Source organism: Stegostoma tigrinum, chromosome 8 (genome assembly GCF_030684315.1).
Source record: "Stegostoma tigrinum isolate sSteTig4 chromosome 8, sSteTig4.hap1, whole genome shotgun sequence".
NCBI lineage: Eukaryota > Metazoa > Chordata > Chondrichthyes > Orectolobiformes > Stegostomatidae > Stegostoma > Stegostoma tigrinum.
The window spans coordinates 18,449,340-18,521,428 of NC_081361.1; the positions used below are offsets into that span (position 1 = coordinate 18,449,340).

Genomic DNA, 72,089 nt, shown 5'->3' on the forward strand with positions numbered 1-72,089 from the left:
TTAACCTCTGTATTCAACGCATCATTCTGCTCTTTGGCTTGCAACCACAGGAAATGCTACACCTGCCCCATGCCTCCCCACTCACCTCAATCCCAGGCCCCAAAAAAGCCTCCCACATTAAACAGATGTTCACATGCACATCCACTAATGTGATCTTTGGTATCCACTGTTCCTGATGTAGCCTCCTTGACACCGGGGAGACCAAGTGTAGGCTTGGAGGCCACTTTGTAAAGCACCTATGCTTGGGTCGCGACAAACAACAAAACCTCCCAGTCGTAAAACACTTCAACTTCCCCTCCCACTCCCTGGATGACATGTCCATTCTGGGCCTCCTCCAGCGCCACAATAATGCCACCCGGAAACTGGGAGAATAGCACCTCATACTTCATCTTGGAACCCGACAAACCAATGGTCTCGATATGGGCTTTACCAGCTTCAGAATCTCACCACACCACCCCACTACCGAACTCATCCCAAGACCAGCCCTTCCTCTCATCCCGCCTCCTTGACCTGTCCATCTTCTCTCCTACCTAACTGCTCCTCCCACCTCACTGACCAACCCCCGCCCCATGTCCGAAACAAAAACAGAAATTGCTGGAAAGACTCAGCAGGTCTGGCAGCATCCATGGAGAGAAAGAACTCAGTTCTGAAAAAAGATGAGGTTTTCCAGCAATATCTGATTTCCAGCATCTGCAGTTCTTTGAGTTTTTTTAACCTTGGGCAATATGAGATTGGTGTCACAGCTAATTTCATAAATACTGTCAACATTTTTACATGCACACTTTCGCTAGTGGTCACACTGCGCAACAAGCAAGGACACTGTCACTGATCCATTCTATAACTTGGAGCTGTTGAGGCTAATTGAAGCGCTTGCATCCACTACAACAAAGGTGAATCAACTCAGAAAGACCAACCTTCCAGTTGCCTGCCACTTTAACATACCACCCTGTTCCCTGGCTAACATTTCAATAGGAGATCCAGGAAGAACTCTTAAACGGGAGTGACAGATTGTACAAGGCTATTGAATAGTCCATCGATTGATGGGGTTTATAAGGACTTTACTCGTACAATGCACATGACAGCTGCCGAATTGCAATCTGTCACACCGGGAGCAAGATTATTATTCAAAGATTGGGAAGAAAATGGAGAAATTTGCTGAAGACTAAACATGTTAAATTGATTGATACCCTCATGCCAGCTCTCAGCATTGGGGGGCTCTACTGCTCTGGTTGTTCGGTTACGTTCTGTCACATAATGATCTGCTCTATATCCAAGATAATCGAGCATAAAATGGATTGGTTGGCAGATGTGAGGCATGGTGCATCCCTTTGACAATCTGCACAAAGTTATTCATGAGAGTAATGCTCCTTTTCATGGAGATTTCATTCGGATACAAACATGAGTCAAAGAAACACTGTGATCTGTAACTTCAGCTGCTATCTGAGGCAGGGTGGGCCTGGTTGAGGACCCAGGCCTGACCGTCTGCTAGCATCTCTCTGATATTACTGCCTTAGATGAATCAGGAGAACCACCAATTCAACTGGGGCAACACCAAGATTCTGGGACAAGCAAATCAGAGACAAGCACGGGAATTCCAGGAAGCCTGTACTCCGCAAAGAAAGCCATCAATAAATACATACAGCTCCACCCCACATACACTCCATTGCAAAAAGAAAACCAGAAGTCAGGTAATGCAACTCTACAGACTCGGAGTTAAAATAACAGTTGGGAAAACACAACGGCGCTTTCTTGGAGGCTGCACTGATGATATTATCGAGCACGCGAATGAAACATCTGCCAAACAACACTCCAACTCGGCGAGCCAACCAACCACAACATCTGGAGAAATACAGAGTTAAGGATTCAGGTGATGACCTTTCATCAACACGAGAGAGAAACAGAAAGGTAGGAGATTTCACACACCAAATCTCTATTTCTTTTGTTCTGTGGAAGAGTCATTAATCTGAAACACTCTGTTTTTATCCCCTCAGAAGCAGCACGATCTGTTTAGTTTTCGTGGCCTTGTTTTAATTGTAACTTAAATTTCCAGTATCAGCAGTGATTTGCTCTCATGTTCATACCTAAGACATCTATTTGCAATTACCTCAACATATGGAACATTCTCAGAGCTCTCATGAAATCTATGGAGTGGGAGAAACATACATCAAAAACGCAGCTGCAACCACTTGTGAACATGTGAACAAGTACTTTCGGATCAATCTTGAGACCGATTTCCAGATGTCATAATGTCTCAGGAAGCTGCCTGTCTTTTTCTGAGTCAGTATTCTTCCTGAGTAAGGGTCATGATATCCTGGCAAAATTTCAATGTTGAGAACTTTCAAATGGCTTATGTTGAGGACTCTGTCAATACAAAACATCTGTTGCATTATTTTGAGATAATAAGGTGAAGAGCTGGATGAACACATTAGGCCAAGCAACATCAGAGGAGCAGGAAAGCTGATTTTTTTGCGCCCAGTGCCTTCTTCAGAAAAAGGGTCTCTTTTTCCTGAAGAAGGGTCTCGGCCGGAAATGTCAGCTTTCCTGCTCCTCTGATGCTGCACGGCTTGCTGTATTCATCCAGCTCTATACCTCGTTATCTCAGATTCTTCAGCAGCTGCAGTCCCTACTATCTCTGTCACATTATTATGTCCTATTTCTGAGTCGGAGGGGGAGTTAAAAACTATTGTGGAAGAAACCTTCCATCATGTGAAATAACCTGGAATGACTACAAAGCCTGCAACATTTCCTGTCATTACTAACTCCCATTCCAATCTTATGTTGACATAGGATTTGAAGTCATGTGGATTGCTGCTTAAAAACCTTATCCTGAGCTCATAGCTTTGTTGATACATTGCAGCATAAACCCTGCTTGTTCAGTTTGGAGTCATCTGAACCAAAGCTGGTTCATGCTATGCTTGGGCCAGTATCCTCTCTCCCATCTCAGACCAGAGGATGGTGCACCAGTAGGGCCTCTGGGTCCCAGTGCCAAGACCACTTTGTTTGTATTTTAATGATCTACATTTGCACACACAGTTCAATGATGCCAAATTTGCAAGATCTGAGAACTGAGAGGTGGGTAGTGTTCAACGTCAAGGGGACAGGGTAGTGGAATGAGTGGACATGTTGGATGAAATTTAATGTAGAGAAGTGCAATGTGATTTGTCTTGGGAGGAAAACATAGGAGAAGCTAGACAAAAGTCACAGCTCAAAAAGGCATGCAGAAGCAGCAGGTTAATTGTGCTCAGATCACTGAAGACAGGACACGTTTACAAATCAGTTGAAGTATGCAGACCTTGAGCTAAGCGAAGGCATAGGTGCGCAAAGGCAAAGTGGCAGATGTTCCAAAAAATTGGAATGTTATGCTCATTGGCATTTCAGCCCTTCTTTTGTTGCAGCAACAAGCGAGCTCCACTTTTCTGACAGGATAGTCTGCTCATGGCTCCTTCAGAAATGCACAGCCATACATCACAGAATATGAGTTCCCTGACTGGAGCTGTTAGCTTGGTCCAATCAGGAAGCAATGGCTGACAAATATAAGCAGCAGTGTTAGAGGTTCTGACACCCTGACAACACAGTGCTCGAGTCAAGGACTAGATTGAAGACTTGCTTGTTTGCAAATGTTTTGTCACCCTGCCAGGTAACATCGTCAGTGGGCCTCTAGTGATGTGTTAGCATACTGTCCTGCTTGTTATTAAAATGCCTCAGAGCCAAACTCCCAGCGACACGGGGAACAACAATTGTCTTGCCACTGGAAAATCCAGAGCAAGGAATTATGATAAATCTGTATTAAACATCACTTCAGCCTCAATAGAAGAGCTGTGTCTGCTTCTGGGCACTGCACTTTTAAAAAGATGTGAAGGCATTAGAAAGGTACGGGGACGAGAACCATCAAAATGGTTCCAGGAATGAAGAATATCAAACGGGGTGGATAGGGTGGAGAAACTGAGGTTGTCCTTCTTGAAGAAGATTAAGAGGAGATCTGATAGCGACATTCAAAATCATACGGGGTCTGGGTAGACTAGATGAGAGAGGAACAGAAATTGAAATCCTGTTCCCACTGGTTGATGGGTCAAGACCAGAGGACTCTGGTGTTAAAAGATTGACAAAAGAAACAATGGCAATATGAGGATGGTTCTGTGGAAGGGTTACTGGACCCGAAACATTAACTGTCTTTTTTTCCTTCATTGTGCTGCCAGACCTGCCAAGATTTTCCAGCAACTTTTGTTTTTGTTCATGATATGAGGAAGTGTTTTAACACAGTGGTTAGGGTCAGCAATACATTGCCTGTCAATGGGGAAATTCAACCTTCGTTCTAAAAAGAACATAATAAACAAGTGTCTCAGGAAAACAAAATTACAGACAGGGGCATTCTCTCATCTATTGGCAGGCAGTGATGGGTTTCTCCTGCAGAGATCTCGCATCGACTCGATGGCATCCTTCTCCGTTATAATTATCGTATGATCATTACAACGGCATTTTTCGCTGGTCGCAAGCTGCTTTTTATTTCCTGGTCAGAACTTCCCGTTTTACCCTCGCAGAGATTATAAAAACTGCCGATGCTGAAGTCAGAGATAACACAGCGTGGAGCTGGAGGAACACAACAAGCCAGGCAGCATCAGCAAAGCAGAAAGTTGACGTTTCGGGTCGGGATCCTTCTTGAGGAATTTGTGTTATTCCTGTTTTACCTCCTTTCTTTGCGCTATGTCCCTGTGCTGGGATTGAAGTTAATGGAGAAATTAAAGGTAAAGAATTCCTGATGAATTGTTGTTTCGTACTACTGCAAAGATTTCAGACAGAATTGTCCACCTCCACGGCGACAGGTACAGAGGGACTGGGGTTAGGAAAAGTCATTTGAAATTGAATTATTTTATGGAAGTATTTGAATTCAGCAAAGCAGGAATGGGATGGAATTTACAGCACAGAAAAAAGGTCATTCTATCCAATTGGTATTCCAATCTTGACTTGGACCAACAACTTCATCTAATCCTATCTGCATACCTTCCATACATTCCTACTGTTTTTTTCCCTCCTGTGCTTATCAAGCTTCCCCTTAAATCTCTCCAATTTAATTACCACTGTGATACTTTGTGGTAGAAATTTCCACATTCTCCCAAATTCAAGCACAGAATTTTGTCTCATGTTCCCTCCTGGATTTATTTATGACTATGACAGAACTTATGCTGTTAGTTTCAGACTCTTTCTAATGGTAAAAAGAACTGGAATTTTACAAGATTTAACGTAAACAACTTTGGGGTATAGATGGGAAACAGGCAATTATATGGAAGTGAAGTTGCTGATTACTTTTGTTTCCAGGATTTCTATCTCTTTAGTCCCACTTTTGTTATGTTTCCCACTCCCATTCTCAGTGCAATACTGCAAGATTCTCAGATAAAGTGTAAAAGACCATTTCGACAAATTGCCCCAATTTAAAAGGATTTTCTTTACCACGTATTTTTCTGCTTTGTAATGCAGAAGTCTTTTTTCCTTGGAATGGAAAGCATACATGCCAACTTAACATATATAAACATTCCAATGAACTATTTCAAAAAGATTGGCAATGGCAAGAAAAAATACACCTTGAAAGCAGCTCTGTAACAATCCTCTAAAGAAGGTTATTATTTCAAGGCAACTGTATAACTGAAAGTCTTTTCTAATTTGGATTGCAATGTACATGACATGAAAAGTAGTAGTTACATTGGGAGTACAGTCAGGCATGGGCTTGTTACTTGTATTTTTGAAGGGGGAACTGATCATGCGATATTTATCTCTCTGGATTTTTTTTGACAATTTGTTTTCAGTACATTTTCCAGGATCCTCATCAGATTTGTAACATGCTTTTACATGTTTTCAGGACAATGAGCCTCATTAGTGCTGCAAGTGGAAAATGAATTTGATTGATTTTATAATCAAAAACCGTTCATTTATGTTCAGGGCCTAAGTAATGACCTGGTTCATTCCTGAATGGAATTTAAGTTGTTTGCTTAACAGCAGTTAATTAAGATTGCATCTGAATCCAAACTCTGAGCTCTATGTAACTGTATTATCTGATGAAGCAATTTCCTTACATTGTCGTTCAGTCTCGCACTCATGAAATTGCCTTCATAAAATCAGAATGTGTGAAAGTCGATCACACTAGTGCCACAATTGAAAATCCTGAAAAACACTCAATTGTCTTGAGCCTAAATGGCAACCCGTAATAGCTCAATGAGGAATGTGGGAATGTTCTAAACTGCAAGTAGCATCTTAAAAGATGTGTTTAAAATAAAAGAGAAACGGCTTCAGTTATTTTCTGCTGGTTTCTGCTGATTTGGCTTCTCGCCAAGCACCAACCTGGATTTTCTAAATATGTTGTTAATCTGCAACGATTCCAAAGCATATACTGCTGCTGCCCTCAGGATTCATCTTTTCACAACAAATAGCCTCTGTACCTTAAATGTACAATGTGGTTAAATCCTCTCTTTCCAGCTATTGACAAGTGGCATGTGTGACTCAGGGCAACTTCCTTTCTGACCTACTTTTGCACCCTGGCAATGGCTCAACACCTCCTACAAAAATAATTATCTCGATAAAAAACTAAAAAATCCCACCATGGCAACTGTTGGAATTCTAAATCCAATTAACAAAACTAGGTCTGAAAGATCCTCTTTGTAATGGTGACCAAAAGGATATCACTAATTATTGTAAAAATTCATCTCGTTCACTAATGTCCTTTGAAAAAGGAATCTGCCCTCCCTACCTGGTCAGACCTACATGTGACCCCAGATCACAGCAATGTGCTTGATTCTCAAGAATCAAGCTGAACAAGCCACTCAGTTCAAGGGAAGATAAGAATGGGCAAACGATGCTGAGGATGGGAAATAAGCACACATCCTGAAGAAAATAACACGATAATCCTGTGTAGATTCTGTTTACCAATTGAAGCGTGAAATCCGTTTGCTTTTCTTCAGGATTTAGTTTGTTTTTTGGTAAAATGTTATTGACTGGTCATCACTGGATAGAAGATTCTGATATCTGTTCCATACGACTGGACTCCTATCTGCCAACGTCTGGATGGGTGTTAATGTGCCAAAGCTGTGGTCGAGCTCCCACTGATGCTCGTCGGCTGCGTGTTGAAACCGAATTATATTTTCCAAAATGAACTCATCGAAGTATGGAAATCGACCCTGATTTGCCCCTGCCCTAATTTTACAGCCTGGACTCTCCAGCAGGACCCTGACTGAGTACATGCGAGAGAGTCCCGTGCTCACGTGGGTGGCCAGAGTGGAGAGATAATGGGAACTGCAGATGCTGGAGAATCCAAGATAACAAAGTGTGGGTCTGGAAGAACACACCAGGTCAAGCAGCATCTTAGGAGCACAAAATCTGACGTTTCGGGCCTGGAGTCTTCATCAGATCTTGTCAGCTTTTGTGCTCCTAAGATACTGCTTGGCCTGCTGTATGCATCCAGCCCCACACTTTGTTATCATGGCAGCCAGAGTGGGAAAGGTGGGCAGAGTGGCCTCCTCCTGATGCTGCTGCGGCGGGACACCTCAGTCGATTCCTGTCCAATTGAACGGGAACAACCGAGAAACATGGCATCGTAATCAGGAAGGGCATTCCGATTTAGTCGCCTTGGTTGGACAGAGCGACTCAATATGGCGGCGCTGAAAACGGCCGCCCTGCTCAATAGTAAACAGGTCCTTGTGGTGACGGGGTGGGGGTGGGATCTTTGGCTGGGAAGGATGGCCCTCTGGGGCGCGTGCCATGTCCCGTTTCTTTCCCCCGCGAACCCCCAGGTGCTGCCAGGATCTAACGCGCTCGGCCCTTGTTCCCAGGGAGATGTCGACCCCGTCGAATCGGCGGTTCCCAGTCCCGCAGGGGACGCCCCGTGCAACACGCAGGTTGTTTTGCAGAGCCGGTAGAAAATGTCCACTCACCCGGGGGCGGGGTAGTCTTCATTTGGCTGCCTCCTCTCCCCCGACACCCTCCTCACCGACACCCCCCTCAACTGTGGAGCAGGTTGCATGTTCCTGTGGCACGGGCTCCGGACAAAGGCGTTCGGAGGAAGGACAACCAGTCGGGGAGCGACCGTTGGAGGTTTCCAACTGCCTTTCCTACACCTCAGCCCCTCCGAACCTGTCGCCGTGGAGCGTGGACAATTCTGTCCGAAATCTCTGCAGTGGTACGCAACAGCAATTCATTAGTAATTCTTTACCTTTTATTTCTCCGTTAATTTCAATCCCAGCACAGGGACATAGTGTAAAGCAAGGGAGGTATTACACGACGAACACAAATTCCTGAAGAAGGATCCCGACCGAAACGTCAACTTTCTGCTCCGCTGATGCTGCCTGGCTTGTTGTGTTCCTCGAGCTCCATGCTGTGTTATCTCTGACTTCGGCATCGGAAATTTTTACAATCTCTGAGAGGGAAAACGGGAAGTACTGACCTGGAAATAAAAATCAGCTTGTGAGTAGCGAAAAATGCCGTTGTAATGATCATACGATAATTATAACGGAGAAGGATGCCATCGGGTCGATGCGAGATCTCTGCAGGAGAAGCCCATCACTGCCTGCCAATAGATGAGAGAATGCCCCCTGTCCGTAATTTTGTTTTCCTGAGACACTTATTTTATTCTTTTTAGAAGGAAGATTGAATTTCCCCATTGACAGGCAATGTATTGCTGACCCTAACCACTGTGTTAAAACACTTCCTCATATGAACAAAAACAAAAGTTGCTGGAAAACCTTGACAGGTCTGGCAGCACTCTGAAGGAAAAAAAGACAGTTAATGTTTCGGGTCCAGTAACCCTTCCACAGAACCATCCTCATATTGCCATTGTTTCTTGTGTCAATCTTTTAATACCAGAGTCCTGTGGTCTTGACCAATCAACCAGTGGGAACAGGATTTCCATTTCTGTTCCCCTCTCATCTAGTCTACCCAGAGCCCTTATGATTTTGAAATGTCTCTATCAGATCTCCTCTTAATCTTCTTCAAGAAGGACAACCTCAGTTTCTCCACCCTATCCACCCCGTTTGATATTCTTCATTCCTGGAACCATTTTGATGATTCTTGTCCCCGTACTCTTTCTAATGCCTTCACTTTTTTAAAGTGCAGTGCCCAGGAGCAGACACAGCTCTTCTCTTGAGGCTGAAGTGATGTTTAATACAGATTTATCATAATTCCTTGCTCTGGATTTTCCAGTGGCAAGACAATTGTTGTTCCCCATGTCGCTGGGAGTTTGTCTGGCTCTGAGGCGTATAAATAACAAGCAGGACAGTATGCCAACACATCACTGGAGGCCCACTGACGATGTTACCTGGCAGGGTGACAAAACATTTGCAAACAAGCAAGTCTTCAATCTAGTCCTTGACTCGAGCACTGTGTCTTCAGGGTGTCAGAACCTCTAACACCGCTGCTTATATTTGTCAGCCATTGCTTCCTGATTGGACCAAGCTAACAGCTCCAGTCAGGGAACTCATATTCTGTGATGTCCAGCTGGCTGACATCGTTCCAGTCACAACACGAGAGTTGGATGTATGGCTGTGCATTTCTGAAGGAGCCATGAGCAGACTATCCTGTCAGAAAAGTGGAGCTCGCTTGTTGCTGAAACAAAAGAAGGGCTGAAATGCCAATGAACATAATATTCCAATTTTTTGGAACATCTGCCACTTTGCCTTACATTCCAATTTTTTGGAACATCTGCCACTTTGCCTTTTTGCACCTATGCCTTCGCTAAGCCCAAGGTCTGCATACTTCAACTGATTTGTAAACGTGTCCTGTCTTCAGTGATATGAGCACAATTAACCTGCTGCTTCTGCATGCCTTTTTGAGTTGTGACTTTTGTCTAGTTTCTCCAATGTTTTCCTCCCAAGACAAATCACACTGCACTTCTCCACATTAAATTTCATCCAACATGTCCACTCATTCCACTACCCTGTCCTCTTGACATCGAACACTACCCACCTCTCAGTTCTCAGATCTTGCAAATTTGGTGTCATTGAACTGTGTGCGCAAATCTAGATCATTAACATACAAAGTGGTCTTGACACTGGGACCCAGAGGCGCTACTTGTGCACCGTCCTCTGGCCTGAGATGGGAGAGAGGATACTGGCCTGAGCATAGCATGAACCATGCAGCTTTGGTTCAGATGACTCCCAACTGAACAAGCAGGGTTTAGGCTGCAATGAATCAACAAAGCTATAAGCGCAGGATAAGGTTTTTAAACAGTGATCCACATGACTTCAAATCCTATGTCAATATAAGATTGGAATGGGAGTTAGTAATAACAGGAAAAACTGCAGGCTTGGTACTCATTTCAGGTTATTTCACATTATGGAAGGTTTATTCCACAATAGTTTTTAACCCCCGCTCCGACTCAGAAATAGGACATAATAATGTGACAGAGATAGTAGGGACTGCAGCTGCTGGAGAATCTGAGATAACAAGGTGTAGAGCTGGATGAATACAGCAAGCCCAGCAGCATCAGAGGAGCAGGAAAGCTAATGTTTCAGGCCTAGACCCTTCTTCAGGAAAAAAGAGACCCTTTTTCTGAAGAAGGGGCTGGGCGCAAAACATCAGCTTTCCTGCGCTTCTGATGCTGCTTGGCCTGTTGTGTTCATCCAGCTGTACGCCTTGTTGTCTCAAGATAATGCATCAGTTGCTTTGTATTGACAGTGTCCTCAACATAAGCCATTTGAAAGTTGTCAACATTGAAATTTTGCCAGATATCATGACCCTTACTCAGGAAGAATACTGACTCAGGAAGAGATAGGTACTTCCTGTGTCATTATTACATCTAAAAAGAGGTAAGAAGATTGATCCAAAAGTACTTGTTCACATGTTCACAAGCGTTTGCAGGTGCGTTGTTGATGTACGTTTCTCCCACTCCATAGATTTCATGAGAGCTCTGAGAATGTTCATCTCTTGAGGTAATTGCAAATGGATGTCTTAGGTATGAACATGAGAGCAAATCACTGCTGATATTGGAAATTTAAGTTACAATTAAAACAAGGCCAGGAAAACTGAACATATCGGGCTGCATCTGAGGGGATAAAAACAGAGTGTTTCAGATTACTGACTCTTCCACAGAACAAGAGAAATAGAGATTTGATGTGTGAAATCTCCTATCTTTCTGTTTCTCTCTAGTGTTGATGAAAGGTCATCGCCTGAATCCTTAACTCTGTATTTCTCCAGATGTTGTGGTTGGTTGGCTCGCCGAGTTGGAGTGTTGTTTCGCAGACATTTCATTACCGTGCCAGGTAATATCATCAGTGCATAGAACATAGAACATTACAGCACAGTACAGGCCCTTCGGCCCTCGATGCTGTGCTGACCTGTCATACCGATCTCAAGCCCATCTAACCTGCAGTATTCCATTTACGTCCAGATGCTTATCCAATGACGACTTAAATGTACCTAAAGTTGGTGAATCTACTACCGTTGCAGACAAAGCGTTACATTTCCTTACTACTCTCTGAGTAAAGGAACTACCTCTGACATCTGCCCTATTTCTTTCCCCCCTCAATTTAAAGCTATGCCCCCTCATGCTTGCTGTCACCATCCTAGGAAAAAGGCTCTCCCTATCCACCCTATCTAACCCTCTGATTTTCTTATATGTCTCAATTAAGTCACCTCTCAACCTTCTTGGCTCTAATGGAAACAGCCTCACGTCCCTCAGCCTTTCCTCGTAAGGACTTCCCTCCATACCAGGGAACATCCTAGTAAATCTCCTCTGCACCCTTTCCAAAGCTTCCACATCCTTCTTCGAATGCGGTGACCAGAACTGTACACAGTACTCAAGTGTGGCCACACCAGAGTTTTGTACAGCTTCACCATAACCTCTTGGTCCCGGAACTCGATCCCTCTATTAATAAAAGCTAAAACACTGTATGCCTTCTTAACAGCCTGTCAACCTGGGTGGCAACTTTCAAGGATCTGTGTACATGGACACCGAGATCTCTCTGCTCATCGACACTACTAAGAATCTTACCATTAGCCCTGTACTTTGCCTTCTGGTTACTCCTACCAAAGTGCATCACCTCACACTTGTCTGCATTCAACTCCATTTGCCACCTCTTAGCCCAGCTCTGCAGCTTATCTATGTCTCTCTGCAATCTACAGCATCCTTCGTCACTGTCCACAACTCCACCGATCTTAGTGTCGTCTGCGAATTTATTAACTAATCCTTCTACGCCCTCATCCAGGTCATTTATAAAAATGACAAACAGCAGTGGACCCAACACCGACCCTTGCGCTAGTAACTGGTCTCCACGATGAACATTTCCCATCGACTACCACCCTCTGTCTTCTTTCAGCAAGCCAATTCCCGATCCAAACTGCTATATCTCCCACAATTCCATTTCTCCGCATTTTGTACAATAGCTTATTGTGGGGAACCTTATCGAACACCTTGCTGAAATCCATATACACCACATCAACCGCTTTACTCTCATCTACCTGTTTGGTCACCTTCTCAAAGAACTCAATAGGGTTTGTGAGGCACGACCGTCCCTTCACAAAACCGTGCTGACTATCCCTCATTGATTTATTCTTTTCGAGATGATTATAAATCCTATCCCTTATAACCTTTTCCAACACTTTACCAACAACTGAGGGAAGGCTCACTGGTCTATAATTGCCATGGTTGTCTCTACTCCCCTTCTTGAACAGGGGAACGACATTTGCTACCCTCCAGTCATCTGGCATTATTCCTGTAGACAATGACGAGTTAAAGATCAATGCAAAAGGCTTGGCAATCTCCTCCCTGGCTTCCCAGAGGATCCTAGGATAAATCCGATCCGGCCCAGGGGACTTACCTATCTTCACCCTCTGTAGTATTTCTAATACCTCTTCCTTGTGATCCTCAATCCCACCTAGTCCAGTAGCCTGTATCTCAGTATTCTCCTCGACAGCATTGTCGTTTTCTTGAATGAATACTGTTGAAAAATGTTCATTTAGCGCTTCCCCTATCTCATCTGACACCACCCACAACTTACCACTACTATCCTTGATTGGGCCTAATCTTACTTTCATCATTCTTTTATTCCTTAAATACCTGTAGAAAGCCTTAGGGTTTACCCTGATCCTATCTGCCAACAACTTCTCATGTCTCCTCCTGGCTCTTCTGAGCTCTCTCTTTAGGCCTTTCCTGGCTACCTCGTAGTCCTCAAGTGCTACAACTGAGCCTTCACATCTCATCCTAACATAAGCCTTCTTCTTCTCGACCAGAGATTCCACCTCCATCGTAAACCACGGCTCCCGCACTCTACAGCTTCCTCCCTGCCTGACAGGTACATACTTATCTAGGACACACAGGAGCTTTTCCTTGAATAAGCTCCACATTTCCAATGTGCCCATCCCCTGCAGTTTCCTACCCCATCCTATGCTCCCTAAATCTTGCCTAATCTCATTGTAATTGCCTTTCCCCCAGCTATAACTCTTGCCCAGTGGTATACACCTATCTCTTTCCATCAACAAAGTAAACATAACAGAATTGTGATCGCTATCACCAAAGTGCTCACCTCCTTCCAAATCTAACACCTGGCCAGTCATCTGGCACTATTCCTGCAGACAATGACGAGCTAAAGATCAATGCTAAAGGCTCGGCAATCTCCTCCCAGTACCAAATCTAATGTGACTTTGCCCCTTCTTGGCCTATCTACATACTGTGTCAGGAAGCCCTCCTGCACACACTGGACAAAAACTGATCCATCTGAGTGCACCCTCCAATAAAGCACCATTGTGTTTTCCCAACTGTTATTTAAACTCTGAGTCTGTTGAGTTGCATTACCTCACTTCTGGTTTTATTTTGCGGTGGAGTGTATGTGGGGTGGAGCTGTATGTATTTATTGATGGCTTTCTTTGCAGAGTACAGGCTTCTTGGAATTCCCGTGCTTGTCTCTGATTTGCTTGTCCCAGAATCTTGGTGTTGCCCCAGTTGAATTGATGGTTCTCCTGATCCGTCTAAGGCAGTAATATCAGAGAGATGCTAGCAGACGGTCAGGCCTGGGTCCTCAACCAGGCCCACCCTGCCTCAGATAGCAGCTGAAGTTACAGATCACAGTGTTTCTTTGACTCATGCTTGTATCTGAAGGAAATCTCCATGAAAAGGAGCATTACTCTCATGAATAACTTTGTGCAGATTGTCAAAGGGATGTACCATGCCTCAAATCTGACAACCAATCCTTTTGTGCTTGATTATCCTGGATATAGAGCAGATCATTATGTGACAGAGCCTAGCCGAATAACCAGAGCAGTAGATCTCCCCCAATGCGATGAGAGCTGGCATGAGGGTATCAATCAATTTAACATGTTTAGTCTTCAGCAAATTTCTCCATTTTCTTCCCAATCTTTGAATAATAATCTTGCTCCCGGTGTGACAGATTGCAATTTGACAGCTGTCATGTGCATTGTACGAGTAAAGTCCTTATAAACCCCATCAATCGATGGACTATTCAATAGCCTTGTACAATCTGTCACTCCCGTTTAAGAGTGCTTCCTGGATCTCCTATTGAAATGTTAGCCAGGGAACAGGGTGGTATGTTAAAGTGGCAGGCAGCTGGAAGGTTGGTCTTTCTGAGTTGATTCACCTTTGTTGTAGTAGATGCAAGCGCTTCAATTAGCCTCAACAGCTCCAAGTTATAGAATGGATCAGTGACAGTGTCCTTGCTTGTTGCGCAGTGTGACCACTAGCGAAAGTGTGCATGTAAAAATGTTGACAGTATTTATGAAATTAGCTGTGACACCAATCTCATATTGCCCAAAGTTAAAAAAACCCAAAGAACTGCAGATGCTGGAAATCAGGAACAAAATCAGATATTGCTGGAAAACCTCAGCATCTGTGGAGAGAAAGCAGAGTTAGCATTCTGGGTCCGGTGACCTTTTTTCAGAACTGATGTCTTTCTCTCCATGGATGCTGCCAGACCTGCTGAGTCTTTCCAGCAATTTCTGTTTTTGTTTCAGACATGGGGTAGGGGTTGGTCAGTGAGGTGGGAGGAGCAGTTAGTTAGGAGAGAAGATGGACAGGTCAAGGAGGCGGGTTGAGAGGAAGGGCTGTTCTTGGGATGAGGTATGTGTGGGGTGGTGTGGGGAGATTCTGAAGTTGGTAAAGCCCATATCGAGACGATTGGGTTGTCGGGTTCCAAGGTGAAATGTGAGGTGCTGTTCTCCCAGTTTCCATGTGGCATCATTGTAACACTAGAGGAGGCCCAGAATGGACATGTCATCCAGGGAGTGGGAGGGGAAGTTGAAGTGTTTCGTGACTGGGAGGTGTTGTCGTTTGTTGCGACCCAAGCATAGGTGCTTTACAAAATGTCCTCCGAGCCTACACTTGGTCTCCCCGGTGTCGTGGAGGCCACATCAGGAACAGCGGATACCAAAGATCACATTAGTAGATGTACAGGTGAACATCTGTTTGATGTGGGAGGCTTTTTTGGGGCCTGGGATTGAGGTGAGTGGGGAGGCATAGGGGCAAGTGCAGCATTTCCTGTGGTTGCAAGCCAAAGTGGAGAACGATGCATTGAATACAGAGGTTAATGGGGTGATACGTGAGGACAAGGGGAATTCTGTCTTTGTTTTTATTGCAGGGTGGGAGTGTGACGTGCCAGAGGACTGGAGGTTGACTTACGTTGTGTCCCTAATTAATAAAGGTGGTAAGGAAAAGCTTGGGAACTCTCGACTGGTGAACCTGAAATCAGTAGTGGACAAGTTGTTGGAGGGAATCCTGAGGGACAGGATTTACATGTATTCGGAAAGGCAAGGACTGATCAGGGGTAGTCAATATGGCTTTGTGTGTGGGAAATGCTGCCTCACTGACTTGATTGAGTTTTTTAAAGAAGTAACGAAGAGGATTGAGTGCAGAGCAGTGGATGTGACCTTTGTGGTTTATGATCTATATGATAGACTTGTTAGCAAGGTTAAATCACACAGAATACAGGGAGAACCAGCTGTTTGGATGCAGAACTGGCTCAAGCGTAAAAGACAGAGCGTGGTGGTGGAGGGTTGCTTTTCAGACTGGAGGCCAGTGACCAGCGGTGTGCCACAGGGATTGGTGCTGAGGCAACTGCTTTTTGTCATTTATATGAATGATTTTGTTGAGAACTTAAAGGAGTAACGAAGAGGATTAAGTGCAGAGCAGTGGATGTGACCTGTGTGGTTTATGATCTATATGGTAGACTTGTTAGCAAGGTTGAATCACACAGAATACAGGGAGAACCAGCTGTTTGGATGCAGAACTGGCTCAACCGTAAAAGACAGAGGGTGATGGTTTTCAGACTGGACGCCACTGACCAGCGGTGTGCCACAGGGATTGGTGCTGAGGCAACTGCTTTTTGTCATTTATATGAATGAGAACATAGGAGGTATTGTTTGTGCATTTGCAGATCACACTAAAATTGGAGGTATAATGGACAGTGAAGAAGGTTACTTCAGAGTACAATGAGATCTTGATCAAATGTGCCAATTGGCCGATGAGTGGCAGATGCAGTTTAATTTAAATAAATGTGAGGTGCTGCACTTTTGGAAAGGCAAGCCAAGAGGCAACATATACACTTAATGGTAAGCTCCCGGACAGTGTTGCTGAATAAGGAGACCTTGGAGTGCAGGTTCATAGTTCCTTGAAAGAGGAGTTTGCAGGCAGACAGGATGGTGAAGAAGGCATTTGCTACACTTGCCTTTTTTGGTCAGTGTATTGAGTATATGAGTTGGGAGGTCATGTTGCTGCTGTACAGGACATTGGTGAGGACACTTTTAGAGTATTGTATGCAACTCTGGTCTCCCTGCAATAGGAACGATGTTGTGAAATGAGAAATGGTTCAGATAAAATTTACAAAGATGTTACCAGGGTTGGAGGGTTTGAATTATCAGAGAGGTTGAATAGGCTGGGGCTGTTTTCCCTGGAGTGTTAGAGGTTGGAGGGGTACCCTTTTTGAAGTTTAGAAAATCATTAGGGGTATGAATATGGTAAAAAAACCAACATCTTTTTCCTAGGGTGAGGGGTCCAAAACTGGAGGGCATAGGTTTAAGGTGAGAGAGGAAAAATAAAAAAGGGACCTTAGGGCAACTGTTTTTAAGCAGAGGGTGGTGCATGTATGGAATGGCTGCCAGAGCAAATGTTGGAGTCTGGTATACTTACAACATCTGGATGCGGATGTGAATTGGTAGGGTTTAGTGGGTAAATGGGCCAAATGCTGGCAAATGAGACCAGATTTATTCACAATATCTTGTTGGCATGGATAAGTTGGATGGATGGGTCTGTTTCTGTGCTGTACATCTCTATGTCTAAGATATGCTTTGTTTGTCAAAAGGATGATTATGGAATTTTAATTCTCACAATGCAATTATTAATTTCCTTGACCAAGTTTTTGTACCTAAATGACTTTCAACTAGGCCATTTATACAACACGTGTTTGCACTGGGCAAAATGGTTTTAGGTTTTTGTGAGTCCATGTGCAAAAGCATTTGCATTTTTTTCACATCAGTAAATTGTACCTGGGAAAGTTGACAATGCTGTATGATCTCACAAACAAGTGATGGAAAACAAATGGTGTTGTTTTTGCCTCACCCCAGTCTCTCTTCATTGTTCTGTTTCACTTATCATCAACGATGGTGCTTCCATCATCATGTGCTGCACAGTCAGACCAGATGTGTAATGTAAGTGCATCATTGATGTGAAGTCAGACAAGTTAGCACTGACATGAAAATGCAATAGATTCTCCACATGGAAAGGTTCTGAGCAGCAAAATTTAACAACTGATCCTTTTGACAGCTTTATGATGTGAAAACTTCTGAAAATGATAGATTGTTTAACATACCAATAATTCAAGCATTAAATTACCAGGATAGTTGAAGCCTTTGGGATGGAGATTCATAAAATGTTGTTAAGACAACCAAAGGGTACAAAGATAAGACAACTAAAAGGTACCGACATTCAAATCAGCCGTGATCATATTGAATGGTGCAGTATGTTTGAGGTGCTGAATGGCAATCAAATCTATGCTTGGGTTTGAATGAGTATGAGACATTAAGTAAAGTTTACAGCACATTAAGTGAACATTCTTTGGAAACCCAACTGTCCAAGTTCCACTTTTGCAACAATCTTTAGTACTGAAGCCTCCTGATTTGGCATTCAAGCACGCAACAAGTTGCTGATTTCAGCGGTCAGTTGACTGCAAAGTGATATCTAAATAAAATGCATCAGATGCTTGTGTGACAGAATATTGCTCAAAATCAATTATCTTAAAGATGATTCTCTCATCATATTTATTAGGTGGTCCATTCCCAGTGATAAGTACCACAGATGGAGAGGGCTTGCAGAAACAGTGCTTCTAGATATTTCCTGAGTGTGTTGTGATCTAATGGTTACCGCTTGTGGGAGGAAGATAAAATTGCTTTCTTTTCACTAAATAAAGGAGTTACTTGAATATCTCAGAGATAATGGGAACTGCAGATACTGTAGAATCCAAGATAGCAAAGTGTGTAGCTGGATGAACACAGCAGACCAAGCAGCATCTCAGGAGTACAAAAGCTGACGTTTCGGGCCTAGACCCTTCATCAGAGAGGGGCATGGGAGAGGGTACTGAAATAAATAGGGAGAGTCGGCGAGGTGTACCGAAAGTGGATAGAGGTGAAGATAGGTGAAGAGGAGAGTAGAGGTGGGGAGGGAATAGGTCAGTTTGGGGAGGATGGAAAGGTCAGGGAGGCGGGATGAGGTTTGTAGGTGGGAAATGGAGCTGCGGCGTGAGGTGGGAGGAGGGGATAAACACTATTGCACGCCCTCCACCTCCAGAACTTCTAATTCCCTCGCCCCAAACACCTCATTTTCACCATTGACATCCAGTCGCCATACACCTGCATTCATCTTGCAGATGGCCTTAAGGCCCTCTGCTTCTTCCTGTCCCACAGGACCGACCAATTTCCCCTCCTCTGACACACTCATCCGCCTTTCCGAACTTGTCCTCACCCTCAACAACTTCTCTTTTGATTCCTCCTACTTACTACAGACAAAGGGGGTGGCCATGGGTACCCGCATGCGCCCAAGCTATGCCTGCCTCTTTGTAGGTTACATTCAACAGTCCCTCTTCCACACCTGCACTGGCCCCAAACCCCACCTCTTCCTCCATTACATTGATGACTGTATCGGCACCACCTCATGCTTCCAAGAGGAGCTTGAACAGTTCATCCACTTCACCAACAACATCCACCCCAACCTCAAGTTCACCTGGGCCAACTCCAACACATCCCTCACCTTCCTGGACCTCTCTGTCTCCATCTCAGGCAGCCAGCTAGAAACAGATGTCCACTTCAAGCCCACCGACTCCCACAGCTACCTAGAATACACCTCCTCCCACCCACCCCCCTGCAAAAATTCCATCCCCTATTCCCAATTCCTTTGCCTGTGCCGCATCTGCTCCCAGGATGAGGCACTCCACTCCCGCACATCCCAGATGTCCGTGTTCTTCAAGGACCGCAACATCCCCCCTGCAGTGGTTGAGAACGCCCTTGACTGTGTCTCCCACATTTTCCGCAACACATCCCTTTACACCCTGCCCCCACAATAACCACCCTAAGAGAATCCCCCTCGTCCTCACATGCCACCCCACCAACCTCCAGATACAAAGCATCATCCTCCGACACGTCCGCCATCTACAATCTGACCCCACCACCCGGGACATTTTTCCATCCCCACCATTGCCCGCCTTCCGGACACACCACTCTCTCTGTGATGCCCTTGTCCGCTCCACACTCCCCTCCAACCCCACCACACCTGGCACCTTCCCCTGCAACCGCAGGATGTTTTACACCTGCCCCACACCTCCTCCCTCACCCCCATCCCAGGCCCCAAAATGACTTTCCATATTAAGCAGATGTTCACCTGCACGTCTGCCAATGCAGTATACTGTATCCACCGTACCCGATGTGGCTTCCTCTACATTGCGAAACCAAGCGGAGGCTTGGGGACCACTTTGCAGAACATCTCCGCTCGGTTCGCAATAAACAACTGCACCTCCCAGTCGCAAATCATTTTAACTCCCCTTCCCATTCCTTACAGGACATGTCCATCATGGGCCTCATGCAGTGCCACAATGATGCCACCCAAAGGTTGCAGGAACAGCAACTCACATTCCGCTTGGGAACCCTGCAGCCCAATGGTCTCAATCTGGACTTCGCAAGCTTCAAAATCTCCCCCTCCTCCACTGCATCCCAAAACCAGCCCAGCTTGTTCCCTCCCCCCACTGCATCACCAAACCAGCCCAGCTCGTCCCCGCCTCCCTAACCTATTCTTCCTCTCGCCTATCCCCTCCTCCCACCTCAAGCCGCACCTCCATTTCCCACCCACCAACCTCATCCCGCCTCCTTGACCTGTCCGTCCTCCCCGGACTGACCTATCCCCTCCCCACCTATACTCTCCTCTCCACCTGTCTTCTCCTCTATCCATCTTTGGTCCACCTCCCCCTCTCTCCCTATTGATATCAGAACCCTCTCCCCATCCCCCTCTCTGATGAAGGGTCTCGGCCCAAAACGTCAGCTTTTGTGCTCCTGAGTTGCTGCTTGGCCAGCTGTGTTCATCCAGCTATACATTTTGTTACTTGAATATCTCCCCTTGTTGTCTCATCAGATTGACTGAATAAATTTACCATTCAGCTTTTCCCTCGACAGTGTATTCCAAAATTTCAATAATACTGCCTGTATTTGGGTCTATGTGAGGCAAAGAATTGCAATACAATTTCATGATCTTTGAGATCTTGGACTGCATTGTACATCAGTCCCAGAGGTGCCATGACTCTCACGGACACAATTTCCACGGATAAGTGCCAACCCCAACCTCTACAGGTGCCACCGTTCACCCTCCCTCTCCGTGTTTGGTCAGTGTGTGTCACTAGGAAACTTGAACAAAAAGAATAGAACAGCTGAGTCCATTTCTGCCTTCCCACGTATGCACACTCCACCAAAGACCCATGCCTGGCCAAACATTTTAACTGATTTATTTTTAAGCCCAACTTAGTTCAGATCAGCGAAACCAGATGCCCATCTGACGAGATTGAATCTGTCTTGGTAAATCTCGGAGCCATATATCCAAGAACTATAACTGTGTTACAGAGTCTTACTGCACGGAAAGAGACCATTAGGCCTTTTATCGCTGTGTCAGCTCTTTCAAAGAGTTATCCAATTAGTCCCACTGCCCTGCTTTTATATTCTCAGCTGATGTTATGACTTGTTAGTCTTTTATTCATATTTAAGGTGGTGGTCATTGATTGAAATAGGCACACCAGGCTGCAGATGTTCTTTAACAATAAAACATAGGTTAATTCATCAAAAAGGGAAGAAAAGCAAACCAAGCTATCTAAACATAAAATACAGTTTGAAATTTCTCCAAGTTACAGTGATTCAAATTCAAAGAAATTACTGTTCTAAATCAAATCTTTAGGTTTGACTTTGTTGCTTTGCTCCAGCCCTGTCCTGTGTCCTGTGAAATCTTCTTACATGAATATTCATAAAACTGAAAGCTTTGACTTTCTCAATTTGTTTTCTAATAATCTGCAGATTTCTAACGATCCACTCCAAGTCTGCAAGTTTCACTAGTCATTCCACAAAGGTAACTGAGCTGTCCCTGAACTGTCCCTTCGAGGAGAGAAACCACATTTGCTTCTGATTCCAGTCACGTGTTCTCCAAAAATATTCTGAAAGCTTTCAATCTGTGTGCTTTTTGAAACTAAACAAAAATCAACGCTTGATTATTCTAAGCATTCTCAATCACCCACCACTTTATGTAGGTACGACTGCGCTATGAAACTGCACTCACGCTATCACTTCTCAATCAGATGCTATTTCGGAATTTTATAAAGCAGCTCATTGCGTTGTCCCGTCATCTCCGCATTCTGTATCTTCTTTGCAGATGAGCGATCTTCTTTAACTCATTCGTACATTAAATTTCTGCAATTGCTGGCAGTTGGTGGTGGGTTTTGACACAAAGTCCAGCTGAAGCCTCAAGTGCCATTCTGTGTCTGACTGTGGAATGTAGTTGTGTCAATTGTATCAGCGTAGCTTCGATACATATCCCTGGCAATCAATTTCAATGCTCATTTCTGACGTCCGTGAAACAACAGCACCACAGAAAAAAAATCAACACATAAGTAGAGAGTGTCAGCACCTTTCGATCAAAGGAAACCTCATCTAAATTACAAAATAACCTGTCCCCACGTTTTGGGCCTCGACCCTTCTTCAGAAACGGGGAAGGGCAGGGGGTTTCTGAAGTAAGATTTCTGGAGTGGTTTTGCAGGCTGCAGAGAGAAACCAGGAAGACAGTCCTGATGTTTGCAGGCTTATCTGGCCATGTCCACAGCTGATGTCTCCAAACACATTGTCCCATATTTGCAGAGCATCTGGTTTCATTCAGCCACTCATGGTCAGTGCGCATGCTGCTTTTTCGGAGTCACTGAGAGAAAATGCAGAAATTTGGGTAAAATCTTATCTGGTTATGTTTTTTTCAAAGTAGTGAAGGAAATTAAATCATCAGGCATCATTTCCGAATTTGTTCTATGGTCAATCCTGAAAGGTCAATAACCGTGAAAAGAGACAAATGTGGGAACAGAGATGGTAGGAACTGCAGATGCTGGAGAATCTCAGACAACAAGGTGTAGAGCTGGATGAACACAGCAGGCCAAGCAGCATCAAAGGAGCAGGAGAGCTGACGTATTAGGCCTAGACCCTTCTTCAGAAATGGAAGGGGGAAGGGGTTTCTGAAATAAATAGGGAGAGAGAAGGAGGTGGATAGAAGATGGATAGAGGAGAAGACAGGTGAAGAGGAGATAGACAGGTCAAAGAGGTGGGGATGGAGCCAGTAAAGGTGAGTGCAAGTGGGAGGGTAGGGAGGAGATAGGTCAGTCCAGAGAGGACGGACAGGTCAAGGGGGCAGGATGAGGCTGGTAGGTAGGGGATGGGGGTGGGGATTGAGGTGGGAGGAGGGGATAGGTGGGAGGTAGGACGGACAGGTTAGGGAGGCAGGGAAGATCTGGGCTGGTTTTGGGATGCGATTGGGGGAGGGGAGATTTTGAATCTTGTGAAATCCACATTGATGCAATTGGGCTGTGGAGTTCCCAAGCGGAATATGAGTTGCTGTTCCTGTAACCTTTGGGTAGCATTGTCATGGTATTACAGGAGGCCCAGGATGGACATGTCGTCTAAGGAATGGAAGGGCGTGTTGAAATGGTTCACGACTGGGAGGTGCAGTTGTTCAGTGTGAACCGAGCGTAGGTATTCTGCAAAGCGGCCCCCAAGCTTCTGCTTGGTTTCTCCGATTCCCAATCATCGACTGAATTGGATAATTACACTTTCAATAGGCTAATATAACAAGTTTTACTATTACAGCTGGGTTCATAGAACATTGAACATTCCAGCACTGTACAGGCCCTTCGGCCTTGATGTTGTGCCGTCCTGTCATACCAATTTGAAGCCCATCTAATCTATTCCATGTACATCCATATGCTTGCCCAATGACAACTTAAATGTACTTAAAGTTGGCGAATCTATTACCGTTGCAGGCAAAGTGTTCCATACCCTGACTACTGTCTGAGTAAAGAAACTACCTCTGACATCTGTCCTATATCTTTCACCCCTCAATTTAAAGCTATGCCCCCTCGTGCTTGCCGTCACCATCCTAGGAAAAAGACTCTCCCTATCTACCCTATCTAACCCTTTGATTATCTTATATGTCTCAAGTAAGTCACCTCTCAACCTTCTTCTCTCGAACGAAAACAGCCTCAAGTCCCTCAGCCTTTCCTTGTAAGGCCTTCCCTCCATACCAGGCAACATCTTGGTAAATCTCCTCTGCACCGTTTCCAAAGCTTCCACATCCTTCTTATAATGTGGTGAGCAGAACTGTACGCAATACTCCAAGTGCGGCCGCACCAGAGTTTTGTACAGCTGCAGCATAACCTCATGGTTCCGGAACTTAATCCCTCTATTCATCAAAGCTGAAACACTGTATGCCTTCTTAATAACCCTGTCAACCTGGGTGGCAACTTTCAAGGATCTGTGTACATGGACACCGAGATCTCTCTACTCATCGACACTACCAAGAATCTTAGCATTAGCCCAGTACTTTGCATTCCGGTTAATCCTACCAAAAGGCATCACCTCACACTTGTCCGCATTAAACTCCATTTGCCACCTCTCAGCCAAGCACTGCAGATTATCTATGTCTCTCTGTAACCTACGATATACTTCGTCACTATCCACAACTCCATCGACCTTAGTGTCGTCTGCAACTTTACGGACCCATCCTTCTACGCCCTCATCCAGGTCATTTATAAAAATGACGAACAGCAGTGGAACCAACACCAACCCTTGCGGTACACCGCTAGTAACTGGTCTCCGCGATGAACGTTTCCCATCAACCACCACCCTCTGTCTTCTTTCAGCAAGCCAATTTCTGGTCCAAACTGCGATATCTCCCACAATCCCATTCCTCTGCATTTTGTACAATAGTCTATTGTGGGGAACCTTATTGAACGCCTTGCTGAAATCCATATACACCACATCAACCGTTTTACTCTCATCTACCTGTCTGGTCACCTTCTCAAAAAACTCAATAAGGTTTGTGAGGCATGACCCACCCTTCACAAAACCATACTGACTATCCCTAATCAAATTATTCTTTTCTAGATGATAATAAATCCTATCTCTTAGGACCTTTTCCAATACTTCACCAACAACTGAGGGAAGGCTCACTGGACTAGGTTGTTTCTCCTCCCTTTCTTGAACAGGGGAACGACATTTGCTATCCTCCAGTCTTCTGGCACTATTCCTGTAGACAATGATGAGTTAAAGATCAATGCCCAAGGCTCGGCAATCTCCTCCCATTGGATCCTAGGATAAATTCCATCTGGCCCAGGGGACTTCTCTATTTTCACACTCTGGGGCTCAATGTTGTCTAACTTTGATATTAATACAATGTGAGTATTGACTGCATCCACATTGACTCGTGAGATTGTTGGGCCTCCTCCTCCATTTCCCCTTCCTGTCCATGATCTGTTCTCTCTCTGGTTGCCTCACTATTCTTGAATTCATATTCCTAACTTGAAATTCAACAAAGCCTTCAAATTCTGCACCTTTAGAATGACGAAATGAACAAAGCATCTTCATGAAATCTCTGGGTGGATGGGACGTTAAACATTGTTGCTTCCTTCAAAGATAAACTCTGCAAATCTCAAGCCCAAACCATAGCACCTCGTGAGACCTGCACAATTTGTTCTTGCTTTTCTATTTAACATTGTCCTCTCAGACACTAATTGGAGTTTCCTGACAGTGTGGAAACAAGGCCTTTGGCCAAAAACTCCACACCAAACCCCAGAGCACCCATCCAATCTACACATCTCTGAACACAACAGACAATTTAGCATGGCCAATCCACCTCACCTGCACATCTTTGGACTGTGAAAGGAAACTGGAGCAGCGAGAGAAAACCCTCACAGACACAGGGAGAATGTGCAAACTCCACACAGACAGTTGCTCGAGGGTGGATTTGAACCCAAGTCCCTGGTGTTGTGAGGCAGCAGTACTAACCACTGTGCCACGCTCAAAATCAGTTGTCTTTTCATTTGCTGAAACTGTTTTGAAGAAACTTGCACTCCACTTTCACATTAAAATCTTTACTCATATATTTTCAAACACACTCTGTCATTCCTTGCTCTCCATCAAAGAAGTGTACAGATCCCACTTATCAGGAGGCTTTTAGAATTATCTCTTATGCCCTCACAAATAACTTACAATCTGCCCATTAGATTATCTTTCTCCCCTTTAAACTCGACCACCATCCTTGCTTGCAATCTTTCTACTTCTTTTTAATCAACAGTCACTACTGCCCTGAGCTTCCTGCTATTTGTCTCTCTTAAACTGCTAATGTGGCATCCTGCAGCTCCCCTTCACACTGTCCCCTCACATAGTGCGAATGAAGATTCATCACACTGTCTGTCCTTGGCTCTGCTAGGAGCCCAAGTCAGAGTCACCTCTGACTCAGATAGTTGAGGGGCTCTTCAGTCAGAGCGTGCTTCTTTTTTCAGAGAGATATCAAACCACATCCCCGACTACATCCTTTGGTAGAACTAAAGTACCCCATGGTATTATTTCAAAGAAAGCTCTGAACTAATTCCCCCTGGTGTCCTGGCTAGTGTTGGTGCTGCAAAGTGACGTGTGAAATAGATGTTCTGGCAATTTATTTGCTTGTAGGATCATGCTATGTACAATTGGGTAGTAGTAGTAGTAGTAGCAACAGTAGCATCTTTTAATGTTTTCCAACAATAGATACTAGAATCAATTTTTAAATGTATGAAACCAAGCTTCAAATCAAATAGCTTTTGTCAGTGAGAAGTTAATACTGTAGAATGGAAAGTGAAACAGTATTTCAGTTTCATTAACACTGTACAGTCCTCACGATCAATGTTTCCCTTTTGTGCTTGCTAGGTTCAACCATGCCTGGATTTGAAGACTAATGTTTATTCATACTGTGGGAGAGTTGTACTTTTTAAGGGTCACATATGCATTACTCCCAGGGATTAATGCATATGTGACCCTTAACAAGTACAACTCCTTAAAAGTCTGTCACAGCTTGCTCACTGTCATCCCCGCTCATCCAGCCACCCAGTTCACTTTAGCTAACTCTATCATCAGTTCATTGCAATCCTCTTTACTTAAGTTAAAAACAGATGTTTCCAAACTCAGACCCTCACTCTTGAACTGAATATTAAATTCTACAATGTTATGATCACTACTCCTGAGAAGATCTTTTACTCTGGAGTTAATTATTAAACCTTCCTTGTTAAACATTACCAGATTCAAGACAGCCCACTCCTGGTTGACTGCATGACACAGTGCTCTTGGAAACCATCGTTAATATATTCTATGAATTTGTTGCCATGGCTACCCTTTCCGATTCGATTAACCCAATCAACATGAACATCAAAATCATCCATAATCATTGTTCTATTCTTTTTACACGCTGCCTTTTTAACTTTATATCTTGGGGATAAGTAAATAATGTGCTCATTCTTTCAAAAAAATCTTGCACTTATTACTTAAGATGAACTTTTCAACCATTTTTGAATTGGACAGATCCATAGTTTTGTATTGAAAGCACAAATTTTTGTTCTGGCTAATGGAGGAGTTTGAAACAAGGGGAGCTAATTCACCACTCCTCACCTTGTCCTGATACTCTTTAGAGTATCCTCCTAAAATAACCTTTCAGCTTCCACTTTCTAGGTATACAAATTAATATTTAATGTCTGATATATTTAATGAACCAGAGTGATTATTCCTTTTGGAACTAGGTGAAATATCATCAGGAACAGAGTAAAGTTGTGTTCTGAAAGTTCAGGAAATGAAATGGCAAACAGAGGAAGACCACGAGATGTTGTGTTTACTGTGGATCTCGTTGGTAAACAGTTTAAGATCTGAATACTGGTGAAACTCAGCAGATCTCACAGTACGTGTGGAGAGAGAGAAACTGAGTCAACACTTCAAATCTGGTATGATTTCTCTTCAATTTGAAAGGGGCTAGAGAGCAATGGGTGTTCTGGCATTGACAGTGGGAGGGAAGGAACAAGTGGAACAGATGGTGAGAGTGCTGAAAGCAACAGACAGAGGGAGCGCTAATGATGCTACAGATGGAGATATAAAATAGGTTGTAGAGGAAAGTTTATGGTTGTTCATTCAAAAAATGTAGAATCTTGGGTCTTTATTCTCTTCATAAATGCCTGCATCTTACACCTACTCTATGTGAAAAAATAACAGTTCGCTTGAACAGTGTTTTGATGCAGCTCTGTTTATACACACTGGGATGCCACCCACTCCGGCAAACCAAGACCCATAAATTGCAAGTGGGGCAGATCACCAGCACTTCACCAGAGGCACACTGATAGCTTGAAACAAAAACTTTTATTCACAACACTTTTCATGACATTTCAAAGTGCTTTATCTTGAATGAAGCACATTTGTTGCATCGTTGCAGTAAGAACACAGCAAACACAGTAACCATTTTGTGTGCAGCAAGCTCCCACCAACAGCAAGAAAACAGTGAAATAACAAGTTGTGGAGCTGGATGAACACAGCAGGCCAAGAGCATCAGAGGAGCGGGAAGGTTGATATTTGGGGTCTGGACCATTCTTCAGAAAATGCTCCCACTATCAGCGACCAGAGAATTTACTTTATTGATGTTGATTGAAGGATTAATGTTGGCCATGATATTAAGGAGCCTCCACCCATCTTTACGTAGTGGCATGGGACCTTTTAAACCCATCTCAATCAAGGCTTTGGTTTACTATTTTATTTTAAAAAACTGGAATTCTGTCAGTGTAGCATTACCTCAGTACTGCACTGAAGCATCAGATGAGATTATGTGCTCAATCTTAGCACTAGGACTTGACCCACAATCTTCTGATTCAAGTTCACTGAACAATTAACGTCAGTGAATATTTTCCATCCATTAAAGCAGACAACAACTGCAATTCTGAGGAAGGGTCACTCAACATGAAACATTAATTCTGATTTCTCTCCATGGATGCTGCCAGACCTGCTGAACTTCTCCAGCAATTTCTGTTTTTGTTTCTGATTTACAACATCTGCAGCTCTTTTATTTTTCTTCAGTAGAGGCTCCTTGAAATAACATCGATAACCTTTTACTAAAACATGGGTTGATGTTCACAAACTGAGATCTGCATTAGCTTTACATTCCAGCCGATAACGTCTTAGTGTTTGTATTAAATTTACAGCTGGAACTTTTGGCTTCCCAGCCAAATTAAGTTTAAATGCATTTTTAAAGAACTGATTATATTGAGTCTGATAATTTGCTATTTCCAGTTTCCCCAGTGCAATGGAGGATGAGGAGACTAATTCTTATGATGGTGGGTTTGTCTTATGAGGATCGATTGAGGAAAGTGACCTCCCTGGGGACGTAACAGCCTGGTGGATATTGTTGCTGAACTGCTCATCCAGAGACCCAGGTAATGTTCTGGGGACCCCAATTCAAATCCTACCATGCTCAAGGCAGATGGTGCAATTTGAATTCAATAAAAATCTGGAATTGAAGATCCAATGATGTCCATGAATCCATTGTTAATTATTGGGAAAACCCATCTGGTTCACTGATGTCCTTGAAAGAAGGAAACTGCCATCCTTACTTGGTCTGGCATACGTGTGACTCCAGACCCACAGCAATGTGGTTGACTCTTTACTGGCCTCGGGGCAATTAGGGATGGGCAGTAAATGCTGGTCTTGCCAGCGATGCCTTCATCCCATGAATGATTAAAAAAATAAGTATTCTCGAGTGTTTCGATGAATGATTGAAGATCTCATTGAAACCAACAAAAATCTTGTAGAGACTGTCATATACTCCAGAGGGCGATGGAAGCATAGACATTGAGCACGTTTGAGAGAGAAACAGATATATGTTTGTACACTAATAGCATCAAGGGATAATGGAGCTTTACTATAGACAATGAACCATGTTCTAATTGAATGGCAGAGCAGGCTCAGTGGTCTCAATAGCCCATTTGTGTTCCTACATTCTGTTAGAAACTGAAAAGATGTATTTTCCAGTTCTCAGTCTAGCTAACAGTACCACAATTTCCAAATGGCCAATTTGGGAATCTCAAGGTGGTGTAAATGTCAGGAGGTCATCCAGCAAACTAAGCTGTTTGGAACATACTAAGGATTACTGCACTATTAGTTTTTTTCTTTTCCATGCAGTATATTTCAATGGCAGTGAACTGTGGATCGGACAGATGCAAACCGTGTGGAACCTACCTTAGCTGCATTGATTCTAATTTATGTTTCAAGCATTCAAGAGTAAGTACATTGTTGTTCGCTACTCTGTTTCAGCCATCTCTGTGGAAATTGACAATATGCGCTGCTGTAATGCTATCCTATTCCAAGTTACTTTTGGTTTTCAATTCTTCATTCCTTCACTATCACTACACCTAATCAATGTAGAAGCCAAACTAAGCCTGTATTAAGAATGGACTATTCTGCTTGCTTGCGTATTCAAACAGAAATTTAACTGGGATGAGGAATGGCAGTTTCAATAGTTAAGGGTCTGCTATTGTAAGGCTGATGTTTTCCAAGCCACTTGATCTTACTGAGTCATTTCTTTTCAAAATATATAAAAAATATTCAGGTCTTTCACAAGGCCAACTCAACCTGACTGCAAATAAAGCAAAATACTACAAATGCAGGAAATCAGAATGGGGGGAAATTGGGGAAAACAGAAAGTGCTGGAAATAGTCAGGCAACATCTGTGAAGAGACAGCGTCAACATTTCAGGATGTAGTCCTTCGCCCTGCTTTGGTCCTCGATGTGTTTCCCAATGAACAAGCCCTAGCACCTCAGAGTTTAGTCACTGCAAAAATGAACAAGCAAATTTTGTTTTTAAAAGAGGGAACTAGGTGTAAGCAATGAGCATCAAACATCATCTTGATAAAGAGCTTCTGAACAAAGCATCATCACCAAGGATTTAGCTAATGGTCTGAACAAAGCCCAGTGTGCACAAGTTGTAATAAACAGAATTCAACTGCTAATGTTGAAAGACAATTTCTACTTTATATGAAATATTAAGGCTGTACGGACAGGGAGGCTCGCTGAGGAATTCAGTAATGAGCAGGAACTGGCTGGATAGTGTTATCAAACATATTATGATAAGTTGATTTGCTAAATACCATAATTTACCTTCATGTACCTGCCATGTGTGTTCTGAAACTATGCTGATGACTGCCACATGTGATGCACCAGAGGTTGTACAAATACATTCATGTTGGAATTATTGAGAAAATCCCCAAAATCAGTTGCCATGGGTCAGCTTCACAACTTCAGCAATTACCTGGTTTCCCTGCAGAACAGGATGCTTTACATTTGCCATCGTAGCCACGTTAAGTCTTTTGGTGGGGAAGTCTCAGCTCAGATTTTTGCAAACATTAGGCCATGGCAAACATCCATTACGAAAAGCAAGTTTGCATTTAATATATCCACTTAAGGGTTGCAGGAATATCTGTGAGTTGCAACACTTAAGGGTGGTAATAAAAACAATCAGGTTATCGTATTTATTAGTGTCATAGAGTCGTACAGCACAGAAATAGACCCGTGAGCCCAACTTGTTCATGCCAGCCAAGTTTCCCAAACTGTACTAATCCCATTTGCCTGCAGATCCATCTAAAGCTTTCTGATTTGGTTAATCACCCAAATGTCTTTTAAATGTGTGGAATTCAGCTGTGCCTGTACCTACAACTTCCTTTGGCAGATCATTCCACGTACAATCCACCCTTTGTGTGAAAATATTGCCCCTCAGTTCCCTGCTGCTTCCCTCATGCAAGTAATATGTTTGAACCTTCAGAAAGCACCAGTTAGATTTTGAAAAGAGAATTAAGTAGGTTATTACTCCACATTAGGCCTCAGGATTGGGATTAATATATCAAAACATATTGGGAGCTGATTAAAAGACTTAAATTTGACACCAGGTTTAAACAGATATTGTCTGTGGGCTGAAATTTGTTGGATGCTGCACAGATCGGTGCTTGGGCTTGAGTTATTTATAATTTTGTTTGTTGAGACTATCAATACTTTGCTTTATTTTAATTTTGGGTTTGGAACTGAGAGTTGTAGTCGAGAGCTCAACTTTGAGTGGCAGCTTTTTCAAAAATGGAGACAATAAAAACTGATGTTGATCAGACAGAATTACAATTCTGTTAGGTAAGAACTGGGTAACACAAAATGGGAACAGATGCTGTCAGGGAAGAGTGTTATAGACATGAGGAGATTGTTTAAAGTATGCATACTGCATGTACTCGATATGTTTGTCCCTAGCAGGCGGGGAAGATGGAGACAAGTGAGTGAGCCTCAGTCCTCAAGAGAGGTCGAACAACTAGTTAAGAGGAAGAAGAATGCTTATATAAGGTAGAGGAAACAAGGATCAGAAAAGGCTCTAGATGGATACAAGTTAGCCAGGAAGGAACTGAAGAAAGGGCTTAGGAGAGCTTAAAGGGGGAATGAGAAAACCTTGGCAGACAGGATCAAGGAAAACCCCAAGGCTTTTTACATGTACGTGAGGAATAAGGGAATGACAAGAGAACGGGTAAGGCCCATCAAAGAGTGTAAAGGGAATTTGTGTACGGAGCCTGAAGAGGTAGGAGAAGTCCTTAATGAATACTTTACTTTGGTATTCACAACTGAGGGGGGCCTTGTTGTAGCGGAGGACAGTGTGAAACAGGCTGGTAGGCTGGAGGAGGTGGATGCTAGTAAGGAAGATGTACTAGGAATTTTGAGGAACTTGAAGATAGATGAGCCCCCTGGGCCTGATGGAATTTATCCAAGTATTCCGTGGGAATCAAGGGAAGAGATCGCAGGGCCTTTGGCGATGATCTTTTCGTCCTCACTGTCTACGGGTATAGTGCCAGATGGTTGGAGAGAGGCAAACGTCATTCCCTTGTTCAAAAAAGTGAATAGGGATAACCCTGGTAATTACAGGCCAGTTGGTCTTACGTCAGCAGAGGGCAAATTACTGTAAAGGGCTCTGAGAGATAGGATTTATGATGACTTGGATAGGTACATTTTGATTTGTGATAGTCAGCATGGATTTGTGAGTGGTAGATCATGCCTCATGAACCTTATTGAATTCTTTGAAGAAGTGATCAAACATGTGGATGTGGTGTACATGGATTTAAGTAGGGCATTTGATAAGATTCCCCATGGTAGGCTCATGCAGAAATTAAGGAGGCATGGGACAGGGGGAAATGTGGCAGATTGGATTCAGAACTGGCTGACCCTGAGAAGACAAAGGGTGATAGTGGAGGAAAATATTCAACACGGTGCTCAGTTATGAGTGGTGTACCACAAGGATCTGTTCTGGGACCTCTTCTATTTGTGATTTTTGTCAATGATTTGGATGTAGGAGTGGAAGAGTGGATTATTAAGTTCGTGGACGATACAAAGGTGGTTTGAGTTGTGGACAGTGAGGATGGCCGTTCTCAATTACAAAAGGATATTGACAGAATGCAGAGCTGGGCTGAGAAGTGGCAGATGGAGTTTAACCCTGAAAAGTGTGAGGTGATTCTTTTTGGAAGAACAAACTTGAAAGCAGAGTACAAAGTTAATGGAAAGGTTCTTGGCAGCATGGAGGAGCAGAGGGATTTTGCGGTTCATGTCCATAGTTCCCTGAAAGCTGCCACTCAGGTGGATAGCATTGTTAAGAAGGCGTATGGTGTGTTAGCTTTCATTAACAGAGGGATTGAGTTCAAGAGCTGTGAAGTTATGCTCCAGCTATACAAAACCCTGATTCGGCCACATCTGGAGTATTGTGTTCAGTTCTGGTTACCTCATTACAGGAAAGATGTGGGAGTGTTGGAAAAGGTGCAGAGGAGATTTACCAGGATGTTGTCTGGAATGGAGGGAGGGAAGATTGAGAGAGCTAGGGCTTTTCTCTTTAGAATGATGAAGGATGAGAGGTGACTTGATAGAGATGTACAAAATGATCAGCGATATAGATAGAGTGGACAGCCAGAGATGTTTTCCTCGGGTGGAGGGTGCTATTATGAGGGGGCATAGGTTTAAAGTGAGTGGAAGTAGATATAAGGGAGACGTCAGAGGTAGGTTCTTTCCACAGAGAGTGGTAGGGGTGTGGAATGCATTGCCGGAGAGGGTCGTGGAGTCGGCCTCATTAGGGCATTTAAGCAGCTATGAGGTAGGCATATAGAGGATAGTATAAGGTCCGGGCGGAGGTTAGATAGACCTTAGGCTTAGGATAAACGTTCAGCACAACATTGTGGGCTGAAGGGCCTGTACTGTGCTGTACTGATCTATGTTCTATGTTTACTGTGGGGATGAGAACTGAAGTGATGGTGAGAAAATGGTTGAGGCTGGTACAGTAGATAAGGGAAGCAAGTCTCACAGTCAATGCAGGCAAGAGCTTGTCAGAGAACAAGATAAGACTGATAAATTAAAATGCATTTACTTCAATGAAAGGAAGCTGAGTGGTAAGGCAGATAAAATCAGGACATAGTTAGGAACATGGGACTGGGATACCATAGCTATGACAAAGACTTGGATCAGGAATGGACAGGACTGACAGTTTAATGTTCTGGGGTGCAGATGCTATATGAAAGACTGAAGAGGAGGAAAGAGAGGAGGGGGAGTGGTGATTTTGGTTTGGGATAACATTATGGCTGTACTTAGGGAGTGCTGAGAGAGGATTTCTCGGAGTTTGCCGAGGGAAATTTTTTAGGTTGAACTTTGAAATGAGAAAGGAATGACCATCTTGTTGGGATTGTACCATAGACAATACACAGTAGTCAACAGGAAATTGAAAATAAAATATGTGAGGAAATCTCTGATATCTGTGAGAATTATAGGGTTGTAATGGGAGGGGATTTAACTTTCCAACACAGACTGAGCCTGGCATAGTGTTAAGAGGTGGGATGTGAAGGAATTTGTTAAGTGTGTGAAAGAAAACTTTCTTAGTCAGTATATGGATGTATGTACTAGAGAAGGAGCAAAACTCGACCTGTTGGGAATAAAGCAGGGGAAATGATTAAGGTATTAATGGGGGAGTACTTTGGGCCAAAATTGGATGAAGGCCAATTTTGATGGTATCAGGCAGGAACTTTCAAAAGTTACTACAACAGAAATCGCTGCTAAAGCTCAGCAGGTCTGGCAGCATCTTTGGAGAGAAATTAGAGTTAACGGTTCAGGTTGAGTGACCCTTCCTGAGCTCTGAGGAAGTGTCACTCGTTATGAAACGTGCACACAGATTTCTCTCCACTGATTCTGCCAGATCTGCTGTGCTTTTCCAGCAATTTCAACTTTTGTTTCTGATTTACGGCATCCGCAGTTTCTTTGGGGTTTTTATTTTCAAAATTTAATTGGGAGAGGCTATTTGCAGGTAAAGATTGGGAAGCAGGATTCCTTTAAAAAAGATGATAATTAGAGTCCAGAGACAGTTTGTTCATGTTCATGTGAAGGGTCAGGCTGGTAGGTGCCGGGTGTGCTGGGTGACGAGAGAAATTGAAGAGATATCCAGGTGGAGAGCTGATCTGGGCCCTTCTTGAGAATGGGGGAGAGGAAGGGGATTCTGAAATAAATAGAAGGAGAGGGGGAGGCAGATGGAAGGTGGATAGGGGAGCAGATAGGTGGAAAGGAGATGGACAGGTCAAAGAAGTGGGGATGGAGTCAGTAAATGTGGGTGGATGTGAGGAGTTAGGGTGGGGATCAGTCAGTCCAATGAAGACAGACAGATCAAGGAGGTGGGGATGCGACTGGTAGGTAGGAGGTGGTGGTGAGGATTGAGGTGCAAGGAATGGATAGGTGGGAAAAACAATGGACAGGTTAGTGAGTCAAGGACGAACTGGACTGGTGTTGGGATGTGGTCGGGAGTGGGGAGATTTTGAAGCTTGTGAAATCCACATTGATATCACTGGGCTGCCAATTTCCCAAATGAAATATGAGGTGCTGCTCCTGCAACCTTCAGATGGCATCATTGTGGCACTGGAGGAGGCCCAGGATGGATAAGTTTTCCAAGGAATGGGAGGGGGATTTGAAGTGGTTCACGAATGGGGGTTGCCGTTCCCCCATTGCTTGGTTTCCCCATTGTAGAGGAGTCCACAAAGCGAAATTAAAGGTCTGGTTAAGAAAAATGAGGTATATGTCAGGTTGAGACAGCTGGGATTGAGTGAATTTCCGGACAAGCATAAGGGCAGTCAGTGTATATTTAAGAGGGAAATCAGGAGTGCAAAATAGGGACATGGAATAGCTTTGGCAACTAAAGTTCAGGACAATCCAAAGAGATTCTATAACTACATTAAGGGCAAAAGAGTAATGAGGGAGAGAATAAGGCCCATTGAAGATCCACACGGCCATCTGTGTGTGAAACCGCAGGAGATAGGTGAGATTCTGAGTGAACATTTCACATCAGTATTTACTATGGAGAAGGACATGGAAGCTAGGGAACTTGGGAAAACAAATAGTGATGTCCTGAAACCAGTTCGTATTACAGAGGAGGTGCTGGAGGTTTTAAAATGCGTAAAGGTGGATAAGTCCCTCTGAACTGAGCAGGTGTACCCCAGAGCTGGGGCAGCAATTATTGGGCCCTTTGCTGAGGCAGTTGTATCATCGAAAGCCATTTGTGAGGTGCCAGGTGACTGGAGGATGACTAACACGATGCCATTATTTCAGAAAGATGGTAAGAAAAAGCCAAGGAACTACAGACCAGTGGGCCTGACTCCAGTGGCAGATAAGTTATTGGAGGGGATTCCGAGGGATTGGGTTTACATGCATTTGGGAAGGCAACTGGTGAGCATGGCTTTGTGTGTGAGAAATTGTCTCTCACTAACTTGTTCAAGTTTTTTCTTTGAGACCTCATGAAGATGATTGTTGAAGGCAGAGCAATGGATGTTGTTTATATGAACTTCAGTAAGGCATTCGACAAGGTGCTGCATGGGTAGACTGCTGAGGAAAGTTAGATTTTGTGGAATACAGGGACAGCCTGCCATTTAGCTACAAAATTGGCTCGAATGTAGGAGACAGGTTGATGGTGGGGGGTTCCTTTCTGGACTGAAGGCCTGTGGCCATCGGTGTTCTGCAATGTTTTGGTACTGGGTCCACTGCTTTTTATCATTTATGTAAATGATTTGAGTGTGAACATGGTAGATATGGCTAGTAGATATGTAGATGACACCAAAATTGGATGTGTATTGGACAGTAAAGAATGCTGCCCTCGAGTATAACAGGACATTGATCAGATGGGCCAGTGGGTCAAGGAGTGGGAAATGGGTTTAATTGAGATAAAGGTGAGGTGCTGCATTTTGGAAAGCCGAATCAGGACTGGACTTAATGGAATGGTCCTGGGGAGTGTTGCAGAATAGAGAGACGTTGGGGTGCAGGTGCATATTTCTTTGAAAGTGGAGTCGCAGGTAGATAGTATAGTGAAGTGGATGTTCAGTATGCTTGCCTTTATTGCTCATTGCATTGAGCTTAGGAGTTGTGAGGTCATGTTATGGCTGTACGGGGCATTAGTTCAGCCACTCGTGGAATACTATATTCAGTGTTGGTCTCCCTGCTTTACGAAAGATGTTGTGAAACTTGACAGGATTCAGAACGGTTTCACGAGGATGTTGCCAGGTTTGGGGGTTTGAGCTACAGGGAGAGGCTGGGGCTATTTTCCATGGAGTGTCAAAGACTGAGGGGAGAGGTTTAAAAAAAATGATCGGCATGGGTCGGGTGAACAGGCAATGTCTTTTGCCCAGGGTAGGGCAGTTGAATATGAGAGTGCATAGTTTTAGGGTGAGAGGAGGAAGATTTGAAAGGGACCTCAGGGGCAATGTTTTCACACAGAAGATGGTGCATGTATCGAACAAGCTGCCAGAGGATGTGGTGGAAGTGGGTACAATAACATTTAAAAGGAATCTGGGTGGGTATACAAATAGGAAGGTTTTAGAGGGAAATGGGCCAAATGCTGACATATTGGACCAGATCAGTTGAGGGTATTTGGTCTGTGTGGACAATTGGACCAAAGCATCTGTTTCTGTGCTGTACAGCTGTCTGACTCCATGAGTACCAGAGACCCTTAAACATCAGAACACATTCCTCCTCATCTCAGTTTTAGGCTGAGGAGTAGGATCTGTCCACACTGTCCATTTCTTTCCTGTTGCTTCCTCCTTTTGTTTGCTTCTTTCTTCTCGTTGATTGCCAGAATGCCCGGTCTCAGTGCAGGCCTGGTGAAGTTATCCTCGGCTGACGTGCCCTCAGCATGCACTTCTGGCCTAGAGGTAATTCCAAAGCAGTGTCCTCAAGAGACTCAAAGTGAAGCTTGACACGGTTGGGAGTCAAGGCTCAGACTGGAGGCTAGGTGCCAGCATGAACTGGGTTACAAGGACTGACATACTGAACTTGTTGTTTATATTTTAAAATTTATTTCTATGACCTATCATGTTGAACTTTTTCTTTATTTTTCAAATAGATTCCTATGATCTATAATCCTGGATCTTTTCTTTTATTTTTGTAAATATTTTCCTGACCAACAATTTGTACTTAAAAATCTTAACCTGGGTACCTCTATACATAAGATGGCCCATGATGTGACATTTGAGTACATGTGGCAATAAAGCTAATGCTAAGATTCAATTCGAAAATGGCACCATTTATTTGGAGATGATACCCTCTGGTCCTAGACTCTCCCATGAAGGAAACATCCTTTCAACATTTAACCTGTCAAGCCTCTTAAGAATCCTATACGATTGAACAAGATCACATCCTCATTCTTCTAAATTCCAGACAACAGAGTCCCAACCCGTTCAGCCTTTGCTCATAAGGTAATCCCACCGCACTGGAGATCATCCAGTGAATCTTCTTTGTGCTGCCTCCTGTAAAATGATATCTTTTAAATAAGGGTACAAAAACTGCTGACATAGTGAAAATGTGGTCTCACCAGCACTTAGTACAGTTGCTCTAAGACCTCCCTAGTCTGACACCCCAACCTCCTTGAAATAAGGGCCAACAAGTCTTTGTGTACACCTGCTGCATCTGTGTGCTAACTTCTTGTGTTTTGTGCACAAGTACCTCAATTGCCTTTGTTGCACATTTCTGCTGCTGTTCTCTATTTGAATACAACAGCTCTTTTGTTTGTCCTTCCAAAATTAAAAACTTTGCATAATCCCACATTAAATTCCAATGGCTTTTGTCTACTCAGATGTCAGTATCTCTTTGTGAACTCTTTGTGTCCCTCTCGCAACCAGCCTTTTCACTTATTTTTATTTTTTCTGCAAATTCTGCCCCGGTAATTATATTTCCTTGCTCTAAGTCATTTATGTATGCTGGAAACAGTTGTGGTCCCAGCACTGACCCCTGTGAAAATCCACTGGCCACAGGTCACCAAGTTGAAAACGAACCTCCAATCCCTACTCACTATTTCCTGGCTGTTAGCCAATTCTCCATCTATGTTAACATGTCCCCTCCAACACCATGGACTTTTATCTTAAGACTTAACATTTTGTGAGGTACCTTGTTGAACGCTGACTCGAAATCCAAATAAAACACGTACTGGCTCCTCCCTAATTGCTCTGGTTGAGCAATCTTCAAAAAATTAACAGTCAGATATGATTTCTCTTTCATGGAGCCATGATGACTCTGTTTAAGTAGAGTACTATGTTCCAAATGCACTTATTATTTCCTTAATGATTGATCCCAATACTTTTTCAACATTAAATGTTTGTCCTAACGTTACCTGCCTTTTGCCTCCCTCTCTTTTTGAATCGTGGGGGCAGAGTCACATTGGCAGTTTTCCAGGTACTTCCCCAGAATCCAAAGATTAGGAAAACGACAACAGTGCGTCCACTTTTCCGGGAGCTGCACCTTTTACCTGTACCACCAATGCTTGTGCTAGCACTCGGTGCCCCACAGCACTGATGAGACAATCATTGCAAATGCCATTATTCAACAGTCCTGGGCAGAAAGTCTTTGAAAGTATGTCACAAGCAATGTGGTCTTTGTAATGAAGGTTGCATTTCCTGAATGGCATGGAGTCAGTGGGGTAAGTGAGTAGATGGATATTTGAGGCCTTTTTGACTGGTGGCACCTTTCCCACATAGTTCGAACAAACTGTTCCAATGTTCCAATGGCAGAGCCATTATTTGTTCAAGCAGTTTCTTTATCACCTGACTCCCAAAAGAGATTTCCTGTGTGGTACCAAGCTACCTGCCTTGCTTTTTAGGATTATGGCTGTCAATTCGCCCAGATACATGGTTCCTGGAGGCGAGCTCTCAATGCATAAATTGCTGAGAGGAGGTTATAGATCGTGAAGCAGCACTAGTTGGATACAAAATATACTAACACCTCTATGAGCACAGAATTTTCCTTCTACTTCAAAAGAATGAAACAAAAGATTGGTATTTAATTTTGTTTTATTAAAAGCAAATGTAAGAATATTAAAAATATTTACTAAACACTATCTTTCGGAACAAAAATTAGACAAAGAACTCAGATGATTTCCGATACCTGTGCCTCGTATTGTTGGCATAGCCGAGATGATGAACAATTTTAGTATTAAGTGGTTATGTGTAATTATCTGATTGGTGAATCGGGCACCAAACAATTTACAGGAGGAGGAGCAGGAAAGAAAATACATAAGATCTCTCAAAAATCAGGGTGGTGAGCTCCCTAAAGCTCCTCCTCACCAGAGCTCATTGGCACACAGATTCACATTGGGGAAGGAGAATCGAACATTGCCTGTGGAAGACATGTCTGCTAGAAATGTTAAAGTGCTTCAGTATTTGCTGTTCCTGGTACAATTTATACATACTGCAAGTGTGATTTGATAGAGACTCAAATACTGTTCAAATATTCATGGCATTTTGCTCCTTTGAATGGATTTTTGTTTTTGATCCGTTTGAAAAGCACCTGACAATGTGATTGCGTTAAGATGAAAAGGTCAATGAGTGAATGTCAGATTTGGCTTTTAACCACTAAGACCCACAAGAAACCATGACAGTTCTGAGTAATGGAACATAAGCAGACACACAAAGAACAAAAAGTTTATCACAGTATTCATGTCTTCGGTGACCTGGTCCTCTGTGCATCTTTTAAATACCTTTCATCCCCAAAGTGGCTTGCCCTTTACAAATATATATTCTTCTACACACACACCCATCTCACAATATAACAATTCAAAATAAATTTATTACAAATCTGAACATTAAATATCATAAAATTTGAATCTAAAACACATGCAATATCACTGGCAATAATAAATAATCTATTAATTCTTGTAGTTGTCCTTTGTTAAAAAATATAATTTTTTTTTTAAATCCAGAATATTTAAAATGACTGAACAATCAAAGAGTTGTGGGCTGAAGACACTAAAGACCGAGCCACACATTTCAGCTAAGTGCTCATCACCGCACCAATGGTTTGGATAAATGGTTAGTGAGTTTGTTTGTTTCCCCCAAAATGGTTTGAACTTTAGAAATTTACATCCTCTCACAGACCCTCTCTCACTCTTACTCTCTCACTGTTTCATTCACAATTTCATTCACAAGCTCACACTTATAAACACAGACTCTCTCACACAGAGTCACATCCAGACAATCTCTCACAGACTCACACTTCCATATAGCCTCTCTTACACAGTCTCACTCACACACAGTCTCACGCACACAATTTCTCTCTCGGTTTCTCACACACACTGTCAGTCAGTCACACTCATACTTCACACGCACACTCACACTCAGTTTCACTCACACATTTGGACTCGCTCTGACATCCCACAATTTCACAAGCACAGTCTCATACAGTCTCAGTCTGACACACACAGACACAGACACACACACGCACACACAACCTCAATTTCATTCGCACACAGCCTCTCTGTGACCTTCACACACACATTTTCACTCACATTCACATTCTCACTCACACACACGGTCTCACTCACACAATCTCACTCAGGTGCTGCGGTCAGAGATTACACAGTATGCAGCTGGAGGAACACAGCAGACCAGGCTGTAGCAGAGGAGCAGGAGAGTCAACGTTTTGGGTTGGGAACCTTCATTAGGACTGGGGAGGTGGAAGGGAGCTGGGAAATAGAGGGAGTAGGGGTGGGGTTGGAGGAAGGTAGGTGGGATGGTGATAGGTGGATGCAGGTAGGGGTAGTGGGGACTGGTCAATGGGAAGGGTGGTGCGGATAGGTGGGAGAGCAAATGGACAGGTTGTGTCAGGTGAGGGAGGTGGGGTTGAGAGAGAGGGTTGGACATGCGATGAGGCCAGGGGTGGGGAGGTTTGAGACTGGTGAATTCTGTGTTCAGGCCATTGGGCTCTGGGCTTGTGAGGTGGAATATGAGGTGGTATTCCTCCAGTTTGTTTGTGGCATCACTGTGGTGGAAGTAGCAGAGAATGATATGCTGGATGTGGAGTTTGGTGGGGTGGTATGTGAGGACCGGGGGATTATGTCTTTATTTTAGTTGGGGTGACAGGTATGAGGGCAGAAGTGTGGAAAATGCAACAGATGCAGTCGAAGGTGTTTTGAATCAACAGAGGCAGGTTGTTGCAGTCCTTGAAGTAGGAATCATACTTCAACAAATGCACATTCCCACTCTGTTGATTGAACATGCCTTCAACCACAGATCTTGTATTTCCTGTACTTCTGCCCTCAAAACACCTCCCCGCAATAAAAATAAGGACAGAGTGCCGCTGGTTCTCACATACCACCTCTCCAAACTCCGCACCCAGCGTACCGTTCTCCACCACTTCTGACAGCTACAATTCGATCCCACCACCAAAGAGATATTTCACTCCCCACCTCTTTTTGCCTTTCGTAGGGACTGCTCAGCCCTCGACTCTGTCATCCGCTCCACACTCTCCATTTACATCACCACCAAGCCCTGGTCCCTTTCCCCACAACCACAGGGGGCGCTACACATGCCCCGACACTTGCCCCACTCACCTCCATCCAAGGCCAAAGGCAAACTTTCCGAATCTGACTGGGATTCACTTGTACATCCTTTAACCTGGTCGACTGTTTCCACTGCTCCAGATCTTACCTCCTCTGCAACGGTGATACCAAATGCAGACTTGGGCACTGATTCAAGGAACATCTGTGCTCTGTACACGACAAACAACAACACCTTCCAGTTGCCAACCATTTCTCGCTCCCAAATCCTGGGTGACACGTCCATCCAGGGCTTGGTCCAATGCCAAGGATCACAACTACATCCCTCCATTCATTGAAAACTCCTTCAACTGCATCTCTTGCATTTCTCTCCTCAAAACACCTCCCCTCAATAATAATAAGGACAGAGACCCCTGGTCTTTACAGACCAATCTACCGTACTCCACATGCAGCGTATCAATCTCCGCCGCTACTGCCATGTGCGATCTGACCCCAACAGCATAGAGATATTTAACCCCCAACCATTGTCTGCCTTTCGTAGCAATTGCACACTCTGTGACACTCTCATCTGCTCCACACTTCCCATTTTGGGGCCACTGTTGTTTGTCTTTTTTATAAATGACCTGGATGAGGGATGGGTTAGTAAATTTGCAGATGAGACGAAAGTTGGTGGAGTTGTGGATAGTGCAACAGGATGTTGCAGGTTACAGAGGGACATAGATATGCTGCAGAGCTGGGCTGAGAGTTGGCAAATGGAGTTGAATGCAGAAAACTGTGAGGTGATTCACTTTGGAAGGAGTAACAGGAATACAGAGTACTGGGATAATGGTAAGATTCTTGATAGTGTGGATGAGCAGCGAGATCTCGGTGTCCATGGACATAGATCCCTGAAGGTTGCCACCCAGGTTGGTGGGGTTGTTAAGAAGGCAATACAGTGCGTTAGGTTTTATTGGTAGAGGGATTGAGTTTTGGAGCTGTGAGGTCATGTTGCAGCTGTACAAATCTCCAGTGCGACCACACTTGGGCTATTGCACACAGTTCTGGTCGCCACATTATTCGGAAGGATGTGGAAGCATTGGAAAGTGTGCAGAGGAGATTTTCCAGGATGTTGCCTGGTAGGCAGTGAAGGTCTTTATGAGGAAAGGCTGAGGGACTTGTGGCTGTTTTTGTTGGAGCGAAGAAGTTTAAGAGGTGACCTAATTGAGACATACAAGACGATTAGAGGATTAGATACGGTGGACGGTGAGAGCCTTTTTCCTTGGATGGAGATAGCTATCACGAGGGTCATTGCTTTAATTTAAGGGGTGATAGATAGAGGACAGATATCAGAGGTAGATTCTTTACTCAGAGAGTAGTAAGAGCATGAAATGCCCTGCCTGCAACAGTACTAGCCTTGCCAAGTTTAAGGTCATTTAAATGGTTGTTGGATAAAGATATAGATAATGTTAGAATAGTGTAGATTAGATGGGCTTCAGTTTGGTTTCACAGGTCGGCGCAACATCGAGGTCTGAATGGCCTGTACTGTACGATAGTGTTCTATGTTCGATTTTCTAACCCCACCACCCGCAGCCTATTCCTCTGCAACTGCAGGAGGTGCTCCTGACCCTAATCCTCCCCGTTCACGTCCATCCAAGGCAAATTTTCCATGTCCAATTGGGGTTCACCTCAACATCCTCCAATCTGGTCTGCTGTATCCATTGCTCCCAACATGGCGACCTCAACATCAGTGAAACCAAGTGCAGACTCGGAGACCAATTCATGGAGCACCTGCCCTCTGTTCATAACAAATGCAACAGCTCCTGGTTTCAAAGCATTTTGACTCCACCTCCCACTCCCTGGATGACATCTCCATCCTGGGCCTCCTCCGATGTCACAATGATGCCACCCGCAAACTGGAGGAGCAGCACCTCATATTCCACATCAGGAGCCTATAGCCCTGTGGCCTAAACATGGAATTCACCAGTTTTAAAATCGCTCTACCACCCTGCCTCATCCCATGTCCAACGCTCCATCTCATGCCTGCCTCCTTGATCTGACACAACTTGTCCATCTTCTCTCTCACCTATTGCTCTGTCCTTCCCACTGACCAGTCCCCACTACCCCTAGCTGCACTCACCTATCACCATCGCACCTGACTTTCCCCAGCCCCGCCCCTCCTCCCTCTCTTTATTTCCCGAGTCCCTTCTCCCTCCCCAGTCATGAGGAAGGGTCAACTCTCCTGTCCTCTTATGTTGCCTGACCTGTGAGCTTCGTTCAGCTCCACACTGACTCACTCTGAGTTCACACAATTTCACTCTCACATATCGACTCACACAGTCTCACTCACACACAGTCTCACTCCGACTCACTCACACACGTGTTCTTAGTCACACACATGGCCTCACTCTTAATCTTACTGACTTCACACAGCTTCACTCTCAGACACACACTGACGCCGTCTCACTCAGGCAAACATATCTCACTCACCTACAAACTCCATGTCTCTCTCACACAGTCTCACTCTCTCACTCGCAGTCTCACTCACAGCCTTGTCTGATGCTGTCATTCTCACAGTCTCACTCACACACTCAGTCTCAGTCACAATCTCACTCTGACTTCACACAATGTCACTCACCCACACACTCACACATTCTCACTCACACAAACTCACAGTCTCAGTCACACACAACCTCTCGGTCTTATTCATACACAAACTCTCATTCTCACTCACACACAGTCTCATGCTGACTCTCACTCACAGATTGCTTTTCAAAACCAACCACTCGAAACATGTTTGTGGAAGACCGGTCGCAGGATTCAATTATCCAGCCTTTAACCAAAATTAGCTGTTGTGCGAGATGTTATAAAAGGCAGAGAGAAGCAATTCACGCGAAAATCCAAAGTTCGTGTTGTCCAGGTTGTCTGAAGGCAATCACTGTTTTCCAAATTGCCCTATAATTTAAAGTAGAATACTGTCAAGGTCATTTATTCAGATATAGCAGGGTTTTGAACACTAAACCGAGTTTTGAGATACAGTAGAGTCATATGAAACAGTGTGTTCCTTACAGCTAAAACTTCCAGAGACACCAAGATCTTCTTCTGCTGAAACCGGGTATCGTCATGCTCGGAGGCCTGTATGTGTACCGATTCCTCAGGATGAAAGTATAATTTACACTCTTATTCATTGCGTAATACAAGTTTGCATTACCGGGAAGTACGAGCACTGAAAAAACAGAAGAGAAGCACATTATTATTCACATGTGCTTTCATGATATTAATTATACACAGGCCCAACTGCTTCCTGGATATAGAAATATCAATGGCTGTGAGGAACAGTACTAATTTCTTGCAAGGATTCAAAGCATATTACAAAACACAAAAGAACATTTTGGAGTTATACCATTCTGAAGTAAAATCAATGACTGAAAATCATTATATTTTAGACCCTTTCTCAGGGTCAGCATTGTTGGTCAAGAATGAAATTCATTTCATATCCCTAGACGCCTGATGGCACATGCCTTCTTCATGACAGTTTGTCCAATCGAGTAGCTTTGTTCGGCCACATCTGAGGCCAGTGAGGAGTCAGCAAAGCACACACCAGCCCAGGTAAAGATGTCAGATTATCCTTCCTAAAGAACAATGCAAAACCCCAATTGGTTCACGAAAGATCCAGCAGCTACATGGTCACGTCTGCTGATATCAGCATCAAACACAGAAAGTTGCAGTGTGATCAATGCAAAAACACTGAGAAAAGCAATCATTTCCTTCAGCATTGAATTGGAATCTTGAAGCTAACACCACTGGGGACACCGAAAACAAACACAAGTCAGTGATCCAGCGTATGACCATTTTCTGAGGGCAATGATAGATGCACAATAAAAGCCAGCTTTGTCAGTGACATTTGCAGCCAGTGGATTGATTTTTCTTTTCTCAGAAAATTGACAGGAATTGCATGCTGCAGACGCATTGGGACTCTTTATCCTAATAAGACATTCTGTTTAACACAGTCTGGATTGTATGTTTTAAACCACAGCAGAATGAAACGTCTGAGTCCTCATTTCTACTTTTCACCAGGAAATGGTGGGGGGAGGGTTGCTGCAGATTAGCAATTTGGTAGCAGTGACCGCACCAATATTTCTTGTCTCTCAGCCGTGGGGCAAAAGGAGGGGAAAAAGATTGAGTTCAGCAACAGGAAGCATTTCTTTTGGAATAACCAGTTAGAATAAGACTGAACAAAGCAGAACAATGTTATATCAATGTGAATAATTCTGGGCTCATTGCCACAACCAACTCCAGATGTGTAACCTTCACTCAATACAGCTTTAAGAGTGGTGGGCATGTGGAATGCACTGCTGGCAGTGATATTGGAGTGAGATACTTTCGAGACTTTGAAGCGGCCCTTGGGTAGGCCCATAGAGGATAGTAAAAAGTACAGCGTGCAGGATAGATTGATCTTAGTGGGATAATAGCTCGGCACAACATGGTGGGCCACAAGGCCTGTACTGTGCTGTACTGTTCTATGTTCTATGTTAAGTGGTTCTGAGTAAGGGCTGCTGGACCCAAAACATTCACTCTGATTTCTCTCTACAAGTGCTGCCACACCTGCTGTGCTTTTCCTGCAGTTTCTGGTTTCCAGTATTTGCAGTTCTTGGAGATTTTTTTGGCTTTAGGGCAATCAGATGAAATTCGGTACACCGAATAATTCTATTCATTGCAAATATTAGCTGTTTACTGGCTTTACATTCATCAGAGTTGAATCCTGCTGACCATAGTTGGATGTGTTCAATTATACAAGTTGAAATATCTTCAGCATTTTGGTGAAATCAGCAGGAAATATCAATCCCCTTGCTGTAGTTATGTCATTCAGAAATAGAGTTAGACTAAATTGATGCAAATTCCACTGCTCACCTTTATTTGATTCTATGATCTGCGCAAGATCATAACCCTGAGGGCGGACAGTTTCAAATCGGAGCACAGCCATTGCTTTTGTGAAGACGTCCAATACTTGATTAGTCACCTAAATAAAACAATATTCACTTTTCATTCATGCATTCGACACACACAAGCCCCAAGACCAGTTGCTTTTAACATTTATTGTCATCACAGAAAATGGCTCAATGGTTGTTCACGAAGTCTGAAATTTCAAAACGCTGTGCTTGTACGTATAAAATGATTCATAAAATTGCGTTAGCAGTTTGATATATTTAGCAATTTGTGATTTGAAGACAGTGCAAATATTTCACATTTAATCAATTGTGAATTGCACAGGAATAATATTGGATGGGCAGGATATTGAAAAGACCAGTTTTTTGGAGAAATTCTCTGTTTTTGTTTAATTCTATGTTGTTTTTTGCGATCACGTCCCTCAGCTCAAGTTTCAGCAGTGACCTGTAAGATGAAATGCACCAGCGGATTTGCTGTTTCTTCTGGAGAACCACAATGTTTTCTGGTTGACTCGACTCATGCTTAATTTCACTTTTATTGCACCGTAGTTCATGGCTAAAAAAATTACATTTGCCAGCCATGCAAAGCAAAGATCATAATAAATATGTTAACAAACAACAAATTTGAGAAATACCACAGAAGTTGTGGAATTAACTTCCTGAGGAAGTGTCAGATATAGGAAGAATAACAATAGGTAAAAGACATTTGGATAAGTACTGAAATAGGAAAGGTTAGAAGGGATATTTTGCGCTGTATGTCTCGACAACTCAAAGTGGTAGAGTCAAATATGACACAATTAGAGGTTATGTTAACTAACATCCCGTAAATTGATCTTTTTTTGAATAACTAATGTCGTTTCCACTCTGTTTGCGCAGACTGTAAACAATTAATCACTGATTTTAGTGATTCATTGGCGATGCACTGGATTTTCTAAAATATTTTTGATAAAGTAGCACACAAGTGTGCGAGCAAAAACTGAAGCCTGTGGAATGAAATGGGCAGTGGCGATATAGACACAAAATTGGGTGAGAACGAGAGTGCAGAATCATGAATAACAGTCGTTTGCTCAGCCGAACTCAAGGAAATGAGGGAAACTGTTTCCTGGCCCTTCTGACACGATGTACCAAGGACAAAATCTAAGGTCATCGGTGAGGAGAAAAGGCCAAAAAAAATTGAGAATTCTGCTGTTACCAAACCACAATATCTGAACATGTGGACAAAGCAGATTAAATTGCCTTCTTAAGGGGACCGAATAATTATATGAGACAAAATTTGCAGGGCAGTGGTAAAAAGGACATTGGGGCGGGACAAGTGAGATACTTCTTACTGAAATTTAGCACAGACACAATAATCCAAAGTTTTTTTCACTTTGTAATAACGTTCCATGATTCTTTGCCTGGCCTCGAACGACTGTGTTCATTGGCAAAAATATATTCCTTTTTTAGCAGGAAACGTTATTGTCATTTTTGTTGCAATATTTTTTGTATTTCACAAATGTTCAATTTAAATAGGCCGTTTGCCATTTGCTTGTCTAAATTCCTCCTCAAATCTGCGGCTGGTTCTGCCCCAGCTCCAACTCTCTGACAACCCAACAAATGTTCTTTTTACCAGGGCAAAGAGATGGTGTTTGTAAACCATATTTAAATGCCAGAAGCAATTTCCCACACATCACACTGAGCTCTGTGGAGCCACAATCAAAGATTATCACTGACCCCTTCAAGGAAAATAAATGATCAAGCCAAACAAACAATCCATATGCCTTCCAATTTGGCCAACATTCCTTAGGCTTTACTCAACTAGTCAGTTTGGCAATTCTTCTATTTTGCACACTTCTCCAACCCTTTTTTGATGTGCTTTCTTCCCTGCTCTCGCCTTTTAAATTTCACATGAGCCAAAGACAAGAAAGAAATACTATTCAATGTCTCTGCTAATATTACTCGATTTGTAGACAGATGGACCAAAGTGCCTGTGGTCAGCTACCTGAAGATCTGGTCCCTCCTTGCTGATTTATTGCACAGTTAATGGCATGGGTTAATTTGCGGTTTTTCTCTTCAATAGTTATCAGCCCATTCCCAAAATGGGGGAACAGAGTGCTGCACCTTACTATTGACATTTAAACGAGAGATACAAGGGAAATGCATTCAGGCCTAAAACCTAAAGACTGCCAGTGCATCGCAAAAACAGGATCCAAATGATGGACAAAGCACACCCATAGACCAAAAAAAATAGGCTTTGGCAATGTGGAAAGCAGACAATGAATATGACTGCATGGCAACAAATAATTTGGATAAAAAATTCTCTCGCCTTTATGTTGATACTGACAGGAAACAACGACAAATACTTAGACTTATGACTAGAGAAAACAATCCAGGTATTTACCAAAATAGTTTTAAATTCTTTTGCTTTGTGTTGCTCAAAACCCACGTGGATGAGGCAGTTTTCCCGATTTTGTTGCTTGTATCGGGGGCGTGTTGTACTCTCGAACCTGCCCGAGCAAGCACGCTTCCGAGAGTTGGCTTTGTCACAGTGTGGAGTTGATGGCACACCACTATTGCGTGAATCTTCTGAGACGGTAGTGTCTGTGGATTTCAGTGACTGCGGAAGAATTATTTTGTTTGAGAAGACTTTTGGCAATTGTTGCATATTAGATAGTTCCTTCTTTCCAGTTATATTTATTGTTCCACTTCTGAGGAATTATACTCCCACTTGTGTTTACTAGCTGTTACATCAACGTCAACAGTTCATCACATAGCACACTGATAAATTACCAAGTTAAATTCCTTCAGCACAATAACATTGTCATTTCACTCAACCATTTAAATTGGTGCGTCATTTCTAAGTTTCTCAGATGAACCCTTTGGGACCTCAGTTTGCACTCAGCAATTGAACATTCTTCCATCAATATTTATCTGCCCGTTTCACCCCACTATGCACAGAAATCTTGAATCGAACTACACTGTGTAACGTTAAGGCACACATTTATGACTCTGTGAGTGACTGTGAATGGGCCAAACAGTGTATTGTGCAGGTCAGAATGTGTGCGGGACAGTACCACTGACAGAAAGAAAGACAGAGATAGCAACAGCAAAACACATGGAGCCATAGAACCAAAGAAACAAGAAGCAAAATCATTCAAGTCACTGCAGCTCTTGCCTCTATATAAATAATAAACTATCACAGCACTAAACAGGAGAATCCATAAAAGGGGAGAGGGTATGTTCAAACAAAAACATACCACTTTTATTTTTGCTGCCTGCTGACCCACAAAGTAGAACATAGATCTGATTTTTCATTCAAAATTGTTCATCCTTGCCAGTTTTCATTTTATCTGCCCACAAATATGCAAATTCATTTCACAGTAACAGCTTTTTTGTTTAATTGTCGCTCATAAACAAATTCAATGAGGTGAAATTTAGCCATGGTGTATAAACTTCTGTTAAGAAATGAGAATCACGAGACAGCAATACCAAGCTCATCACAGGTCCACATTCTACAATCACGGTCAAAGCAAAGAATCTCTATCAATCAGTCTGCAATAGACACATTCACAAGGTGAGAAGAGCACTACTATTCCTTGCATCGCCTCAAATTAATCAACTTTATCAGTTACTAAAAAACATCTCAGTCCGATGAAGCAATAATGAGTCCATATGAAACGACTCCATTTGTCAAGAAACCGATGTACTAATCTGTCTGTCCAATCATCCCTATAATAAAGGAAGTCATGAGATATCTGTTGTATTTAACTGAGATACTCATCAGCTGAGGTGCTGAAACACGGTCTTTTTGGGCTTTGCTGGTTTCTCCAGTTCAGAGGAAATACTGGAACTGCAGGATGGCAGATAAACATTTTCAGACAAAATTCATTCAAAATTAAACAGATGCCTTTGTTCAATATTCTTATTATTGATAGCAAATCAATCATTGACATGGAAATGAAATTGCATGAATGATAATTTTGCTTGCAAAAGACACATTGTTTCAGGCAGTAGTACATTGAATATTAGTTTGACTAATGAGTGACAGCAGATTTAACTGCAAACGTTCTCACTGTCGGCACAGCCATCTTTTCTGCTACGTGAAGCGCAGATCAAGATGATAAGAGGTCTTAGGAAGTGTCACCAGACCCAAAGGTTGACTCTGTTTTCTTTCCACAGATGCTGGCAGACTTGCTGAATTTTTCCAGCAATTTCGGAGTGTGTTTTTGAATGCCAGCATGCACAGTTCCTTTGGGTACTTTTTTTTTACCAAGAAGATAACCCAACAAGTCTTTTTGCAGAACACATGGAATTGAACAAAATGGTCGAACATCAGCAGCAGGTGCAGAAAAATTAACAAGGACCAGGCTTGAAATAAAGTGAACTGGAAAATATGAGAATCAAACTTTGAGTGCCAAAGGTAATAGAATAGGTTTTAAAGTGATGCAGAAGTTCGTCTGGGCCTCATCCACACTGTCATGTGAATGTACAGACATTATCAGGCAAACAAGATAAAAGTGGTCATGAATCAGTCACTGCAGGTGAGTAAAACAACACGTGCCACGTGTAGGAGATAGTGAAATGAAAGAGTAGCTCTTGACCAGTAGCAACGGGAGCAAGGCTTTCTGTTGCTGATTCTTTTCAGACAATCTGTCCGAAAGTCAGCCAAACCGTCCCAGAGGTCAAAAAGAACTTTATATACAACTTATGATCCACGCAAACTGAGGTTCTGTCACATTTTGTACTTGCTGTTACAAAAAAATCATGATTGAAGTTGGCTCAAAACTGACTGTACCGGTGTTTGAATTGATGATAATGCCAGGTGCTTGTTACACATGTTCATCCATAGCCTGAGGATGAGCTTAATAGGGAGCTAACAAAGTGTGGAGCTCGCTGAACACAGCAGGCCAAGCAGCACAGATTATTTTAAATAATTACTTCTGTCCACCCACTTATGAAGAAGCTAACTGCTGTCAACTAATGTAAATATTACAAAGCCTGCACTGTCAAAACAAAAACCAGGTTCAGTTTTGTAAAATCTGATCCTTAATCAACTCTGGCCCACCAATGGCAAAGTGATTATGTTTTAGTTGGATCTTATTTTTGGTTGTATTATTAAAAAAGGCACTGTGGCCATCTCTAGATGAGGAAATGATATTTTTCGGCAACCATTTAAAAATACTGAAAAATGCTGACCAATTGTGTCGGCTTATTGCTAATTTTGTGTTCGTAATAGGATTTTGTATTTGAAAAGAAATTCAAACGAAAAGAAACACGTCTCAAAACTAGTACAGTTTACATCTGGATTTGTAGATGCGCCCAAAGCTCGAGGTCTTGGACATGTTGCGAAAATTGGTCACTCATCAAGTCTTTGCATTTTTCTGTTCCCGTTGGCTTAGCGGCAGTACAATCTGTGCTATTATACGCCAATAAAACACATTTTGATACCACACAATGGAAATGATTCATTGAGCAACTGGCTTTATTCTGATATGTCAGAATTCATGATCACAACTTTGAAACCAACGAAAAGGAAGACAATAATAAATTGGCAGGCTCACTTGCATTCAACAGCAGTTAAAATTGTGGAAGATTTTAAAGACAAAACGTAAATATTTTATCTGCACATTCCTACAATACCAGTTACTTACTTGTTATTCTCACTTAAGTATTGTTGCATGAAGAACAAGTCCAGAAACGTCTCGTCTGGATGAAGGATGTAACGTACAATCAAACTGCATGTATTTAAGATGCGAAATTATTTCATATTCCTGAACGAACACAAATAAATTACAAGCTGTTAACAAAAGTTTAAAATTGCCAGAAGTGTAACTGCTACATCCTACTCAGTGGTACTTGAAACAGCATCAATAACTTTGTTCCAACCACACGGTAAATCATGTCACAAAAATATTCCTGCTTTGGAAATAAATGACATTTATGTGACTTTTCAAGGATAAATTTCAGTACAGATTATCCAGGGTGGTTTCAGGACACAAATTCATGGTTCAATGATGGATTTTTTTTCAAAGAAGTATTTGGGATTCACCTCAGAACCAGAAGCTGATTTAGGCTGAAGGCAAGAAACATTATGAAAGATCATTTATCCAAGCAAAAGAAATTCTGCAAAGTACAAAATAAGTGGCTGGTCTATCGTAATTGATACCAAGGCAGAGGGTGAACATGTTGAGTTAATTTTTCAAAGTTGCGGCATCATAAAATTTACGGGCCATGTGCCGCTAGAAGTGACTGCACTATTTTCTTTCAATCACATTGGCTTCTTGGTTGAACCTTGTCACGATTTGACATGTAAAGACGGGCAGAACTCTCGAAGTCAAACGTTGATAACATGTTACTTTTAAGTTGTAAAGTGCATGCCAGTTTTCAACAGGTCAGTTGAAATAAACACTTGAAGCATCATCCATGAGAAATGACGGGCTATTTGACAGATGACACTGTGCTAATTAAGTGGAGTCACACAGCGTTGGATGCCTATTTTGCATCCCAGCTGATTTTACACCACAGGGCCCAGTTTGGCAAATTCGGCGTCAGTTGCTTCTGATTGCAACCTATTCTATTCATAGGTTAGATTAAAATGGCACCTCAAGTTACAGTTTTGTCAGCAAAACCATGTGGCAAACAAAGAATTGAAGTTTGTATCATGTTAATATTCTCACACTGTCTGCTGAATGCTGCAGTACAAGATGAAAATATCGTCTGCATGGATTTCCTCTGGATGCTCTTGTTTCCTCCCACAGTCCAAAGATGTGCAGGGGAGGTGGATTCCCATGCTAAGCTGTCGATAGTGCCCAGGGATGTTGAGGTGAGGTGGGTGTGACATGGGGAATGGGTCTGGATGGGATGCTCTTCCGAGGGGCAGTGTGGACTTGTTGGGCCGAATAGCTGGTTTCCACCCCATAGGGATTGTACGATACCCTCAATAGTAACCACGGCAACAGAGATATTTTAGAAGTTGGTCTTACCAAATTCAGAAATATGGAATCAAATGCCCAGTCAGTGATAACCCCAACTGCTGCACTCCCTCAGTTTCTGATATATCATAAGCAACTGATGCCTCTCTTCTGACGGAAAATACCAACTAATATGGATAGTTTATTTACTCAGTCTCTTCGAGAGTGAAATAGCTTCCATTACACCGAAACTAATTTCACAACATCTTCATTCAAAGAACACCTGGCAGGTCCTGGACCTGGTTGTGAATGCTGAAAGGTAACTTGCATCACATCAGCAGTGCAAAAACAGGCCATTTGGCTGAACTGCTCCATGCTGGGTTTTACACTTCTCCCACCATGCTCCAAATTCTTAATGTGCCTCTTTGTGCCCTTTCTGGCATCTAACTTTCTCTCAAATCCATCTGTGCTAATCTTCTCAACTTGTCCTGGTAGCAGCAGCTTCTGCAATCTGACTGCTCTGAGCAGCAAAGCTTCTCCTGATTTCTTTATTGGATTTATTAGTGATCATCTAAATTTAAGATCCAATTGTAGACTCCCCCAATATTGCCCATCAAGCATAAAAAGCACAATAATATTGAAAGGCACGCTTTTCCCCTTTCATACATTTCCAAACATTTTGCACAGCACAATTTTCTGTACTCACTTTTCGTCTCTTGCCAAAGTTGATCAAGCCATTCTGAAAGAAATAGACATGAACAAAGAAAACTGATTCAATATATACAAAGGTCAAATGGTACTATGAGGTCATGAAATCTAAAAGATCAGGAGTGAAATACAAACTCTGTAAACTTGTTTCAATTTTAGGATATAGTCAAAGGTCAAACACAAATGATCGATCATTCCACCAGGGTTATACTTTGGGCATTACATAGAGCCCTTTGTTCCACTCAAATAGATCAGTACCAAGCTGATGCCATTCTCAGCTGCTGAACTGCACAATAGGCAGTGACGTCCAGCTAACTAATTTACCTGTACAAAATAAAAATGATGCGCAGTTTATCCAACCTTTTGAAAAAGTAAAGCTGTATTCAATCAACTGCAAAGCCTTTTGCATGTTTCTTTATTTACATATTGTTTGATTCACAACACAAAGCATCAAATTATTCTCATCAGTATCGTTAATCACACTCATTATTTTATTGCTATGAGCAGCTCTCAATGAAACTGCAGCAATAGTGCTCATCAGCAAATAAGGAATCCAAATCTTGTAAAAGAGACTTACGAAACAGTAATTAGGGAAAGCCGAATCCAATTTTGTTAAGTCCGTGAAGAAAGTTCCCAGGTATGGTACAATTCCCTGAACTATACCCTAGCAAAGTGAGGTGAATTTATTTCATCCATTGTGAACACGTTGTCATATGTCCCAAACATACCACTCCATGCCATATTTATACCATTTATCATGCAACTAAATCTATTTAGAATAAAAATTTAGGACACAATGTTTGACACAGTTTATAGTGGAATAGAAAGCGAGATCTATAAACGACAGGCAAGTTTGGAGTTTGATCCCTGATCTGTGAACTGTCAACCAAACTCAATGTTTGTGTAACTTCATCAGTTGGAGATTGGAAATTTTCTAAGTATTGTGCGATTTTGCCTGAAGTTGAAAACAATTTATCACACCAGATTTCCAAACGTTTGACTCAGTAAGGTTAGCCCTTATTTTCCGAAACTCAAGAATATAATTCTACTCATTGTCTTTTCATAGGACACCTTTCTGACCCCAAGAAATAATTTAATGGTCTCAGACTGCTTAAGGAGCTAAAAGCCGAGGAGATACACCGGAATTTGGCAAACTGGAACCAAAACTGACTTTGCGACTGGAACTATGTGTGATTTTTGGAAGCGCATTTCTGCAACTTGAAGCTTTCATCCAGCAGCACACCGCAGCGTAAAGTGATGGTTCTTGTTGTGTGTACATTAATTTTCATGGCACAAAAGCTACAATTGTGAACAGCAGGTTCACAGGTGACACAAGAATTGGAGATGTGGTAAACAGCAAAAAGCCTCAGTCTCCAGGATTACACACATGGGCTGCTTAGAAGGCCTGAAAAGAGGCAAATAGAATTCAATCCTGAAAAGTGTGAGGCGAAGCGTTTTGGGAGGACAAATAAGTCAGGACAAGACAGGTTAAATGGAAGTTTTAGAAAGTGCAGAGAATCACGAGGACCTTGCTGTGCGCATAAGCATATTCTTGAAGGCAGGAGGACCTGTGGATAGGGTGGTAAAAGCACCATATTGGATACTTGCCTGAATATAAGAGCAGACGTAACGACAGACGTAAATAACATTAGTTGAGCCACAGTTAGAACACTGTGTGCCTAGAGACGAAGGCATTTTGCTATTTACCACACCTCCCATTCTTGTGTCATCTGTGAACCTGATGTTCATACGTGTAGCTTTTGTGTCTGGAGCATTAAAGTACACACAGCAAGAACTATCACTGTACCCTGTGGTACACTGCTGAATGAAAGCTTCAAGTTGCAGAAATGCTCTTCAAAAGTGACGCTTACTTCGTGCCAAAAGCTAATTTTGATTCCAATTGACTAATGCAGCTCGGGCTGGAACATTTCCGTTATAGAGAGGGGCTAAGTAAGCTGGGACAATCTTCAATGCAACAAAGACACTGAGTAGGAATCTGGTTGAGGTTCAAAGAGTTCTGAGGGATTTGGCTTAGCGTTAGAAAAAACTTTATTCCCTGCCGACCAATAACCAGGGCTTATAATTTAAATACAACAAGCAGGGTATTTCGAGGGGATTTGTTTAAAAACTTTTCACCCAGGGTTTCTGGAACTCATTGCCGAAAAGGGTGGTCCAGGCAGGAACCCTTGAGACACTGAAGAACAAATTTGATGTACTCTTGAAACGCCATTGCAAACAAAACTCCTGGGTGGGGGTAGGGGTTGTGGCATTGTGTAGGTTTGATCCCTACCGTTGAGGCAGGGGATCCCAGTTCAGTCTAACCTCCTTCAGAACGGAGTCATAAGCATGGCTGAATGGGTTGACAAAAACGCCAATAAATGCAAATTCTTTCAAGAGATAGAAAAGCAAAGTTGCTGGAAAAGCTCAGCAGGTCTGGGAGCATTTGTGAAGAAGAAAACTGTGTTAATGTTTTGGGTCTGGTGACCCTTCATCAGAGCTCTATAAAGGGGTCTTGTGGTTCAGTGGTAGCGTCCCTACCGCTGAGCCAGAAATCTGAGTTTGAGTTCCACCTCTGCCAGACAAGTGTCATCATGTGTCAGAACATGTTGATGAAGAATACCTAGAAGGCAATGGGCGAAGTTCTACAAAATGGGATTAGAATAGGTGGATACTTTATGACTGGTGCAGACACAAGGGGCAGCGCTGCAAAAATTCTCATCATGTTGCCTCATTCATGATGGCTAACCGAGTTATTGTATAACCCGGGTTTAGTTCTTCCTTCGCGACACAAAAAGGGAACACCAGATGAGTACCTGAATCTCTGCCTTTGTGAGCATCGGCATATTTCAATGCTTGAGCCAAGATGTTGTATTGAGATTAAATTCCATTCCCTACAGTGTAGAAACAGGCCCTTCGGCTCACCAATTTCACACTGCCACTTGAAACATCCCACCCAGACCCATCCCCTATAGCTCACACACCCCTGAACACTACCAGCAATTCAGCATGGCCAACCCACCTAGCCTGCACATCTTTGGACTGTGGGAGGAAACCAGAGCACCGGGAGGAAACCCATGCAGACAGGGGGAGAATATGCAAACTCCACACAGACAGTCACCCGAGGTTGGAATCAAACCTAGGTCCCCGGCACTGCGACGCTGCAATGCTAACCACTGAGCCACTGTGCCACCCCAAAATGTGCTACACTGACCGGGAATCGAACCCAGGCCGCAGCGGTGAAAGCGCCGAATCCTAACTGCTGAACCACCAGTGATGCTAACCATCTCTCAAAGACAGCAAGAACTGCAGATGTTGGAGTCAGAGTCAATACAGCGTGGTCCTGACCTGAAACATTGATTTTCTTGCTCCTCTCATGCTGCCTGACCTGCTGTGTTCCTTCAGCTCCACACTGTATTGACTGTTGTATTTATCCATTAGACCGTGGGAAATGTTTGTGCATACCTGCCTGTCCTTGCAGATTTACTTCTCTTAAATGTAGAAATATTCTACCCACAACCCAACACACTGATAGATACGCAACAAGCAGTATGGTTATAGCTTCAAACAGAAAACCAAACATGTTAAATGGCTGAAGTAGCAGCAATGCTGATAACTTCCCTTTCGTTACCAGGAGAACTGCTTTACAGCATGGTTATAACAAAGCTTCACCATTATGGAAAGATAAATCAGATTTCGTTGTAAAGCTTAAAGATTGACTGCTTCAACTTGAGAACGTTTCATTCCAATATTAAACATAAAGGGATGATTACCTTCTTCTTCGTTACTTTCAGTGTTTTGTGTGTCAGTATTTTGTTCTCTTTCAAGGTGCTGTTGAGGGCGGCAAATTTTGAAGCTCCATCCTGAAAATGTACATAGAAAACCAGCTATTCATTCACTGCATCTAATCTATATCTCCCATCGTATCAAATGAGATAACAGAAGAGATTTCAAAACACAAGCCTTTATTGTAAAAACATTTTACAACGCTAAAGCCTTATGTCAACATTTGGCCAATTCGAACTCAAGAGGTGATAGCCAGGCAATGATATTTGGAAGTGATATTACAATTTATCCCACGCACAATAGGTTATCACAAAACTAGTATCAATGTTTAACCCATAAAACAATCACTTGGCAACTATTTCAGATTCCCATCCAAGTGTGCAAATCAAATTGTTGGACATGGTGAAGTTGCTGCATCAAACTGCATTAAAAATGAGAGATAAAATTATATTTTCTGAGATTTAAAAACACAACAGTGAAAATGATGATTGCTGGCTCACTCAGGTGAAATTCACCAGACAGTCACATTTGGGGAAGTATTTTCAGCAAATACGCTATGGTATATCATGGTGGTATCTTATCACTACAGTCAGTGGCAACTATGGATCGACAGTAAGTGTTGATATGGTGGCCTTGTGAGTGGCACACCCATCTGAATAAAGCTTAGAAAACCATATTGCCAGAGCACATCTGTGTAATATGCTTAAAGATTAACGAACCATGCATCGATATTCACTGTACAATCTGGGAGACAGCATTATGGAAGTTATACAACTGTCCAATCTTGAACTCAGATTTTCCCGTGTATATTTACAGAAATTAACACCACAAAAACAATCATCCTGCACAACACACGTTTTTGATTATTAAAAACAAATCGACTTTCAGATTCAAGCCAGATAGGAAAAATAATTTGGAATTCTGCACTGTGCATCAATAGCAAACATAATCAAGAAGGTGTGACAGCAGGACCGTAGAAATTCTGGAGCCAGCAGATGGACAGCAATGCAAAAACATCATCAACCGCAACTAGAACTTTAAGCAGTATGAAAAACGGAGTGTCTGTCAAATTGTTAACAACCCAACATGAATGCTGCATTTCGTCCTCTTCAAATACCAGCTTCAAACTGCTTTGATTTAATCTAAGAATGATTAAAGACAAAACTTGCATCTTGCCTCCTTACTGTCCTGGACCCAACAGTTTGGTCAAGTGACACCAAAATATTTATAACTAACAAATTATTTTGTTACTTTGTGAAATTCGGGAATAAAATGAGTGGGCAAACAGCATGATAAACAGAGTGAGGAGGAATGTCTCGATACCTGGTAAAACAATATGCTTTTTGAGAAGGTTTTTGAAGTTAGTACGAAATGTCAGTGGTGGTCCAAGCTAGTTGAAACTAAATAGTTGATGTCTGAAATGCTGAACAAACAAAGCAATGTGATTATCTCTCAGTTCCCATGCAGTAAATATTTAGTACCGCAGAGAACAATAAAAGGAAGACATGCTAACTGAACAAAAACATTAACGAGAACCAATTAAAACTATTCATGTTTTGCCTTGGCGTTTATTAATTACGAGGCCCTCCAAGTGTGCAAATCAAAAGAAAACTGACATATATCCGACTTGATACATTGCGCAAGTGTTCAAACTTCCAAGATAACGAACACTGAGAAAGATAATGTATGAAGGTTGCATCATGACAGAACGATTTTGGAAGACTTGAGCCAAGTTAGACCATCCATATGTAATACATGTATCCCTTGTTGCATTATTGATTCACAGTATTTGTATGCATTCAGACACCAATGTAATTCATTGTAGATGTTTTGTTTGAAAATACCTATAATGCCCTGAATATCGATGCACAGGGACAAATGCAACCCCTTACCTGTTTTTCGCGCTGGCTACTTGTCATTACGTTGTCGTCTTTGGAGAATAGATTTGAAAGATCTTCAAATGTTGTCTTTGTGCTCCTAGTCAAGAGAATAAAACAAATTACTCTTGACAGAATAGAGTCAAGATTGCTAACAGCTGACATGGAATCTGACAAATAAGCAAGTAATGCAGACAGTGAAGGGCAGTGAAGCATTTTTCGAACAATTGCAGTTATTTTAATGAAACAGTTCAGATATGTTTTGACACATCTCTTTGGCAGGTAGAATTTGAACCCAAGAGATAATGGGAACTGCAGATGCTGGAGAATCCAAGATAACAAAGTGTGGAGCTGGATGAACACAGCAGGCCAATCAGCATCTCAGGAGCTCAAAAGCTGACGTTTCGGGCCTAGACCCTTCATCAGACAGACTTTGAACCCAGATTATTTAAGCCCAGAGATGGAGATATTACCACTGTGCCACAAAAGCCCTTCATTGCAGTAGTTTTAGGAAATCTCATCACAGCAAGTGAGATTTCACCTCCAAGCTGCCTGAAAAAAACAAACATGATCAAATCGTCTACGGCACAGGAATATAAACTACAAGTGCACACTTCGAAGATGTATAGACTGCTTTCTTGGGTGATTAAAATAATTGTGTTCTTTGTATTTTAGGTTCCTGTACAAACCTCCAGTTGAGATCACCCCGTCACAGCATATCCGCAGGAAACTGTCTTATGTTACATGCAACAGCAGACCAGTTTTGGAACATAATAGTTCAATATTTTAAGCTGTCAAACAGTTTTCTTTTTCCACTGAAGAAAATTAACTCCTCACTCCTTCGTGAAAGAATGAAAGATTCTGCCAATAAGCCAATTGTTAGGATTGCACTGTCGTGCCTCTGGTAATCCTGTTAACACATCTGGAGTGTGAAGATCACTTGGGCAAGTAAACTTGGAGGTGAAACCTTCAAATTCCTACCACATATTTATTAAAAATAATTACATGGCTTTTTCAGAAAAAATGACTCACTTTGACATGGCTGCCCAAGTCTTCTGAAACTCGAAGACATTATTTGCTTGCAATGCACGGGTAATTGCACACACTGAAGAGAAATTTCCCAAAATCCAACATTCCTGTGAGAACGTAAAACATGAGTTCTGTGGGAAAAACAGTGGCTCCCCATGACCCAATACCTCAGACATTAAAATGTTCTCCCAGAAAGATGTGAGCTGCAAAAATAACAGCATTAACAAACCGACCTTGAGGGGGAAAAAATTCCACAAATCTTAGCAACTTAAAACTTGATCTTCATTTTTTTTTCCCTCTGAATATTTCACTCGCTGCCAACACTTGACTGGTTAGACATGGTTACTGACACCAAAGGAAAGTTTCGAATGAATACGATTGAGACACGGCCATCTGAGTGGTGGAAGTGGCGAAGATAGGGAGGTGGAGACGGGTAATCATCTGTGTTATATCCATTGTATTCAGCTGATAAACGAATGACAGATGACATTTTCTGCCAGTATAGGAGGGCAGGGCCTGACACATGAGATAATCATTCAAGGAAAGCGTACAAATCAGAAAATTGAGTCTACTTTTATCAATCACAATGTTATTGAGACTGAGTTAACTAATCGTAGTGAGGATTGCATGTGAATGTCCTTCATCTGCTTGCCCAACGGAGGCAGGGAGAAGAATAGAACAAATCAAACCTCCCTTCCACAAGCATAAATTTGAACTTTGTTGTGGGGGGCGAGCGGCAGGAGGGTAGGAAGCCTGCAATTGTTTGTTCCTTAGTCTCAAAACCACTTCTGCTTCGGGAGGAAGGCTAGGGAGCAGGTGGGGGCGGGGGGTGATTAGACCATATCGGCTTTATGTGGAGTTGCCTCACTTGGCATGATCAGATAGATGCCTTATCTGATTAAGCCCAGCAGGTAGGATCTCAAGCCCAGAGTCTACCGGCTTGAGGGAAAAAAAGGCTGCTGCAGTAAAACGTAAGTGACGGAGGACACTTCAACATGGATGAGGCCCCTCATCTACTATTGTCAACTCAAATGACAACCGGAAGAGTCAGCCAAGTGATCACTGGAAGGTGGCGACTCCTCTTCAGAATGGCCTTTGACAGCACCGGTTTCTAGGTCGGCACGGACAGCCTGTCAGTAGCTCATGTATCCATGTCTATGACTGGGTGTCTGCCTCCATTCAGTTGAACTTCTCCGGTTTGTGAAACTGGAGACAGACATCAATGCCTTAAGATTCTTTACAAGTCCAAATCGATGTAGGCAGTGTTGCCAAGAGCCAAACCAGACTTGTCTCAAATACCTGGCAAAGGTATTATTATGAATCTTCATTCCCAACCTTTCGAATGACTAAATATTTTATTGTCACATGAATATGGGAAAATTCAATGATAATACACTTTTGTTGCTATGATCCAGTGCCATTTTGGATGATAAAATGAATATGAATAAATTACTTAATTTGCTTAATTAGTTAATTACTAGGTTCCTGTCCTGATTCTTTCCAAATGTACTCGTGGGAATGCCACATATTGATGGCAAAGACAAGCCTGACATCAGGTATGACAGCCCTTCCTCATCCTTTTCCCAATTGCTGATTAAAATGCAAAGACAAATTCCTTTGGCAAACACAGAAGAAACAGACAACCAGGCAAGTTACTGAAGGGCCATCATACGGGCATATGGAATGCAGAAAACTGAGAATAAAGTTTACAATGTATCATAAATCTGATCAGCGCTCGGAAGGGAGGCAAACAACATTCTGTAATGCCTAATAAGTAACTTTGTGTTTGAAGGGCCACTAAAAATCTGAAATCAGTTTACTTTATTTCTCCACAGAAATATTTTTGATGAGAAAGAAAACCTTAATATTTCAATGCAACTGCAAACTGAGGCATGAACTATTAGCAGCCAACACTATGGAAATTACAAATGCTAGGATTTGCCATGAAGCATTCAGTTCTAATTCTGCTCGTGAATTTGAGAGGCTTTCAAACCCTAAACATCTCAACACATCGTAGGAACTGCTTGCTCTCTTCTACCATGGTTGTTCCATGCACTGAGGGCTTTAACCTGTCACAAAGATTAAAAATCACTAAAGAACAGTGTACCTTGGCAACATCAATCCACTTCTCAATGATTTTCGCCCTCTGCCGTGGTTTTAGCTGCTGAGGCTGACTGATGGTGCTGGTGACACAATTCTGAACGTCATTGAACTGTGCAACGATAGCCCAGACGGTTGATGCCCGATCTGGTTGTTCAGCCCAGATGGGCCCTAAACATTCGCTGGGCACAAGTTTCTTAAAAAGATCCTGATCAAAAATAAAAAGGAAACAAAGATTACATATATTAGCAGTACTGTGGTTGAAGGAATGAACTACAAACAAGATTCTTCCATTCATGAGTAAACTCATCCTGCTAGTTTGCAATTGTACATTCAAAACTGCACAAGCTATTTTGTCATCAACTGAGTACATAATACACACATTGATGCCCAAGGTGCATATCGGTTGTACAGACAGATCAACAGCCTTGAGTTTTCAGTCATCTCCTTCTTATTTGTAGGTTAGATTCTAAATCACTGGTTATCTCCACCCAGCTCCTACTGCTGGCTCCGTGCACACCATCAATTCACGGCTCTGTTGGCAATAGTCACTCCTACTGATGCTCAGCCATGGTGGTCCATAAGCTAGACAGACTGGGCATCAGTATAGTGGTCCTGCATCATGTCCACTTCTCACATCAAGGCAGATTGACAGAACACAATGGCAGCCACACCCCGTGTTGGTTAAGTAGACCACAACGTCAACACCTCCCCACTGTTGGTTTCATGCTGAAGCTGAATGTTGCCAAACATCCAAGCCTGTCAATTGGTCATTCTGTTTGCATTGTGACCTCTTGCCTCCCTCTTCAAGGCTAACAACTCCCACAAACAATTATGCTCCGAGTGTCAAAGTTAACACAAATGACAAATAGCTTCTTCAGATCCCGGTGAACTCATTTAGAACGGAGAAATTTGTCAGTCTTGTCAATTTCAATGCCAGAGTTGGTTGTGACAGGCTGGAGCGGAAGGGAGTGCTCAGAAACCATGGAGTGGGAAACTGCTGCGTATTTATGCAAGCATGGTGCACTCTCACTTTTAACACTCCGATCATGTGACAATGATGTCATCGATTATTTCAGGCAGGGAACAGCTGAGGCTAACCTTCCTCCCTCTACAGTAAACTACATAATAAATCTCCTGTTTCAGCCTCCTGGACCTGCCTGCTCCAGAAACAAAACAGGCGACGAGATTCAAAAACACTGCTTGACATTCACCAGGTCAAACAACTGATTTGAAAAGGAATCACAGATCTCATTGCCGACCTCACTGGTTCAAGGAAAGAAATGCAGCTATATTCCTCTACAGACACCAATATAGGTTATTTCCCACCCAAAATGTCTGTTGTCATCATTGTGTCACATGATTAGACTCGAAGTGCCAGATTGTATCCACACATACAACAGAGACTGCAATGAAATCAGACTGTTACCTTTGGAACTCTGTGCAGAAAAGCAGTGATCCATAACCAGCACCTACGTTTGACAAAACGTTCACTTGCAGATTAGATATGTGCACCCCTGTTCCGAACACTGACAAATGCTCAGGCTTTTTGAGACTGAGAGGACTACTCACATTCTAGAGTCACACCCAATGCTGTCATATAGACCACAGTCCCATTTGCCCAAAGCTGAGCTTCCATTTGAAGCCGAAGCCTCTGACCAGACCCAGACAGAACACAAAATTTAAGTCAGCAATCATTCGCCTCATTTTGTAGAGGTAGGCATCAAGCCACCTTGCAGACTAGACTGGAATACCCCAATCTCATGGCTGATTCCATTCCAGAAGATCTCTGGGAGCACCGAAGTTGTTGAACTGGATACTTCGAACAAAGTCACTGGAGTCATGTAGGAACAGTGGCTGTTCTGATTAAACATTTAAACTTTTACTCTGAAATACTGTTCATTTTGTAGAGGTTCAACACTAAGTTACGAAGGATTTTCAGTGCTCTCCCTGCTCACTTATTTCATGTGACATTCATTTAAAAAAATAGGCAAGTGCTGATGTCCTAATCGACAGGTATTTCAAGCTCGAGACTGAAGTCACAATTCAAACAAGACACTTTGACATCTTGGAGGACTGCATTGTGAAGGGAATTCAGTTATAATGACTGGTGGAGCGGTAATAGCATTCAATAACATATAGAGATTTGGATGCTTACTGCTGACTGAAACATCTTATTTAGAATGACTGGGCAACAGATCTCAACAGAATAGCCCCAGATTCCTGTTAACTCACAGCATCCATAAAAGTCAGCTGCTCTGCAATGCAGCGTGACGGGTAGCAGAGGAGCTTTCCATCCACTTGTTCAATGGTTTGTCCATGTTCTTCTCCCACATAGAACCCAAGTCTTCCACAGTTGCCTTCTGCGTAAGTGAAGATAGATATTTATTTTGTGCCCCAAGTTCTCATTGCTCCAAAACATCTTACTACTGACTGGAAATTGTGCATTAGTTTACAATAGTTAGCTAACATTTATAGTTTTAAATCTAGGTTTGATGAATTTAATCTGATATTGCAGTGAAACCCTCCTTTTGGAAGCATTTCAATTGCAAAAGAATTTGTATTTATTGACAGATTCCCATTCCAATTTCTGGCCTTAGAAAATCTTTTGAATTGCAATCTCTTGTTTTACAATAACCTGCAAAATTATTCAATCATATTGTAAAATAAAATGTCATTGACAGCAACAGTTAAAAAGGAAATTGTCCTGAAAGACTCATTAAATGCTGCTGGGTCTTATCTGCCCATATTAGAGAGTCAGTTCTATGCAGAATTTGGTCTTGTACATCATGAAGTCAGTACAGCGGTATTCACTCAGCAATACTTGGCTTATGCAAAATTTTTGGGAGTAATTTTGAAGCTTGTCAAAGGAAGCCCAAATGAACTAAACCCTGAGACAGATGGATAAGCCCTCTCTGAACTGATAGGGAGGCACCATGAATTTGACAATGTCAGATGACCACTCAAAATGGAGGCTCTTGAGGCACATTGGTAGTGTTCTTATTTCCGGACCAAGTGGTCTTGGGCTTAGTCTCACCTGCTCCAGAGGCATTTAGTAACCAACAAGGGCTCTTGTGCTGAAGTGCAAGTGTCAATAACACTGAGCAACGAGGCCTGGGTTCAACACCCAACTGCTACAGTGTATGCATTAACATGTGTGAACAGGTTGATTAGAAAAACATCTTGCTACTCAAAATGAACAGCTTCACACATCATGTCTAAACAAATTCAGACACAACCGCTGACCCAACCCATTGATTCTTTCACTGATGTGAAGGTATCCAAATGGTTGGATATATGGCTAAAATGGTGCTCTTCTACGGTCAATGATTACTACTGGACAACACTGATCTTTGGGACCACTGGTAATCTCGGATCTAAATGGTCATTTTAACAAATTAATTTTATCAGAGTCCATTGCAGAAAAAGATCTTAACTTTCATCATAATTCAGTCTTTTGAATTACCATTAAGTTGCAGAGTTAACAATTTATTCTGGCAGCTATGTGAGCTATTTAGAGAGATGTTTGACTTTGAACGCCAAATTGCAAGAGAAAGCAGCGAAGTTGCCAAAGGCACTTGTGCTGATCTAAATGAATCCACCTATTGCAATCTCATTTCTCTGTACTGTGAGGTATTGCAGCGAAGCAAATGTAATCCGAACTGTTTGCTGTTCCATCATGTTAACTTTGCAATTCAACTAACATGAACAACCACGTCCCTCTGAATACAAACTTATCAAAGACATTCTGAATTTAGTTTTCCTATCAATGTGGTAGACTTCACACCTTGCCAATGTATTCCTTCTGCTGCAATTTCTGCCCATTTATCAAAACTGTCTGCGGCCTCTTTTCATTCTCACAACCACAGACAAAGAATCAGAGATGGAGCAGTTGAAGGTGAAGAGAAGGACAGAAAGTCGAAACAAGTTCAATGAATTTTTCCAGTTGGTGACAACAGCAAGCAGCTGCTTTGATGGATTGGAGTAAGAAATTCAAGAGACATGGCTGGAATAATGTATGCTCCACATCTCCCATTAACAAAAACCAGCATTTTGAGGTTCCATGCAAGCATTCATAGCAATGCCTTCATTGTACAGGAAGTGAGTGGCATTACATCAGATGAAGTTGAAATACAGGCTGTTGAGAGGAAGGTCATGTTCAGCAAGGGAACACAGGTGTGATAAATGGCGATTGGTTAGGCAGCCATTGGAGGGAGCAGCAGAGAGCTCCAAACTGTCCTGGTGAGGGACGGACATATAGACGGAGTAGATGCCCTTGAATCAGATTTACACTACAGGAATAGCACACTATAATCTTTCAGAGATGTATTTAAAGTAAATTCACAAACTGCCTTTTGGAACCAAACAGAACATGCTTTCACCACTGCACCACCAACGCTACTCCACAATTATTTCCCCTTGCCTTATGAATTAAAACAACTGTGTTTGCTTCATAAATATAAACCTTACTGAACATCTCTTTCTCTGCTCTTTCATCCTCCAGAAACTGACTGTGGAGATTCTGGGCCCATTTTTCAGGGCCTGACCCCGTCGCTGTCTGCTTCAAGTATGAAAGTACATGACAGAGGCAACCGAAACCAGAATCTTGTTGGAAGTCTTCAGGGTGCTGATCCAACCAGAATTTCAGAATTTCAGCAATAGCACTGGAAATGAAGTCAGAGTTAGCACTGTTCATCAGGGAAGCAAAACACATGGAAAGAAAACATCAAATTTTACAAATATAAATGCAATCGATGAAATTTGGAACACAGAGTCATCATGATGGCACAGAAGTGCACATGGCAATGGTAAACCTGCCATGCCATCAGACAAGGAGTGTGGCACTTGGACCCAGTGACAAAGGAATGGCTGTCCAATTGAGAATTGTGCTGGTCATGGATACAAACTGTAAGTCAGCCATGTTTCCAAGTTTTCTTCTTTGTCGATTGCACAGATATGCTTAAGGCTCAATGCAAAATGATTTCACATGCATCTGAGGATACTTATTAAACCAGCAGGAGTTCCTGGCATTTTGATGCTGCTTTCTCCACCAGTAAGGAGAAAGTGAGGTTTAAAAAAAACTTTGTAAAAGTCCAATGAAACAAATCAAGTGAACAAAGAAAAACACCAAGATAATGATGATTTGTTTGTCTGTGTTCTGGGAGTTGCATTGCCAATGCTTGGATACCCCAGTAACATGGCAAAGTCGGGTCTAGCTGGGGATGGCTAATGAAATACTCCAAAATAGTCAGCTTGAAATTCACTGATTTTAACTACCTGATTAATACTGAGAGGGCACATTGCATTATTTCACAGGCAAATCAATGGTTACTTTTTGGCAACAAGACATCAGCTGCACACAGAAGTCATCACAATACTGAAATAGAACGCCTTGCACAGAAAAAAACTCCTCATGGCACTTCACAGCAGGGGAACCATACAAAAACTGACATCAAAGGAGGAGATTTTCATACAGGTGGCCAAACGTTTGGCCAGAGTGACATTTCATGAGCATCTTAAAGGTGAGAGATGGTGATGTTCAGAGGAAGGAATTGCACGCCTGTAAAAAAAATCAAGAAATGCACCGCTCTCTGGATTTGGCAGAACAGGAAAGCTCCAGGCAAAGTTTGGGACCTCAAATAATTCTAGACAGTAGAAAGGCGAGAACATGAAGGGATGTGAGCACAAGAACTTAAAGGTATTTTTTAAAATCAAATGTTCAGGCGTTGGTCAACCAGGAGACAATGTGGGTCAGCAAACATTGGAGTGATGTGTCTTGTTGTGAATTAGGAGATGGACTGAGTTGCAAATATGGTCGATGATGGGATATGCAGGAGACCCCTTTGACATGTGTTGAATTAGCATTCCCAACTTGTATGAAACAATTTACACTGAGAATGCTGTTCTAGTTTTTCATGAGGTATTTCCTTATCGACAGCTCTACACTGCTGACTACATCCAGTTTGTGCTCCTGGGATGCTGCTTGGCCTGCTGTGTTAATCCAGCCTCACATTTTATTATCTTGGAATCTCCAGCATCTGCAGTTCCCATTATCTCTGAAACAGATCGTTGCTCATTTAAAAGTGTTCATCATCTATCATTACAGCACAGAAATATATTCTGTGAAACATTACACACAGACATTGGGACTCTACTAACACTTAACCAACTCCATTCCTATTAAACATTGTTTGGTGTGGGAAGTGCTGGTATGCAGTAATAGCCTCACGCTGTTTCAGACAAATATACTACTCAGTCTTAGAAATAGTGTGCACTGGAGGGACGATTTTTTAATTCATCTGCTCTCAGGACACTTGGCAGAGGTCATACTCTTTTGCATTGATTCAAAAGCAGTTGGACTACATTGTTAAGGCGCTGAATGATATTGACGAGTGAAATGACAAATTATGAAATGAAGAATCCAATTTTTGGAAATGTCACAAGATTGTAATTCAGTCAAATCAGTGGAATTGTCAAAAGCTTGGCAAAATGTGAAGTTTTTAAACAGCTTCTTAAAAACTGGAGTAGAGCATTGCATGCATTTCAGATTTTCAAAGTCAAAACAGCTGAAGCTATGCCTGGTAACAGCAAGACAAACATAATCTCGGATCGGCAAAACAGTGAAACTGGACAAAAAGTGGATAAAAGTCCATACAGAATACAAGGAAGTTGCAGAGGTCGAGGGGACAAGGCCATGGAAATGTTATTTGTTATATTACCTCAAGGAAACAGTCGCTCTAAGTTGAAACACATTGGAAACATGACCTAAGGAAGAAGCCTAGTTTCATTTGGTCCTGAATCATTAAGTAATGCTTAAATCATATTACAAACACTCGAACAGTAAGAACATAAGAACAGAACAAAAGAACACAAGAACTAGGAGCTGGAGTAGGCCATTTGGCCCCTTGAACCTGCCCCGCCATTTAATGAGATCATGCCTGATCTTTTTGGGACTCAGCTCCACTGACCCGCCCACTCACTATAACCCTTCAGTACTTTACTGTTCAAAAATTTATCGAGCAATGCCTTAAAAACATTCAGCGAGGTAGCTTCAACCGCTTCACTGGGCAGGGAATTCCACAGATTCACAATCCTTCCTGGCCTCAGGCCTACATCCGCTTCCCTTTATTTTGAGGTGATGCCCTCTCATCTCAGTTTCACCTGCAAGCAGAAACAACCTCCCTGCCTCCACCTTATCTCTTCCCTTCATCATTTTGTATGTTTTGAGAAGATACCCCCTCATTCTCCTGAATTCCATTGAGTATAATTCCAGTCTCAACAGTCTCTCTTCAAAATCCAACCCTATCAACTCTGGAATCAACTGAGTGAATCTCCTCTGCACCTCCCCCAGTGCTAGTATATCTCTTCTCAAATAAGGAGACCAAAACTGCACACAGTACTCCAGGTGTGGCCTCATCAGGACCCTGTACAGCTGCAGCATGGCCTCCCTGTTCTTAAACTCCATCCCTCTTGCAATGACTCTCGAGCAGAACAAAAACACTCAAATAGTACTCAAACTCAAAAGCACTCGAACAGTAACACTCAAGAAAAAAAAGTAAAATCAATTCATAACATCACAAAAAAGAAAAAAAAATCCATATCTGCTTGAAAGCATTTCCAGCCAGGAACATGTTGCTGAACAAAAGAGCCTCTACCCTGCTGACACTCAATATGGCAGAATTTAATTCGTATTGTGCAGAGTAGAAAATTTGACCCAAAACACTATTCTGTGGTCCCACTTGAATGAAAGTCTATGTTTACAATAGATTTTTAAACCGTGACTATGTCTCCACTGAGTAATCTGAAACCTCTCATCAGCTGCAGTGAATGACATCATTTAGTTTCATTATTCATTATCATCCTTTCACCATCTGAAACTGTCATTTTCCAAAGCCAACACAATGCAGTCTTAGATAACAAGGTGTGGAGCTGGACGAACACAGCAGGTGAAGCAGCACCTTAGGAGCAGGAAAGCTGATGTTTCAGGCCCAGACCCTGCATCAGAAATGGGGGAGGGGAAGGGGGTTCTGAAATAAATAGTAGAAGACAGGGAGGCAGATCGAAGTCAGACAGAGGAGAAGATAGGTGCAGAGGAGACAGACAAGTTAGAGTTGCAGTGGGAGAGAGATCCCCTGAGATTTGTCCGGAGAGAGGAGGATAACTTCTTCAGGTTAGGCATCCTTAGTGGCTTGAGGTGAAAATTGTATCAGATGCTGCTACACCTGCTGTGTACATCCAGCTCCATACCTTGTTATCTCAGATTTTCCAGTATCTGCAGTTCCTATTATCTCTAATACACTATAGTCTCAGATTGCAAGGGCACTGGAGAAAAGTGTCTTCCTAAGGAGTATTCCAGAATTGACACAATTACACATGGATGCACTTTTGTCTTTCT

General features: G+C 42.6%; 1 long non-coding RNA gene across 1 annotated transcript; it reads left to right on the forward strand.

Moving 5' to 3' along the window:
* The first annotated feature begins 11,131 nt into the window (after positions 1–11,131).
* On the forward strand, positions 11,132–40,896 carry LOC132209919 (uncharacterized). The gene is made up of 4 exons (XR_009446096.1): positions 11,132–11,237; positions 28,828–28,970; positions 29,716–29,814; positions 40,811–40,896. It is a non-coding gene; the product is annotated as an uncharacterized LOC132209919 (long non-coding RNA).
* The last annotated feature ends 31,193 nt before the right edge of the window (positions 40,897–72,089 follow it).